Here is a 51,318-nt window from a genome sequence, read left to right on the forward strand (position 1 = left end):
ATTGAATAATACTTTCGCTTGTTATTGTACGTTAGCATGTACAGTACAGTACATTAATATGCTACTAAGTATATTAGTATGTTAACAGTAACATATAATATATTTCGCTTAAATAAGGAGGAAACTTTCCAGACACTTAACGATGGACGTGGTAAATATCAAGCTATAATAATGAGTTACATTTTCGGACCTATCGCTACTACGAAACGATTAATCTGCATTTAACAGATAAGGGGGAATGTTTTTAACAGATAACTGTTATTTGGCCATGAAAATTTAAGTCAAATCATGACAAGGCTTGATCTATTTTCTTTATCCTGTTCTAAATCTGAAGCTTTCACAAAGATAAACAATGTTTTCAAAAAGTTATCTTAACCAGATCTTCTCTTATGTAATTTTTGGCTAATAAAACTTTCAACGTCTTGTATCTAAGTACTTAAAATCTATCAAAAGTTTCTTATTTTGTTTCGAACAGACGTAAAGGAGAATTTTTCTTACATGGGCAAGGCTAAAAGTCACTCTCCGACCATTCTGTTTGCTGAATTTTACAAAAGTTGTCATTAAATACAAAAAATGCAAAGAGAAAATTGTTTATTAATAAAGGGTATCGCTGTATAGTAACGAATTGCTCGTATCAAATATCATATTTGGAACTTTTATTTAATAGTTTTACTTTTCTGGTTGTTATCTACTGGGTGATGGTAAACTTTCGACAAAAAGGAGGGTTCAAGACAACATTTGCAATGGAACCTAGGGCTTCATTCCACACGGTGCCAGAAAAGAGTAAAGTTACATATCCACTTTCATCCTTCAACACTGAAAAAGAGACTTAACCAACTTAAGAGTTTCACATTTCCATTCGCATCCGAGAAATACTCAAAGTAGCTGCTCAAAATGGTGTTCGAGAGTGTCGTTGAACAGCCTACACTCACGAATGAACACCAAGAGTGATCACACGAAAGAGTGATGACTCCTGGTGTGGTGTTGATCTTGTCCGCAGCAACAAAGATCCTCGCGACGTCTTCCAGGGAGTCCACAGGTGTCGCGTACACCAATGTTTTCTATACAGTAAACAGTTCGCCCTGACCAAAGGACTGCCACGTGGAGTTTTCCGGAATTTCCTCGCGTTTAAAACACCTAAATAGGTGCCAGATTCCCATAAAAGTCCTTTCCGAAGCACTTCCTTGGCATACTGCCCGCCCATGTGTTAACTTGCTTATCACATCAATCCGATGTAATCCCTAAAATAAAAGACGTATCACATAGTTAATGCTCGAATATCAATCTTATTTGTTGCACAAGTATTTACTTCGAAAAATTAATGGAAAATCCAGAAAAAAAATATATACAAAATAAAAACAAATTAGTTTTATATTTCTGTGAGAGTGATATAATCTTCTGCAGCGTCGATGAATTTAGCAATAACTTCAGACGTTACTTCTTCTAGCTCCTAAAAGAAAAGAATTATACAATTATTCAATTTACCGAATAAATTATAAAATATTTATCAATACAAACATTAACTCACTGTTACTCCTCTATCAAGACAAGCTTTCACCTAAAATTTTACTTAAAATGTTACTAGAGAGGTTGCGGCCGACGTTTTCAACGCGAAAACGTGAACGTCGGACATTCAGTTCCGCCTTCCTGTAATTTTAGAAGTTTGAGAATGGCGTTTAGAACGTCCAGCATGATTCTTCTGACGTTCCAAACACCATTGTCAAACTTCTAGGCTTACAGGAAGGCGGCGCTGAATGTCAGACGTTCACGTTTTCGCGCTTGAAACTTCGGCCGCAACTTCTCTACTAATGTTATCAGCAGAACTTTTATATTGTGTTAATAGAAGTGTAAGCACTGATTTATACAGTCGTATAATCGAATATGATAACTGATTAATTAGGTACATGCCTTTCTACTTGTAGGCACAGAATCATGACAGAATAAAAATAAAATGGCGTCGGCTTTCCCTTCGGTTAAAAATGTTTCGTTAACACACTCGTATATCATATCGCCAACCTAGTTGCAAATTAAAAGAGCATTTAGTTTAACTAATTAAAATTAAATGTTTTAATAGAAAATAAATAAAGTATCTTTACGTTAAGTAATTTTGAATGTCAACTCATTAAGTAAGAATTTATCAGAAAAGTCGGATGTAATTAGTAAGTTCATCACTTTTAGGAAATTGTTAATCAAATTACTTTAAGTTTATCAACGGAAATGCTGTAAACAGGAATATAAATTAAAACGTTAAAATTAATTTAAATTTTTTATTAAAGTATCTTTATATAGCTATTAATATACAGGTAACCCCCGTATAACACGGCACTTCTATAGCACGGGTTCAATCTAACACGGTTCGGGAATTGGGTAAAACCCTCATACAATATGAAATGTAATAAAGGGTGCGTTCTTTTATTTCTCCGCGTAATAGAAAAAAAATAAAACATTATGTTTAAACATAGTTTCGTGGGGGCCTCTATTTTGTGGGAGCCCTGGGCACCGGCCCCAAATGCCCTTATGTAAATCCGGCCGTGGAACTTAAACTGTCATTTACAAGAAGAAGGCCAGACGTTCGGTTTCCGATTCGAACGAAACTTGGTGAGCACCTAGCTTTAAACACAAACGTCTCCTTGTTCAAATAATAGGACCCACTTTTCGAGCGTTTCCAAAAAATGGGCTACTGAAAATTTAGTGTTTAACTTATAAGTATTTGGAAGTTGGGACGTGAAACTTCCAAAAACTTACAACGTAAACACTAAATTTTTGGAGGCCCAATTTTTGCAAACGCATGGGATCTGTCATGCCAAAATTTTTGTTTTCTGGTTTCAAATTGAGGATGTTTCCGTTGAAGATATTTAAGTTAATCGCAGATTCGGAGGAAAAGACAATAGGTTGTAACGACCGAAAGGGCCGTACGTAACTTCCATTCTCGATTAATTTTTCTTTATACGTTTGCAAAAAGAAGACAAGCGAAAACGAAAAAATACACAAACTTATTTATTTTTAATTTAATTATGCTACACGACTGCATTTCAAACTAAAAATAAATATATTATAATTATTTAGCCGATGTCTATGAATGACGGTAGTTTATCTGGCAACACTGTAAAGATGGAAGTCGGAGTAATGGCATGCTGCAAACCGAAATCGCCTGATAACGAAAAGAGTAAAAAATATGACAGGCAGCTCAGGCGAGTTATATATTATTTTCAATTGAAATAGGATTTTTAGCCACTTTATAAAACAAAGTTCAAAGTTCACGTATCGGTTATAATAACAATTGAACTGATTGCATGCTCTTAAGACAAAAGCTTTCATTCATTTGACATTGCTCCTGACATAATGTAAACATTACAAGTATTGCATCTCAATTTCCATTCGTTAGCCAGGATCTTAAAAGAATTAACAGACCAATAGAGTGGAGAATACTTATTTCAGATTTTTAAGCAAATATTCTCAGATGTTTTTGTGTTTTTGCTCTTCTTCCCTGTGCACTAAGGGCCCTAAGAGGGGTTTTTTTTTTTCAGGTGCATTATGTTCTGCCAGGATACAAATGTGGCTTCGAGTGAAGCATTGGGGCTGTTTTAGAGCTGTCAGTTGTGCCCTTGGGAGTAAAATGGTCCTTTGCGAGATGTAGCCCCCCCGAAATTGGTCTGTCTGGAATGTTGAAGAATGCAAACACGGGATAAAATTTAAACGTGAAAAATCTGAACTATGTCTCGAACCAATGGTCCTTTTTTGTTAATGGGATGCTGGTCGTGACTTTAATCAATACACAATACCGTCATCCACTAAGACTATCGTGTTTGCCTGTTTAGCCCACATGACTGTGCAAGCTTTGAGTAACCCACTTGACTGTTAGTGGGATACTTGATGTTATATAGTTTTAGGGGGGTGTGGGGCTCGCCCCCACCCAAGCACTGAAGGCATGTCTACATGCAAAGCGTGTAGAATAGGCAGTATACTGATATGTGTTAAAAACTGACCATTGGAGGCAAATATATCATAAAGGGTCAATAATTCTGGAGATGGTGTGAAATCCCTCACTCGGAGCTTGAATCTTACCTTTTCCGTACGTGCGGCTGGTGTTTCAGAAAGTACCAAATTTTCCAGTTTATTGTAAATGGCCAGAAGTTCATAAAATAGAACACACACTGTCGCACTCATTACCTCTGGGTTGCAATCAGAGTCATACTTGGCATTAAGTTTATTAGATGTCTAACATGGATAAAATTTGAGGGGCTCTATCTTGCAAAGAGTCATGTGTAGACCGTTGGTTCCTTTTGACTTTTTACAACTACGGACATGGCCTATGGCTTGGATAAAGTACTGTTTACCTTGTTTGAAGCTTCATTTTTATCTTGATAAGGGCAGCCGGATGATGAAGGACTGGACTCGACAAATGCGGTACCCATCTTCAAAACTTTCTGAATAGATTTGCTCTCCTGAATTTGATCCCGGGTCCCCAGAAGGTAGAAGTTACTTTTTGGTACTTTGTGTACGTATACTTAAATAACTAAATGATCTAAAGGTAACGTCTACTCCCAAGAGTGGTACACTGATGCCTTAATTGCCTTGTCCCTCTGGCTGGTTGTTCTGACACGATACTTTCTTCCTAAACAGCATTCATAAAGTTAGTTGCTATGTTTTAGTTAATAGATACAGTCCAATTTAGGTGGTGTAAAATGATAAATGAAGTGTAACATAAGACACTAAGTTGTATAGGTCTGCTTGGGGTTTTAACACTTTTGATATTCTGCCAGATCAAAATTTATAAAAGTAAAAGATATAAACCATTCAACATCTGTAAATTACTAAATATACAGTTTTTCAAATGACAAGTTATTGTAAATGACATTGTTCTTACCATGTCATATGATTTTCAAACTCTAGAATTCAAAGATAATGAAAAGTTCTCTAACATTTAAAGAAAACATTCATTCATATGTATTCATTGACTCTATAAGGTTCGTTCTATTTAGGACAGAGCTGTATTGAGGTTTAACTTTACAATGAAAATATGAATTACATGCTTATTAACATGCAAGATCTATTCATAATATTGGAAAGATTACATGTATGTGCCTCTTAATGAAAGGGATATAGGATATGTTCTGAGAAATATATCATTAAGTAAACGTCATATGCTGTACTTAGACAAACCTATATTGTATAATATACTACTATTATAGGCTACATGCTATGCAACTGTAACACAATGATAAGTATTTATGTATCTAAACATAGTAAGCAGAGTTATACTGACAATAAACATGGGGTTTCTTACGCAACCCACAAAGCATGCCTCTTGTCAACATACAAAAGTTGCATTTACCTTTTTCTGTGTTTTTATCAACTATATCCATCATTTCATTATTGATGAGCATGCATTTGTTAACTGCTTAATGTGAGAACATATACAATGCATTTTCATGTCATCACGAAGAACAATGTGTACAGAATGTGCTTTTTATGAAAATTAAATTACAGGAATTAATTCATATATTCTATCACATTTTCTAAAAATAAATATTTTTCTATTTTTCTTGCTATAATTACGTTTAAAAAGTAATGTATGCATTTGTTTTTGTTTGTAGGTTGTGGGGCGATCACGGCCAGACGGCACTGGAAGGAGCTCACATCTGTTTAGTTAACGCCACAGCAACAGGAACAGAAACATTAAAAAATATTATATTACCAGGTATAATTAAAAATATAAACATTTTAACTACTCGATACATTGCAATGACACACCACGTTAGGCGCCGTCTCTTATCTCGTATATGAGATGGTGCCTAAGGCCTCCCTCTAGGGTCAAATTCATTAGTAATTTATAATTATTATTACCAAATTATAGCCCATTGTTATACAGCAATTGGAGGTGTGTCATTTTGAAATTAAAGTATGAATTAGAAGTATTAGAAATATTTCTAATACTAAATAATAATAAAAAATTAGTAATTTTTCATTAAATTTAAATATTACGGAATTAAAGAAAATGAACTTTTGTGTTTTATCTTTTAATTATAGGTATAGGAGCTTTTACAATAGTTGACGGTAACAAGATTACTGGAGAAGATGTTGGTAATAAGTAAGTAATTTCTCTTCCTATAAGAATTATCAACTGATCTATTTATATTCCTCTTTTTAATTTAGAGAAAGTAATAAAACTCGAAATTATTAATTACATAAAAAAACAAAAGTTAAAAAAGCACAATGTTATCTAAATAAATGAAACAAGTACGCCGATAATTACTAGGACAAGTACGCATATATTGGATAGTGATCTAAAAATAACCATCATATAACTGGGACTTTAATAAAATAGAAACCTAGATATTTGATAGTTTTAAATGCCTCAGAAGCAAGGAAACATTTAGATTTTATCTACAAAGATCATATTAACAAATTTCTTTTTTCTGAAATATTTTTTCATAGTTACGTTTAATACGTGAAGTTAAATCCTTGCTTGCAGCAAAAATAAATTTTAAAAAATTACGGTAAGAGTTAAATAAGTTAAATACATTAATAAAAGCAAGTTTAATGGGCCAAACATATCAAATGGATGGCCGAGGAGGTTAAGGCATTAGCCCTGTAGGACATACATTTGATATATTTGATGGAATCGGGGAGACCAGGGATTGAATCCAAGCAAGCAGACCTGATGAAATGCTCCGTTAGCACCCACAGAGTAGCAAATATATATATAATATATTTAATTAGTAAATTAAATTAGAATTACTGATTATAATGTAAAGAAATATTAATTTTATTGTGTGTATGTATGTACGGTACATTTATATTTATTTATTTTGAAAACTTTTTTATAGCTTTTTCCTTGATAAAGAAAGTATCGGAAAAGTACGTATTCTTAGATCAATTTTTTAAAATTTTATACTATGAAGCTTTGTTTTTTTTTTATCAATTTATTTTTTTGATTTAGTCCAGAGCACAAGTGGCTACTCAGTATCTTCTAGAGTTGAATTCAGATGTACGAGGAGACTGTTTTGAAGAGGTAAATAAACAAATCTAAGTATCTGTTCTTTGTATCTAATTGTTTGTTTAAATAATTAATGAAATTATTTTAAATTATTTATTCAAATGCATGACTTACTCTATGCGGAACCATCTCTACTTGAAATATGTACATAGAGACAATAATAATATGTATGGAAAGAACTAAAGAGATATCTCTGATATGTTTTTAGTTCTTTCCACACATATTATTATGTTATAACTAAAAATTATTTTGGACTTTAAAACGTATGCATTAATATTTATGTACAGGTATATCTCTCTTTAAGGTACTTTGTTTTAGCCTGCCTTTGTTAATACATGCATCATTTTTTAGGTTTAGTGCTATTGCATGCATAAGAAATGGTAGCGTAAATATGTTTTTAGGCTTTTATGAACGCTTTCAAGTGATAAGAGGCTGTGATTTGCTTTCTGGTAGTAGTCTGGAATGTAATATGGTATACTTCAAGATATACTTCACTAATATGGAGATAACCTTCATATTAGTGAAGTATATCTGTGTATTTATGATATTGATATTCCATATTTGATGTATCAATGTTGATATTTGATATTTCAGTATTTCGTGTTCAATATTTTGGTATTCAGCATTGATATGTTGATTGAATCTCAGTATCAAGCCTTGTATCAATATAAAAATGTTAGTTGAGCACAGTCCTGGTAGCAACATGCACCACCACACCTCCCATTCAAACCTTAATTTTCACTTAGGATCTTTAGTGCGTTATAAGTTTGCACAAATTCAGATTCGTGGAATACTAGAATGCCAGATTATTGGATAATCTTGGATTACTGTTACTTTTCCGAGGTTGTTTAATTAACAAATTCCTACTATATTTAAAACTATTATATTTTCTTAATGAAAAACACTAATTGGTGGAGTCATACAAATGATTCTCTATTTTATTTTTAAATATATCATCCTATAACATATAGAATTAAAATCATCAATGTGCGACACAAGTAATTTGCAGGAACCAAAGAATTGTGGCAGCCGTGGGAGGAGTGATGACAGGATATGATGTAACGAGCTTAGGAAGAGTTCAAGTGTTGTGGTTTGATGTGTGCCATGTGACACAAGGCACACATTGAGAAATTGTAATGGGCAAACATGAAAAGCTTGGACCAGTTTTCTCAGATAATAATTAACATAATTACGATAACTTAAATTGGTAAGGGAAACCTTGTCCCGTATTACAGAAATGCATAGCAGAATCGATCTTCTTTATTAGTCTGTTCCTTGCTTTAATATACAGAAGATTTTATAAAATCAACCTGACAACAATGTAGGTTAAAGCATGATTTATACAGACATGTGAAAGCTTCGGAAATTTTTTAATATGTATATTAACAGAATTTTTATGCAACTGTTTTCATTTTTAGACACCCGAAGAGTTATTAGAAGCAAATTCGACATTTTTTAATAATTTTTCTGTCGTCATTGGGACATCTCTAACAGAAAAGTAAGAAAAATTTAATATATTGAATCTAACAGTTAATTTGATTGCAAATAATTTATTCAAATACATTTTCAGAACATTGTTAACTCTGTCTGAGAAACTATGGGAAGCCAACGTTCCTTTTTTAGTATGCAGATCTTACGGTATGGTTGGTTATATGAGACTCCAAGTCACAGAACATACTGGTTTGTAGTTTTAAATTACTTATATTTTATATGTTAGGAATGATAATGAAAGCTGTTTTGGTTTTTCAGTTATAGAATCTCATCCGGACGATACGTTATACGATTTGCGATTAGATAATCCTTTTCCTAGTCTGCAAGAACACGTCGAATCTTATGATTTTGAAAATATGAATAAAAAGGTGAGAATTTCTGATTGTTTATTTTAAAGTTTTGAAAGTTTATTTATCAAAATCAAATATAAAGAACTGTTAACAATGTAAAAAAAGAACTCCTGGTGATATTGATTGAAAGTTTTAAATGCAGGATGACCCGAAATCACTTAACAGTTGTACATTTTGGGAACATTTGTGAAAATGAATCGTAATATTTATTAATGAATGTATATTTATTAATTCACAGGCTTCCTCTTAAGTATTAATTAGAGAATTATCAAAATTCTCTAATTAATATTTAAGAGGAAGCTCCATTTATGAGTATTCATTGGCATTCCGAGGGTGGCTCTACACAGAAGGGCACTATATCAAGGTTTAAACTGTATATAGAATTACAGAACGTCATTGTTACGGAATTTTTAGTTGCCATAAAATAATTGTTTTAATTAATTAAAGTAATATTAATATATATAAGTTTAGTCAACACCTAAAATTAAGTTTTATTTGTTTGATGCAGGATTATAGCCATATCCCATACATCGTTGTTATTCTTAAGTATTTAGAAGTATGGAAAAAGGAGTAAATTTATTTATTATAATTCAATTATTATGCCTTTGTGTCCTTTATGATAGCTTAAATTTATCTATGTATACTAGTACATTATCAATTAACAGGACTTATTATACTGGAAACTATGGATGCAGATATTTAGTCATACTGATCAGAAATAATATTTTTTATTTAGTTCACCTGTACGCATACACTTTAAGCTTGTGTTTAGGACTTGTTCATCCCTCCTCAGCAGACATTCAAATAGCACTTTATTTTCTGTATTTCCGGACTTCTTTAAAAATTCGAATATACTTATAATCCATATTAACCGAACAATTCCAAACGTATACCTATTTTTTATATACATGAAATTTTTAATTACGGTTAATTACAATTTAATAACTTCTATATTGTCTACTTGCATTCTGTGTTATTCGTTTCTACTTAAACTATGATTCCACTATGAACTACAATCATAGTTTAAGTAGAAACGAATAACACAGAATGCAAGTAGACAATATAGAAGTTATTAAATTGTAATTAACCGTAATTAAAAATTTCATGTATATAAAAAATAGGTATACGTTTGGAATTGTTCGGTTAATATGGATTATAAGTATATTCGAATTTTTAAAGAAGTCCGGAAATACAGAAAATAAAGTGCTATTTGAATGCCTGCTGAGGAGGGACGAACAAGTCCTAAACACAAGCTTAAAGTGTATGCGTACAGGTGAACTAAATAAAAAATATTATTTCTGATCAGTATGACTAAATATCTGCATCCATAGTTTCCAGTATAATAAGTCCTGTTAATTCATAAATTTATCTATGTATACTAGTACATTAAGTCATTTATTATAAAATTAAACTTGAAAATATATAGATATATTTTTTTTTATATTAATAAATTTACATTATAGCATAATGGACAAATTCCAAATGGATATAGGGAAAAAGATCTTTTCAGGGAAACTATCAGGAAAGGTTAGTCATAAATAATAATTTCACTTTAAAATTTCAATTAAAATATTACTGAAAATTCATCTTTTGTACGTAATAAAATTAATTTTTCCAAACAATTTGATATTTTATTTACATATTATTAAGTTTATTTGTTTGAGTAATAAGGGTTAAAACCGTGTTATAGAGTAAAATAGCTAGTACATAAATATTATTAGTTATAGAATGCATTACAGTGATATAAAACAACCAATATGATTAAATCTGCTGTATACTTTAAGCTCCTTTCACATGATGTGGTTTGAAACCACGGCCGTGAAGCCACAGTTGCATAAATTGCCATTGGCTGACGATTTCTGCGGAACCTTTTGCTCGATACAGTTGTGGCAAAATGCCGTACGTGGCTAGTTTTGTATTGCTAGAGCCCTGCACGGTTTTTTGCCATGGAATGGTCGAGATTATTATGTATTTTTATGCACTCGTATGAACCACTGTTCCAAATAAATATGAAAACAAACTAATAATGCCACAGTTTCAAACCAGATCATGTGAAAGGGGTTTAAACATGTTTCTGTTCTTTAGTAACATACGTTAAAAAAATAATTTAAACAATTCATTTGAAATCTGGTGAAGATGTTCAAGTTTGAGTGAAAGTCTTTGTATAATATGTTTTATTTAAATATTAGAGTTGAGTAGATTGATTTTCATTGTATGGTTTTGACACTTTAATAAATTTACATGATAGCATAATGGAATTATCATATCTTTTACATGTAACAGCAACAACAGTTTTACTTTTAAGGAAGCAAAACACTTTTTATTCATTAAATTCAAAAACGTTTATCAAAACAGAAGGATTTTCTCTCTTACAGTTAGCTGATTGTTCTTATTACACAAAGAATAAAAGATGAATTTATATATTCTGTTATTAGAAGCCAAAGGTTAGCCTTTGAAGTAGAAAATGAAAGCCCGGCAAGACATGTATTAATGTAGACTTTCTAGCGTTATAGTTAAAAATGCTTTAAAGATATCGGGGCGAGGTTGGTCTTGCCACATTATCGAAGAATTTGCATATGCTAAGTGATGTGTGACTGAGTAAACAAGACCAAAGTTGTTTGTACAAAAAAACGGAGAAAATTATGTTGAATTTACATATTTGACATGATAATTAGATTATTATGATTGTGATTGAGACAATAGTTGTAATTGGAGAGACAGATGAAGGGAACAGGTATGAGGGTGACCTTCTTAAAAACCATTTGTAACAGACAAAAATCCAATTGAAGATGAGTTGGATGGTCTACCAAAAGAGATTTTTCAGAAGGTCCTTGGGAAAAAGCTGGCAGGAAAAAATTTTGGATGGAAAGGTTTGGACAATGCTACAAACTGTACATGTTGTGTGTGCGTTGTTGTTATTGTTTCATCACGACTTTGACCTCTTGTTTTTTTTTTCATTGCTGGTCTCTTCTCATCCATTCTATTAGTCCAAACTGCCTACAATCTGATAACCTAGGTATTTATTAGCAAATTTGCCTTCTAGGATATTCTGTCAAGAAGTGCATGACCACTGCATTTAGGTGTATCTTCTTGTGTTGTATAAGAGTTCTCCATGTAAGTAAAATTATGTTTTCAGAAGAGAAATTCAAAGGCTAGTCTTTTGTCTTACTTTTATCTAGAATTCTTACTCTTATCCACGAAAAAAAGGTCAAAACCTTCCACATACTTGATCCAAGTCATCATATCTCTTAAAAAACTGACTGTTACCAGCCACCCTGCTGGATACCAAAAATATACCTTGATATAAAGAAAATTCATTGAATTAATAATTTATTAAACTGGAATATAATCTTCGTTACTTTAATTTAAAAAAAAAATGCAATTTATAAACCAATTAATATTAAATTTTAGTGATATTTACAAATAGGTATGCAGAAATTTGAGGATTTAGAATCATTAGATAACTTCGAAGAAGCAATTAAAGCTTGTGTAAGAGACGTTAAAGTAGCAGAGGTAATAATAATTTATATGTTTGTTTATTATAATTAAACATATCTATCCATAATAAAAGTGCATATATATTTTTAGATACCGAAAAATATAAAAAATTTATTAGAAGACGAAGCATGTATTAATTTAACGTCGGAGGTAGGTTGTACTATATTTAAATTTTTTCTTCTTTTTAAAAATTTCATCATTTTGACGTGTTTCGTTTAATTTTATATCTACAAATTAATGGAAAATGATAATTAGAATAGAATATTTATTATGCAATCTTACAAGTTATATATTTTTTCCCATAAGACTGTCTTTTTTCCATACCCATCATGCCCACCGGGCCTCATAATCAGGCGTTTAAGGACTGGGCCCAACATTACTCATATAAAAGCCATTGTGTATGTGAGTTCTTTATAACTCCTGCAATTTTTGTCCAGTCCAGATGAAATTTTGGTTATATTCGTTTTATGTTCTGACAGAAAGTATAGGCTACTTATTTCGTGGAAATATTAGCTACTGAATAAACATTTCGTTGATTTTGGATCGGTGATTGCACTTACGTTGCAGTGACCATGTGACGTTCTGTTATCTGATCATAAGTTACGATCTAAAGATCCCATTATTTACAAAATGTTAACGCTCATCTAACTAACGTATGTACAATTCATCTTTGTTTTATCATCGTGGAATTACAAAGACTTGCTGTTTTGTCAAATAAATAAATAAATGCCTAGGGGCAAGTGTAAGAGTAAAATTGGTCAGGTAAATTCTAGAGGTTGTAAAGTTTTACTTGAGCAACATGGAATAAGAATGGCTTTGTCAAGGGCTGCAGAAACAGCCTCACAATGTCAAGCTCTACTTGAAGCTCTTCTCAATTCTTCAGTCTCTACTTTCCCATAAAATATATTCCATCATGCTCAATGGGGAAATTCCTAGTATCTATATATTTACTTTTTTTGATTTTTCACCTTAATCAATCCCTGCTGAATACCAGATTCGGCAAGGATCGATTTTAAGTGGCCTTTTCTTTTCTGCATACATCAAAAGTTGTTTATTAATTTAAATTCTTCCATTAACGCCTATGCAGACGATATAAAGTTGTTGAATCACGATCCCACTGCTCTCCAATTCGATCTTCACCACTTATCCTCTGTCTTTAGTAAAGTTAACCTTAGAATTAACGTACAAAAATCTGTAATAATGTGTTTTTCTTTACTCGGGAATATACCCCTACTACTACTCTTTATTAATATAAACATTCATGCTTTGCAATATATCAACACATACAATGATCTCAGAATTACTTTTGACACTAAATTAACTTTTAAAATTCATATAGACAAGATGGTAAAATCGTCGGCCATCTTTCGCGGGATATTACGGCATTTTCGTAAAACCATATCCTCTAAATCTATTCTACAATCCGTACTTTTTGTCAGTTTTCAATCCCTCGTGGATTATTGCATTCTCGTTTGGTCCACGTTTGGTAAACTTTACCTACTTTTAAATAAGTTAAGTAACCTTCCGCAAACCAATAACCCAAATGTCCTTAGAGTAAGACTAGGACTTCTGGATATATTTGAGAGAAATAAATATTTTGATCAAATTCTCTTTTTAAAATGTTTTTTAACGGTCTAATTCCACAACTTTGACTAAATCTTTGGAAGAAACACCCATATATATCCCTCATTTTTGTTTGTTATTGTCACATAGATCTTATTTTTATCAAATAGCTGATAACATGGGCCCTGTGGAATGTCTACTCCATGAAAAATTTGCTCATTATAAGCAGACATGTCGACATTTCTTATATAATGGATATATGTTATCTGTATGTTTTTTTTATATTTAGATTTCTCTGCTATATATATTTTTTACGCATTGTGTTATTGCTTCGTATGTGTTTTTTGTTGTCTTGTATTTTTTAAACTTCTTTTGGGCTTGTTATGTATGCGTGGTTCCAGCCCACTTCTGGAGCCTGGGGCTCCAGAATGTGGGCTGGAACCACACATGTACTGGGGAAATCAACTGTCCGATGACATTTCCGAAATTCAATGTAAAATAAATAAATAAATATCTAGGACAAACAACTCACGAAAAATTTCCATGGTCACCTGGATTTAATCTCTGTTATCCAGAGCAGTAGGGAAAAGCCTTAACTGCCTTGGCCATCCGGCATTGGTTACACATTAGTTTAAACTGTATACCATTTTCAGTTAGTTGAATGGCATTTATAAAATATAAGGCAAAAATTATCCTGAAGAAATTATTACAAGACTTGCACTTGCAAAACATTAAAATTATAAACTATTAACAATTGAAATGTTTAAAACCGTACACTTAGCCGTGACGGCTTTACAAATGTTCTTGATGCCATATTATGCAACATGGTGGGATATCTAAAAGAGGTGTAGTTTCAGAGATATTGCTGTCAAAGAACATTATGGCTATTAATCTCATACTTCATTGAGCCCCACTACCTCTTCCGAACTATCAAATAAAGACTCAATACTGTATGTTGATCTGTTAATTATCATATATTTTAATCTAAATTTAATTAAATCCTCAACTAATCTTATAAAATCCTCGGTTACCTTTCTTTCCCCATTTGGAGTGGTGTATTGAAACTTTAATACTTGCATGAATGTTGATAATACACTCTGGTATCATCAGTTTAGTTTAACCCTGTGCCAGTCTATAAAGTTACATGAGATTCAATAATTTTAAAGCATTAATTGGCTTAAAAATTTCAAGGCATCTTATACAAGAAGTTAATTATAATCTACCTTTAATTTTTGTATCCAATTGATTATTACCATGTCAAATTCACTTGTACGTTAACCTGATGAACTGCTCTGACGCTTTTGGTGGTTGGTCATAACCAACCAACCAAAAGCTTCAGCTTGAGCTACTAGGCTATGCAGCCTTTAAGTGTATTTTATTATTATTATTTTTATAGTGTTTTTATTAATTTCATAATCATATTTACAGCAGTGTTGATCGACTGTTGAAAAATCACTATTACTGTATATCTTTAATGTGTTCTTGTATACGGGTTTTTAATTGTGTAAGGTTTCCCAATGTAAATACTCGAATTTGTACAATTACAACCAAATTTATACACCGCACTACTCTGAAAAACTACCTTTGGTTCTCAATGTCACTTTTTGTTAATTTCAGAGTAAACCATTTTGGATTATGGTTCGAGCTATTAAAGAATTTGTTGAGAAAGAAGGGAAAGGTAAGAGATTTGATAAAAATAATTATAACAATATTTAATCTTTGAAATTAAAATAATTAATTAATTTATTATTCAGGTTTGCTACCCCTCCAAGGAACGATTCCCGATATGACGGCCGATTCTAAGCGTTACATTGAGTTGCAAAATGTGTAAGACGAAGTACAAATTTATAAATACGAGTGTTTTTATTCCTGTTTTACTTATCTTTATGACATTTATTTGTCGTTAGTTATAAAAGCCAAGCTAATTGCGATGTAAAGTGTGTAGCGGAGAAAGTACAAGAACTGTTGAATTCGTTCGGAAAGGTAAAAATAAAAACGTATATAATTTATAAGTAATTATGTTATTAAATTGTTTCAAATATTTTTCTTATAGCCTCAAGATCTAATTTCTGAATCAGATATACGATTGTTGTGTAAGTATAGTTTTGTATACCTATGGGGTCTTCCAAAACGAATGCTACCATTTTAAATTATCATAATTATGTTAATTATTATCTGAAGTATGCAACACACCCCAATTGATAGAGTAATTGTCTGAGTTTTGTCTCTCATCTGCATTCAAATGTTTTGTCGTCTGAATTACTCATTTCCGTGCAACACAAGTAACCTGGAAGAACTGTAGAATTGTGGTTGAATGGGAGAAGTGCCGACAGACTAGAAAGAACTTCAGTGCCGTGTGGCACGAGATGCACACATTTGGAAGTTATAATGGGCAAATATGAAACTATGACGGTTTTCCAATGTTTTGACGAACGTTACGACAGTCTCGGATAATAATTAATGTAATTACAATAATTTAAAATGGTAGCATTGTTTTCGGAAGACCTCGTATATATTTATTTAAAGTATATATTATTTTATTAACTGTTTATTATTCATTTTAAGGTAAAAACTGTACATATTTGAGAGTAGTTCGTGGACATCCTTTAACTGAAGAATATATTGCGAAAACAGCTAAAGTTCACGAAATCAGTAAGGAAATTTTTCTTCAAGATAATTATTTTAAAGAAAACAGAATTTGAAATTGCCAAATTATTCAAAAAATTCTTTTAAAATTGCAGCGCAACATTTAGATAATCCAGACAGTGAAATGGTATTTTATGTCTTACTTAGAGCAGTTGATAGATTCTATGGTGAATACAATCGTTATCCTGGTTACTTCACAGATCAAGTAGAACCTGATATTGTAAAATTAAAAGTAAGATTTATTAATTAATATATATACAATGTACAGACACTCTCAAAAAGCTGATACCTCTACTTAACAGACATTTTTACAATCCCCAGATACTTGAAATAGGACATCTATTTTATTTACCTCTAAATAGCGGACAGACTTCTTGGTGTCGACAATATCTGCCGTTCGGAGGTTATACTGTATATTTATGTACACACAAATACATACATTAAAATTAGTACATGTAAGTGCAGGTATGTACTACTCAACAATGGGGATACATTCTTAGAAACTTGTCATAGAGTGCACGTAGATAAACCTTGTATGTACTATCTACTACTCATACAGGCTATACATGACACAATTGTATCACAATGATAAGTATTTATGAATCTAAAAGTATAAAAGATACAGTAAATATAGTATTTCATGCTTCAATGTTTAAAACTGTTCTAATTTATTGTAAAATTATATTTGTAGTGCATATACAATGACACTATAAATTATAGTAATTGTTGTTGAATTTTCTAGACACACTTTACATACTTTTACATGACTAGTTACACTGTAGGTTTGTTCATACATTAATACATTACTCAACGCTACTGCCGTCATGCATCATTATGGCAGCTACAAACTTTTTGGCGCCATTGTAATCTTACAGAACCTCTATTGCTAAGCAGCCCATACTTGTATATATAAAACTAATTTTAATTCTCTTTGCTAACTTTCAAACTAATGCCAGTTTATGAGATATTCTATATTAAATGATGGGCATTTATTGTTGTTACTAAATTTCTGAACTTGTACTTTTAGGGATGTCTGAATCGTCTCTTACAAGAATGGAATCACGGACCTCTTGGAAAGGATGATTATATTCACGAAATGTAAGTCTTGTCGTTACATTTAATCATTTCTGTTTGATTTACGTCCTGTCAATTTATTGTAACTTACATTTACGTTTTCTCATTGCTGTAGGGAACCACCAAACCAAAGTTTATTTCTACTCGTGTTAATTATTTAGCTTTTAAATTGCATAATTAAAAATAAATTTTAATGGCTTCTGGAATAGTGATTTAGAGCTCAAGTTCTGTAGCCTTCATGCTCACTTGATAAAGACACGAGAACGAGTCAAAACAAATTGAGACCGATTTGTTTTTTCCTGTTAAAGTACAGATGTAGGAAAATCTAGTTCTCTGTCGCCATAAGGCATAAGGCATTCATTGCCTTATGCCTTATGAATATTCAATGCCTTATGACAAATTGCACAAAATATAATACTCCATTTGACTGATAGAGTATGCTGAGCAAATGTCTGCTGTCTGCTTATGACAAAATGATAATACACACTCAAATGCTGCTAACCTGGTAACTGTGTTTCTGGCCAAGTATATTTTCCATACAGTTCAGATTTGGCATCCTGCAGTTTCTTCCTGTTCACGAAGGCTGTCATCAAAGCATTGAAGATAATTCTGAAAAACACCTCAAAGATTTAATTACTTCATCTCTTCATTACTGGCAGAATTGAATTCCATGGAGAATACTTTGAGAAAGATTACCACATTAGAAGAAATCTGTCCCGATTTATTTTTGGCTCGCTCTCGTACTAATAAGTGATACTTAATATTATTCTCTTACAGCATTCATAATAATAATTATTATTTAACAAGCTGTATAATAACAAAATCTAGAATGGCAATCTAGTTATAAAAATAGACATAATTTCAAGACAGAGAAAATAATTTCGAGTGTTCTTAGTACATCCTTATATAACAAAGGAATATAAGCAGAGTTAACCTTTCTCTATGAAGCTCTTTCTCACTTAAAAATATCTAAAAATCCTTTTGAAAAATCTGACATTACAGAAATTTGCATTGCTTTTCTGTTAAACGTGAGATGACGGAATTTCCCAGATCATCCTACATAAATTTAGACGCGTTTATTCAAGAGAATACTTCATCGTCGAGCAAATTACAGTAATAGTTACATCGAGTGAAGCCTATAAAAATTGGTTATCTATTATGAAGTATAATTAAGATAAACACTCAGCTAGATACATAAAAATTTATGAAATTTATAAGCAAAGATGGCAATTATATTATAATATATAAAGAGGTGTGAATACTTTGCTTAATGCTTATTGTATAAATGATAGTTTCCCTAATATGTTTGAGATTCTTTAATGCCTTTATATTAAAATTTAGTACCATATCTTACTTGTGAAAATGTTATTTGTGTATATTTTACTATTACTGTTTGATTTATTTAAATTTTGTAAATTTGCGCATACACTTTGCACATGGAGCATTGCTTTGCATCGTTTCAATTGTTACAAATTACTTACACCGAAAGCCGAGGCAGTTACGGCATCGGCCTGTCGCTCTGTGGAACCCGGAGTCAAGTCCAGGAATTTTTCATGGGTGATCTATCCCCAATATGTCAAGCCCTGACTTACACTGCTTGGTTGTAGCCATTACACGCATAGCCAAACCCATGATGGGTATGAAAAATTACATCTTCTTATTAGAAATTTCAGAATAAAATTCTTATCTGCCATTCTGGGATCATTTGGTCTATCTTTATAAGTGACACACAGGACATTCTTGATTTAGTAACCACTTGATCTAATGGACGATTAACTATATTACTATAATTTTACATTATTGATATTGAATTTAATAAATGTATTTTTAGGTGTCGTTACGGAGCGTGCGAACTTCATTCCGTGGCATCCTTTATCGGAGGTTGTGCAGCCCAAGAAGTAATTAAATTAGTCACGGGACAGTATGTACCTTTCAATAATACATATATTTACAATGCAATGACTGCAACTTCTTCTGTTTTCCAACTGTGATATGATGTAGAAGCGGTCGTTCGCGGAGCATTTTATTTTCAATTCTGAAGTTTATATTGATGTAATTTATTGAATAATAATGCAATCGTAATAAAATTATTTCGTACCAGTCAGTTCTCCCAATTTAAACACGAGTCTTTTGTACTTTTGACTGTTTCGCTCTTGTACTTAATCTAATTTTTCTCTCAATTTCTTTATAAAAAGTAGCGGCTGTTAACTCGGAGTGCATTAACTACTGGTTAAGAAGCAACCTCGGTATAGATTGATGGTTTTAACCAGGGGTAAGAACAGTTGATCTACATGTGTGAGGCTAAGACCGACTGTTTTCAGATTAATTTTATCATCTTCAACGAGGTAAGACTATTATTAGTTTGTGGTAAGAGGTAAGACTATTATTATTAATGGTTTGTGTAACATACAAGTGAGGCATTTCTGTTCTTATATACACTGAACCTCTTGCATAATGCAACATTTTTATGATTCCTCCACAAGAAAATATCGGTTCCCATAATATGATGCCTCATGCATGTATGTGACCCACAAAGTGCAAGTGCACAAGCCAGACTCAAACCTGCTGATCAAGGGTTCAGTCGAATCTTATAAAAAAAACTTGGAATTCTCTTTCCGTGGACACCAGGACTAAACCATTGCTGGAGAAATTCCTGTGGGCAATAATGGTGTAAAAGACCCCATTATTGCCCACAGGAATTTCTCCAGCAATGGTTTAGCAATAATTTTTTTTTTTTTTTTTTTGCAATTCTTGTTGGATTTGTAGAGTAGGAATTCACTCTTGCTTTTAAATTTACTAATATTTAATAGAGAAAGGTCTCATGTAGCTTAGACCTGTAACAATTTAACTCCGGTTCCAATAATTATACCAGTCCACAATTATCGAAAACATCGTTACTTGCAATGCGGCATCTGTGAACCCAAAATTGTGATTTTGCTCTAAAAAAATTTGTCATTTTAATCAAATTTTTCAAAAATATGGTATCAGGATACAGAAATACGGACTCAAACTGTATTTTTTTTAAAAAGGAAATTCATAATTTTAAAATTGAATGAATTTCAAGTCCTGTAACAGACAAGAAATCCAAGTGAGTAACCAAACAAGTTACATTTTCAATATAAATTTAAATTTATTATAAAATAGAAAAATAAATTTATTTTTATTCCAGAAGGCAACATTTTAACCCTTTCGGGCATACGGCACGGGTCAAAACGAAGTGACATCTCTCCAAATCATCAAAGCACTCACCGCCGTGAGTCGCACAGTCGGTAACGTCGGTGGGAACTGTAAGATAGCACAAAAATGTCGAGTTAAACCTATTTTCCGCCAGGTAAATTTACTGTATAATTATAAAAACAGAGATTAACGAAATATTCACTTTGGGCGCAACAGACTCCTCCGACTTTCTCGTGTTTGGGGCACAAATTCTTCCCATTTTCTTCTGCCACTTCGGGGCACGAATCCCGAGTGGCACAGATACCTCCATATCTGTTGCAGTTTTCATCCGGTTCCAAAATTCCTCCTGAAGTAAAAATGATAATAAAATTACGAGCAGGAAATACAGTTGCTCTGTCAACTGATTTTGGCTTCCTTTTATTGCTAATTTAATTAAATTCTTCTTGATAACTTAAGAGATCATTAGAATTGACATTTCCTAACAAAACAGTGTGTCTTGATGCTGAATTTTCCTTACTCTTCCATGTCAGGATCCTTTATCCTGAACATAACCAAGAAGACATCTCTAAGGGCTCTAAAGCTAATTAGAGCCTAAGTTGATGAGATGAGAAAGGTTAAAATCAGCAGCTTCAACACCCCTTCTTCAAGACTCTAAGGGAATATTCCCTAATTTAGAAACACGAGGTACCTAAATTACCTCACCTGGAGGCCCAAGCTGTAGGTTATTTAATTTACCAGTAAATCAGACCTAGTCTGTCTTACACTTACAAGTTAATAGAGAACCTACCTTACACTACTTTAGAGAAATCGATCGCGATCTACCGATTGGGATTAAAGCCGTAAAATAAACACGAGTAAAGAATTCAAAAGAGAAACTCACCTGTAGCTATGGCCAGGAGGAGTGAAAGCAAAGCAAAACAAGTGAAAGTCGTCATCTCTGTGGGATAAATGCGACGGTCACGACGTTCTTTTAAACTATATCTTCCAGGAAACGGCTGGCCACGTGACAATTGCACGTTGTCGACCCTCGTGAGTATCTGGAACACGATATTTGCTTCAGAAATTGAGAAATATCCCGAAGTATACTTTAAATTTCGTTCCAAAATACAAATTAGGAAGGAAGAAGGAAACGGGAAGTGATCTGGGGAAATGTGATTTAATTAGGAAATTAAGTCGGACCTCCCAACAGCGAAACTTTTAACAAATTAACCTCCGAACAGCGGCCAGTTTTTACCTTCTCGTCGGTGTCCCTGGTTGGGAGTTTTGGCTGTATTTTACAATACAATACTGACTTAAAACAATACTTGTGCTGTCAAATGCCGCCATTAATATGCAATTTTTTTAATTATTTGTTTATTTCGAGAGGCAGATAAACAAGGAAATTCTAGTAAATACGAATTGTTTTTCGTAGGATAATGAGAGGAAAATTTATCGTATAAATTAAGATGTCAGTTCGAACAATAGTAGATAAATGATTAATAAATTGTTTTGTGTTTGTTAAAATTATTCAGATAGTTTATTTCGTAGGTAATAAATTCTATAATTTTCTTCGTTGATAGTATTGCTATTGTAGCAAATCTCTTCTTCATCATCATCCATTATGTACCTTGTCCTCTCTTCCTCATCTTTCGTTTTATCTCTTCCTCTTCTCTCCTTTCCATTTCTTCTTCTCCTCCTCTCCTTCCCTTTCTTCCTTTTTTCTTTCCCTTCGCCTCCCATCTCCTCCTCTTCATTTTCTCTTCCCCTCTTCCTCTTTTTCTCTTCATTTTCTCTTCTTCCTTCTCCTCTCTTCCTCTTAATTTCCTTTTTTTTTCCTCCTCTCATTTTTTTCTTCTTTCCCCTCTTCTTATTCTTCTTTTGTTCTCCATTTTCTCTTATTCCACTCCTCCTTCACCTTCTCCTCATCATTTCTCCTTATCGTAATCATCATCACCATCACCTATCATCTATCAGATCCATACCTTACCACTGCTAGCTTTGTAAACCCGTTTTTTATGACTGATAAACATTTCGTAATAAATTTAATAAATGAGGGTCTACTCCACACCCAAATTTCAATATATATTTATATTTACGTTTTTATCACGTATAACACATATATTATATTATAATTTATAATGTACGAGTAAAAATATCTAAATAAAACCACGAGTACGCGTAATTTGATATTACCTTGACATATCAATTACCTACTCAAATGCCCTCGAGCCATTATTCTAAGAATTCCGAGAACGATTCTACGGACATTATAAGGTCCTTAAAATCCCTATCGACATCCTTAGGGAAGAAAAAAAAGGATCTAATTAAAGAAACTTAAGATTTCTACACAAGGAAGATGCTTTTTTTTGTGAATTTTGAGGTTTAATAAATGTAAAAATGAAACTTTACAAAGAATTTTCCTGGTAAATTACTAGTAAACACTTCTCGGAAAAGTGTGCTTCGTGCAAAACCTCGATATAGTGTCGTATTGTACGATAATCACGTATTGTTAATCTTAAATGACGAATAGGGTTGGTGCAATGAAGGCAACGAGACAGTATAGAGATGTGCTAAGGAGGGGAATGCCCAGTGGCCCCTTATCCTACGGGCCCCAAACCAATCTTTTATTTAAAAAAAAAAAAACGCTTCCCCGAAGAAAAATGCCCGAACGTGGGGCCCCCTAATTCAAATTTTCCCGGTCCACGAAGCTATTATCTACCCGGGAGGACTTTCAAAATGGAGGTCTGGCCCCTATTTAGGTGTTGGCACATGAAGAAAACCCGGAAAACTCCACGTAACCATCTCGTTGGTCGGGCGCGAACCCACGACCAGTGTTAAGTGGTTTTTATCGGCTCGGAAATTGACGAGTAAATGAGGAAAGACGAACGTAACATTAATGTTGTATAAGTGTCGTTTAAGTGTAAGTACTCACCGGAATTTAGAAATTAGAATCTGGCTGTTCCACTTTTTTATGTTCGAACGTATTTTAACAGAATTCTTAGTGCGCTCTTACACTTTCCTCGTACTGAACACCTGACAGATAAAAGTTGTATTTTCCTCGTAACAGTTGGCTTAACACTTACTTTAACAATAAAAGTGTTTCAGTTCACTTGATAGCCTATTTACAATTTTAAATATGTAAATGGGACAAACCACACACACACACACTACGTGTGCAGCGTGTTAACGAGTGGGGTGTTAGCACTTATTATCGAGGATTTTTTTTTTATTAAGAAAAGTGAAATTAAAAATAAATTTGAAAGCCGGTGCGGGTTATACGCGATAAATTGTGCAAATTACGAATAATTTGCGTAAATTTTAATGCAAATTGACCAGGTTTCGATTTTTACAGAACAAACCCTGCATTTTCCGCCAAGAAATATAATTTTTTTTGCCTTATTTTCCTTAAGATTCTTGGATTGGTAGGGTCGTATCGACGTAATAAGGCAAGGCAACACGCGGGGAGAAGTTTTTGTAGGAAACTCTTTCCTATTTAGGTGTTGGCACGAGAAGAAAACCCCGAAAAAGTCCATGCGACCAGCACGTTGATCAGGCACGAACCCACGACCTGTTTTGGGTGGTTTATTTCCACCTGGATACTTCGATTCCATTACTTTAAATGTTTAAACTAACGGGTATTGAGTAAAATCATTAAAACTTCGTTAAATTATTGGAATGTTGAATGGTTCTGTTAACAAACCGGGTTATTTTGACACTACAGATGTGGTAACAACAGATGTTGTTCTAGTTTCGAGTCTACTTTGTTCTTCTTTGTGAGAAACCGAAATCATCATAAATTGCAGCAACACACGATATTTCGTCAAGTGTTTTAATTATTTCGCTTTCATTTTGTTTGAATTTATTTGCATAGGACAACGCGAATTGGGGATGCCTCCCGCGAGATCTTTCTATGGTTAAGTGTGAAGACACCTGGCTTACCCCCGGACATTTTTCGAGGATGAAACTATAGAACTCTGGTGGTTAATCGCGGGTACGCACCTGACTAACAGGCTGGTTACGTGTTTATTTATTAGTACACGGCAACGCTTTTTGCCGAAATAATTTCTGATAGTATCCAGCCAATAAAAGGAGTCGTTATAATTAATGCTAGATCTAACACTTAGCTAAGAATTTTTATGAATTTGAAAAAAAAAATAAATTAAATTTCGGCATGGCCATGGCGCCGCATCTCACCGCTTTAGAGACCTCGTGTCATTTTCTCGCTACTATTATTATTATTATTTATCTGTATTTATGTAATGTCTGTAAAGAAATTAGACCGGAGACTTCAAAAATGCTTAAAATGTCTCCGGGACGCTATATAATCCAAAAATTCCCATGTTTTTCGACCCATCCGGATTCGAACCCGGGTACCCCGGGTAAGCTGCCACCGTAACGGTTCGGCCATCCGGTCTTTCCGTTACTCATCAAATATTAAACGGATTAGATTTTATTCGTCCATTTAAAATTTTACTACTTTACTAAATAGAATTATTCTATCGATAAATTACGATAAAATTTAATATTAAAATGGCGAAAATTTTTCTCCGTAATATCTGACAAATTGTAAAATTTTCTACTGGCAACACTGACCACGATAAATTTTACTGCCGCTAGGCGTCGCAAGTCAAGAAGCAGGTGAGATTCAAAATAGTGTAATGTAATTTTGTTTATAGGCACGATTTTAGTGTTGTCTGAGGGGGAGGGAACCCCCAAATTGTAGACCCCTTGTGCGATCTTATAATGTTTAATGAACCATATCCGGGCGGCACCGCTTTGGGCTTGCATCTAGCAGGTGATTTGAACTTACGCTTTCCTTGTGTCCGGAGGACAGAAGGGTTAGACCAGTGTTTCCCAACAAAATGGGTCGAAGAGTATTTGAAGTTATGTTTGCATGGCAAATCATAAAATATGAGATTATTCAATGTAATAAAAGACCCATTTTTATAATCGAAGCCATACGCGTGGTGTTGTTATCCTGTCGAAAAGTCCAATTGTTCCCCCATGTTGTAATCTATCAACAGATGATTGCAGATTAGCTTGCAGTATATTTGTACTGTACATTGTATTTAATCAATATTACCTCTAATGAAAACCTAATATACTATCTGCTATCAACTCCCAAACCATTATATGATTTCCTCCATGCTTTATTATAGGTACAAAAATTCCTTTTCCCCTCCTTCAAATTGCATATTGCAATAAGATTTTAAAACAGGTGCATGTTGAACTTAATAATTGTAAATGTAAGCATTAAGTGTACACGATTTGCATAAACAGTCATTCAATTTTATAATGTATGCATATTTCTTGAAATTTAATAATAATAATGAAATAACAATTATATTATGTACTTATTTAGAATATTCGTATTTATGCAAATCAACAAGGTGCCTAGTCTCGAGTCGTCTGTAGCAACACAAACGTGTCGGGAGTGTCGGGTGGTATCAACCCATTCGCGTAAGGAGTTGGTACTGTACCGCTCGACATTCCGCTTGACAATCAAGTTGTGAGTAACAACACGTTTGTGTTGTTACTCACAACTTGAGACTAAGCACTCGGGTGTATTTAGACCTTTCTGACTGACAGTAGAAGTTACTTTTAGGACACTTATTTATATACATATACATGAGCTAAGTAACTTCTACTCCTTTCATTATCCACACGATCAATTTCATTATAGAACCTTACTTATTTGCAATATGATTAGTACATATACAAACCACTTCCTTCACGGTGCACATTTGACAAAAAGCATATGAATAATATAGAGGTTTTCTTATAGTTTTTTGATTTTAAAGGGCGCCTAAGCTCGGTTTACGTTGTCGCACGAACCACTACAAATGAACGAGACAAACCAAAACAAAATATTGTTGGCATTGTACTATGTGACGCAAGCTAAGATAGATCGCAATTGATTAAACGGCTTTTGAACATTAGTTGTGAGAAGTTAACCGGTCCGACGAACCAAAGTTTGGCAAAAGTAGAGATGTTCTCGACTCCCAACAGATGTCGAACTCTTGCCAAAAGGGGACGAACCGGCAGTTTGTATCCACTTTGTAGTGGTTCTTATGCAAACATGAGCCTAGCTCTATAGATCTCGATAGTTTGAGGAGCTATGCCCTAGAATATCAGACACGAGTATATGGTCATCAATAACCATTTTTGATTCGGTACTAACTAGACCTTACACGATATTAAGTGTCACGTGACATGGATGTTGAATTTCATAAATTTTATATAAAACAGTCCAAGTCCTTAACACACAAAGCTACTGAAATAAAAAGAAATCGTGTAAATATTCACTCGGTCCTCTCCGTTTTCCACATAAGCTGTCTTTGGGATTCCTTTCGTGTCTTCCTCCCAAAAGTATTTTGAGATGTCATAATTATGTGCGCGATGTCTATTGCTAGCAGTCTGTTGTTTTCTATAAGCGTTCTCAATTAGTTTAGTGTCAAAATAATTTAATTGTAATTAAAATGATGCCAATGATTTATTTACTCAAAAATTATTTTATAATGGATTATTAATATGATTAAGAATTACTCAAAAATCTTTGGGTATTTTTTTTATACTTAAAATAACACATTTCCTCGATTCTACGAGGCGTCCCAAATTTGGAATTGAATTTTAGACCTTTCGTCTGGTACTTTTGATCAGACAAATCTGTATTGTTTGTGTGTTTTACCTTAATCACTTATATTTGTTTTTTATTTAAATTTTTGTCGGTTTTCCAGAACATTAGGTATTGTCATTAATGGTTGAATAACATGATTTTAGACCCTGTCAAATACAGGATCTTATTTAAAAATACATTTCCGAAAAGTATGGAAAGGTATCTTATATAACATTGCGTGTGTTCCTAATGTATAGATTTAAAATTACCTTTTTTTCAGGTTATTGTAAATATGGAAGAATGTTTCATCAATCATCACCAGTTCTCGGACGTAATTGCAAGAGTTCCCGTATTTTTTCAAGTTATCAGTATGAAAGACAGTTTCTACTTATGGATTGGAGACGACGGACATTTTAAAAATTTGGTGGTGGCCGTGAAATCGAAGTTTGAGAAATTTCCGCTTTCGACGTTAATTATGGGTAATCAGGCAGATTACGTATCCACGAGTTGGGCGAGCAAACTCTCTCAAAAGACTGGAAAACAAGTGTTTGTCAGTCACAATCTTTCCGTTTGCGATAATAATTTTATGAATGATTTATATTCGAGATTATGCGAAGAAATGAAAATTAATCCCGATAAATTTTAGTTTAATCAAATAAAGCAATTTATAAAAATGTTTATTAAATCCTTCGTTGAAAAACTATTACTATTGCATATTAATCATGTCATAAATAGTTTACTTAGGGCCCAACATATCTTCTGGTCTGACCCATTTGTCAAACTGTTCGGCAGTTAAACCTGACGACAGTGCAGATTCCTTCAGAGTTGTTCCTTCTCTATGAGCCTTTTTGGCAATCTGAGCGGCTTTGTCGTATCCTATGTGAGGATTGAGCGCGGTTACCAACATCAGAGATTCATTCAATGACTTTTCAATATTTTCTCTGAAAATGAATTTTATTACATTAATGTTTACTAAAGACTATAACAAAAAAAGAAATGATTGCAGACGTACCGGTTTGGTTGAATTCCTTTCACGCAGTTAACTGTAAAAGAAATCGAACTATCTGCAATTAGACGTATGGATCGCAAGACGTTTGCGACCATCATCGGCTTGAAAACGTTTAACTCGAAATGGCCATTACTTCCGCCGACACTCAGCGCCACGTGATTTCCAATAACTTGCGCAGCCACCATTGTAATTGCTTCACACTGTGTAGGATTTACTTTACCTGTAATTATCCAACTTTAGTTCCTCGTACGACATTAAAATTTCATCTTAATTTTTTAAATACCTGGCATTATGCTGCTACCCGGTTCGTTTTCTGGCAAGGACAATTCCCCTAGCCCACAGCGTGGACCGGATGCCAAGAAACGGATGTCGTTTGCTATCTTCATTAAACTACACGCTATCACATTTAATGCTCCCGAAAGCTCTACCATTGCATCGTGTGCAGCTAGTGCTTCAAATTTGTTAGGTGCCGTCACAAATGGTAATCCTGAAACCATTTAAAGTATGAATCATTTTGATAATTGCATTAAACATTTGTCAAATGTAAATATTATACTGTATAACAAATCTTGCTGCGTTCAGAAAAATAACACTGCATATAAATAAATGGATTACCCGTGATTTCTGACACTTTGGCAGCTACTTTCTCTGCAAAACCAATACGTGTATTGAGACCGGTTCCCACCGCCGTGCCTCCTGAAAAGTTTAACACGTTTACTATTTAGAAGTCCATTTAATAAATTAATTTTTGCAAAAATATACCTGCTGCTAGAAAATAAACTCGGGGCATGCATGCTTTGACCCTTTCGATTCCAAACTCAATCTGAGTAGCATAAGCACTAAATTCTTGACCTAATGTTAATGGTACAGCATCCTGCAAAGAAATATATCGTGAAAATAATTCATTTAAAAGGAAAGGTGCAGTCTGGTCCACGAAGAATGTAACAACATTTACGATAGTAATGCTTAAAATGTAAACACTTATTTAAAATAGTCGAGTATTGGGCAAATATGTCACGTCATTTAATATTAAAAACTAAATTGCTTCTGTTAGTAGTAATAATAAGTACAGTAAAGCGTCAAAAATTTGATTGGGCCATTGAAAAACAGATATTAATCCTTTCAACAGTAACTTTGTTGTCGTCGTCCTTTCATCTTTGCATTGTTGATGTTCTAACATTCATTCTGAAATTATATTTTGAATCTTTAAGTATTTTTACATTTCTTGTGAATTACTAACCTGAACTTAAAACACAACTTCAAATTCAAGTTATACTTAGAATGCTAATTAACACACACATTTGAAAATCCAGATGGAGTCTGATCTCAGTTAGTCCAGATTTTTGATGCTTCGCTGCATTGCAAGCAATACTAGACGAATTATTACTGTATATCTCGGCGGATAAGACGATAGTTGAATCATAAAAAATGGTCTCCAAAATCCGGGTTCGTCTTATACGACAGATACAAAAAAAAATTAGATTGAAATTTATATAAATTAAAACCATTATAAAAAGACAGACAAACCATAATTATTTACCAGAAGAGAGTAGAGTATGTGCCCAAAATAGAATAGCCCATAGAATGTTTTTGTGAATAGTCAGTCATTACCCGAATGCCCGAATCAGTGCGAATGTTTGCAACAATCGCAAGGCAGTGCTGCCAGGTGCAAGAAAATAAAATTTGTTTATTCAAAAGATTACAAACAGGACATAATTCCATATACACTATACAGTGTTGTTATCCAGATGATGATCGCTGATCTAAACTAAATTCATAGGCCGTTGATAGTTTGTGGGTCATCTTATGGGACAGATATATGCTAAAACCATAAAACTTTGACGAAAATTTATACCTCGTCTTATCTGAAGGTCGTCTTATCCGCCGAGATATACGGTAATTAACTTGAAGATTTATTAAATAGTTTTAACTCGTTCTTTTAATTCTAGTCTATAATAGGAAAACTTCCTGTAATTTGTCTTAATTGCACTGCTTAATGTTGTTGGGCAGTTATTGTTACCAGTTTAGGCAAGTCCCAAAGCAATTACAAGTAGAACCTATTGCATATAATATGTAAGATCATTAGAAACCAAAAATTAATTGAAAAATTAATGTCAAAAGAAGAAAAACTAATAGATTTGTCTTTTACAAAAATATTAATATAAAATTTATAACAAAAAAAATTTTATATTAATAAAAAGTTTCTATAATGTTAATAAATTTAAAGAACAGTTACCTGAGTGTGTGTTCTTCCTATTTTAATGATGTCATTAAATTCATTGGATTTACTTTTTAATGCATCTAAAAGCTGTTTTAATGCCGGAATGAGAGACAATTCCACCTCCATCGCTGCTGCGATATGCATTGCCGTAGGAAAAGTGTCATTGGAACTCTAAAAAAAGTTTTACAGTGAATAAAAATACTTTAATAATTACGACATCGAGATTATGAAGCTACCAGTAACTTATAACAGTTTATTGATAATGTCGCTTTTCTTCTGCTAGAAATAACCAACATTAAATTATAAAGATTTTCTCATCAATAAACAAAAAAAAATGACATTGCATATTACAAAAAATGCTTGCTTCTATTTGCCTTTATTAAGCAATATAAATACTAATTTCAAAATAAGTAAGAAGTCCATCTAATTAATCTGTTGAAAGCATCATTTTGCATAAACTGGAAGATGACGATATAGTAAAACAGAAGCCACTGCAATTCTTGAAAGAACTGTTTCTGGAGAGATCTTAGAAGATACTAGCGAGGTTGAGGCTGAAGTTTTAAACGCGAAAATGTGTACGTCAGACATTCGGCGCCACTTTCCTGTAAGCCTAGAAGTTTGGAATGTCGAGCATGATTCCACTGACTTTCCAAATGCCATTGTCAAACTTCTAGGCTTACGGGAAAGCGGTGCCGAACGTCCGACGTACACGTTTTTGGATTTTAAACTTTGGCCTCAACCTCGCTACTCTCTTTCCATACATATAAATATTGCAGTAGTTTGAAAAATTTATTTTCATAGAGATAATACCTACACAAAAATTTCGTAAGAAAAACTAATTACAATTAACAAAATACAAAATTTCATATAAAAAATTAGTAAGTTAGATCAAAAACATGACGAAGAATGACAAATCTGTCATAAATATTGTAAAAAATAACAATCTTGAAGTTTAGACTATTCACAAAAAATAATAAAATATTTTTGAGTCTATCATTAATCCTTTAATCCGACCACCGAAGTAACAGCAAGAATGGTTAGAAGAATAAACTTCTTTAACAACAAGTAAAACGTACGTAGAAAATTCACAAAGTTAAAACCGATCTAGTGTCAGCCTTTTATTTGAGGATCTGACACTTTTCTATTAAAACTACAAAAAATTCTTCTCATACATACTGTCCTAATCCCATTTATACTGCTTCTAGCCCTCTGGTGATTAGGACAGTATGTATGAGAAGAATTTTTGTAGTTTTAATAGAAAAGTGTCAGATCCTCAAATAAAAGGCTGACACTAGATCGGTTTTAACTTTGTGAATTTTCTACGTACGTTTTACTTGTTGTTAAAGTTTATTCTTCTAACCATTATTGCTGTTACTTCGGTGGTCGGATTAAAGGATTAATGATAGACTCAAAAATATTTTATTATTTTTTGTGAATAGTCTAAACTTCAAGATTGAGTAGACATGAAAATTGTAAAAAATAACTTTTCTTTTGCTATAAGACTGTTTTCACACTGCGAACAACAATGACAGAAACCAATATTCTTATCACTCATCTTCGTAAAACGTTCACAGTGGTCATAACACTAAATAACCTTTACTTCTGGTGACAAAACTTTAATAAATCATCAAACGAACGCTTTTGACCTTACCCAAGGTCGGCTTCAGGTTAATATATTTTTTCGTACATAATCAGTTATCAGAACAACCCCAGTCCCCAATTGATTCAGATAAACGACACTCTACTGTAATTTGATTCAAAATTATAAAAGTATAATTGAAAATATGAGATGTAGTGTTTCAGTTTTAAAAAAAATGGAAAAACTGCTTGATTTTAACTCAAGCATGCCAATAAAAGAATGATAAAGCAATGACCATCCAAAAGTTCAAAATTGTTTTGTCTGAATGTTAAATAGTTTTTATGGCTCTATATTTTCAATATTCACGCCGTACGAGTACAACAGTTCTGAATTTATCTCACTACAATCAATCATCATGATTTTAACTTAAGGAGCAGTTAGAAACTTTAATGCTCCAACATTAGCAAGGTTGAGGCCAAAGTTTCCAATGCAAAAACGTGTACGTCGGACGTTCAGCGCCGCCTTCCTGTAATCCTAGAAGTTTGACAATGGCATTTGGAATGTCGAGCATGATTCCACTGACTTTCCAAACACCATTGTCAAACTTCTAGGCCTACAGGAAAGCGGCGCTGAATGTCCGACGTACACGTTTTCACGTTGAAAACTTCGGCCTCAACCTCGCTATTGTATATTTGATTATAAAAGTACAGAAAATACTTACCTGACTTTTATTTACATGATCATTAGGATGGACAGGTGTTTTGCTTCCAAGTTTACCACCTAATATCTCAATTGCCTTATTTGAAATCACTTCGTTAACATTCATATTAGTCTGAGTGCCAGAACCCGTCTGCCATATGACCAAAGGAAAGTTGTCCTGTAGTTTACCTGCTATTACCTGTAATTGACAAGAGGTTTATTCTTGTTAAAAATGCCTTAAAAATTTTTATAATACATTTTAATAATACAAAATTAAATATTAACTTCATCAGCAGCTTGTGATATAGCATTTGCAACTTTGGGATCTAATCCGAATTCTTTATTAACTTCTGCTGCAGCCTTTTTCAATATTCCAAATGCTTTAATAATTGGATCCTATGAAATATATTAAAAATTATTTTGTAAAATAAAACAATAACATCGACTTGTAATTAAATAACCAATAAAATCTATAGAAATCATTATTTTGTACGTACAGGCATTCTTTCCGAAGGTCCACCTATATTAAAGTTCATCATAGACCTCATAGTTTGAGCTCCGTAATATTTACTAGCTGGAACTTTCAATTCTCCAAAAGTATCGGACTCTGTCCTGAATTCTTCCTAAACAAACAAGAGCAAATACAATACATACATTAGTGAGAACTTTTGTTATTAATTAGATTAATTAATTAAATTCTAGAATTTGGCCTAATAATAATTGGTGGCTATCAATACATGACAAAGCAGATAAAGCATCAGCCACTTTGGGGAGCATGGAATTAAATCTGTGGTTGGAAAAACCCCAGGAAATTTTGGGGTGATCTGTCGTGGGTATGTTGGGCCTTATCCTTTACCACTCAACCCTCTCGGGCCGGCTGAACTACCAATGGGCACGATTGTTTCTGCCTTGTGGGCCCTCTTGGTGCCCATAGGACAGAGTTAGAAATGGAAGCTGCTCCTTACTGATTAAGAGTAAGCTTAAACACACGTGAATATATATAATCAGTTCTAACATAAACAACTTTAATTATATCATAAAATGTATCATTAAACTTTTTTAAATAATACATTTTTTGCCCTAGTATTTTTATCTATCTTGGATTTAGTCGGAACCTATGAGACAGCCGAGTGCCAAGAGACAGAACCAATATAAGTAGGACAATTTCTGACAAATGATAACCAGGTAAATGAAAAGGGCAAAAAAAGTGATGCATAGGGGCTCACTTAATGATTGTTTTCAAGGTCAAAATTGATCAAGAACTGCCTCCAATGTGTCAAAAGAAACTTTCTGCACTTTTGATCTTGTCTGTTGAAAGAGAGATTGTTGCAGAACTGAAATTTTCCTCAGTAGTTGATAATTCAGCATTTCTAAAAGCAGGAAAGCAGCTTTTCCAATTCGTTAAAAAACCACTGTACACATTTTTATTCCTTTATCAACATTTTACAGTCTACTTTTACATTAAAAATGTTCATATTATTGTAGGCTTAAATAAATCTATTGTTCTTTTAATAGGGATCAAAAATAAATTCTAATTTTGCCTAGGACCACCACTGTTTCCGCATATCCAATCTAGACTTCAGTTTGGTCTCTCGCAATAATAGCACATACCTTAACTGCTTAAGTCATCCAATAATCTAAATTATTAGGGATATTCTAATATATATGAGACAATGGGAGATACTGGACAGATCCAACGATTTCTTTTAATATTTTAGTAGTACAGTAGGACTCCAATTATCAGAACCACCACTTGCCCTCCTTTCTCTCATTGACATCACAATGCAATTCTCTTAAGTTGTGTGACTGCATGATCAGTTTTCTATAAAATTTCACTATCCAGGGTTATGAAAAAAAGAGATTTTATTTTAAAAAATAAATGTAACTAGCCAATAATAAATCTTAGTTTCTCTTTCAATATAAGAGAATTAGAAGCATGAAGCATGTTTTATTATTATAGCTAGTGTTGGGTGTAATCAATTGTAAACAAGCAAGTGGTCAGCTGTTTTTCTTAGAATCTAAAGCTCTAAATTTATACAAGCAAACAATCTGCCATTTTGAATGTCAACCGTTTCCATTGGAGTATTCTAAATCAAAGTCCAACCTCTTCAACAGAGTGGATTGATATAAACCAGTGATTCTCAAACTTTTTTGATCCACGGCCCCCTTTGTTCGTAAAGTTATACCTAACGCCCCCTAACTCATTTTCTCTTGTGTGAGAAAGGATTGAAAATATTCTTAGGAAAACTTTTCTATGAACCTCACACTTTGTGCCCTTACCGTACATTGTTCTCAACATCTGGAAACCATTAAATGCAATGTTTCCTCTTATCCGTTTAACAGAGGAAAGGGAACGGCTGTCAGTGACCCCAACTTTTGCCTTTGGTCACCGTTCAGTACCTTGCCTCCAGCGCCCCCCTAGATTTACTCATCGCCCACAAGGGGCGTTATCGCCCACTTTGAGAAACGCTGATATAAACAATATAACACACAATTAGAAAAACCTTAAATTACCAGTAAAGGACTTTAATATATTTAATTTCCAGACAAATATTTTCGTCTTATACTAGGCAAACATTGAGTCTCTTCAACGTTCCAAAACTGGATTGCATTAAAGAGCAATGACTTCCTGTTAAAAATGAAGTCATGCCGGTTCCTATAATCTAACTTTGTTCGAGAGAAAATTTTTAAATTGAAATAATGCAACTTTCTTTTTAAACTGGAAGTTCACATATAGTTAATCGGGGCTTCCCGTCCATAAGCTCTCCTTAGTGTTGAAAACACAGCTATAGTATTTAGTGCACTCGTCAGTGATATACCTGCAACTTTGGTGATCCAGTGAAGATACCTTTACACGGATCCATTGATCAGCAAACATAAGACATGACATATTCTACTATTCATTGGCAACGAACTGTACACAAATACCATATACTGAAGTTTCATACATACATTTTCATTACCAATCCTTATATCTAAAAATGCCTCTTTTGCCTTTCTTTTCAATGGAGATGTTCTCTCTCTGTGCAACTTTTCGATAGATACACAGGCATACCAGGAAAAGTGGTAGGAATTGCATCCTGTCTTAGCATTGGTTGTAAACGCTTCTCCATATGTTTTTCTCCCTTAATAATCACATCGTACGTCCTTATAATGTAATTACTAGTGAGGTTGTGGCTGAAGTTTTCGTTTCTAAAACGTGAACATCGAGCGGCGCTATCTTGTAAGCAGTGCTCAACGTTCACGTTTTAGAGATGAAAACTTCGGCCGCAACCTCGCTACTATCAAAATGCAACTCACAAACAAATGAGTTCTTGGTGATTTCGAAGTGTCTTGGCATTTTGTTTTTCCAGATCTCTCAGAAACGAAAACATGGCACATCTTTTACAAGAGGCGTAGCCATTTTTACACCCCAGAACATAGTACTCAGCAGGCATTATTACGTCAAAACCGATTTCTATTGTAAACAATCCAGCTACGGCGAGCCTGACTTGCAGGTAGTGCCGCCCTGGTGGGAAATTTGTCTTTAGATGCCTTTTCGACTCTTCAACCTTTGGCATACTTCTACACATAAATAGGAAAATCTGAGATGTCACGGAATAAAAATGTTTTCAAAAAAAAAAAAATATTCAAAAAATGAATTTAAATAATATTTTTAATATTTAAATATTAAAAAAAAAACTAATATGGCTGTTGCACGACTTTCCCGGCACTCATTTTACATAGTTATATGTGGCGCCATCTGTTAATATAAAAATTAATTTTAAATAAAATCTCTTATTAATTATTATAAAATTAAAAAAAAACATATTTTGGTGGGTAGGGGCGCGTTTTTAAACACTTGTAAATGCCAATAACGAGTAAAATTTTTATTAACTCTGACTCCACTCGAGATACGACACGTGACCTCCTCTATTTCCCCAACCCCTTGACCTTTACCACCAAAATAGCATCGACGACTCCCCATATACAGAAATAGTAGTGTCTTGCCCCTGTACATCATACTTTTCTAATAGCAATGGAGTCGTGCCAGTCATTAACTCCTTTCGGGGGAGGATAATTTTTGAATTCAAATGACGTGTCGTATATAGTTAATCGGGGGCCTTCTGCCCCCAAGCTTACTTTCTATATCTGGTATCATCTAACTCCGTTCTCGAGATTAAGAAAGGCCAGACAACAGTGGGAATTTATACAAATCTACAAATTGAGGCCCAAAAATTCGATTGCAATGCAAAGTCATTATAAATCGAATGTGTCGCGCATCGATGCGATTTGCGAATTTCGTCATCATTTTACATTATACGAGGCAAGATATAGAAAATTAATATATAAAATATTCAAAAATCAGAAGAGGCGTATTGATTTCGAGAGGAAATCGAACCCATGACTTTTGTAAACTTCTAAAAATACTTTAACACGTTTTCATTAACACTCAGTTTATGCGTCATCTACTAGCTTCTAGAGATGACACAAGATACAGAGGTGGAAGGGCCTCTAAGCTGTAACAGATAACAGGCCCTTCCCCTCCACCAAAATAACGATACATACAATGTTAGGTCTTAAGTTGCAGCTTGTTTAGTTACGTGCAAATCCATCCTTGCAGATGACTGTGTTACGATGCTGGCCTCAAAAAAAATCGCGTAACGGCTACATTTTTTTATTGTATACAGAAAGAAACGGATACTTAACACGTAACCGTTCAGCAATTTCATCAATACAGAGCAGGGAACTGGTTTTTTAACCAGTTCAAAGAGACATTACTTATATTTCTACAACGAAATCCTAAAAAAAAATAAAATAATTGTTACTTTACCGATTCCATTTTGGGGGAGGAATTATTAAAGACGAACTTCTGTAACCTCTTCCCGAAACGCGACTGATCCTTCTTCATGTTACGCTTACGGAAGCAATCCAGGTTTACAGAATTAAGGAGCGAAATTATATAAGAATGAGAAGGTTAATTTGGACCGAACCAGGAGTCGACTTGCACTGACTTCCACTTCTAAAGACTGTTATTTAGAACGTAACTCGTGTAAAATTTACGCGCCGTTACCTCGAGTTTTATACTAATGTAAATGTTTCTTCCCATATCTTTCGCTATATTGACGATTGATAAGTTGACTCATCGAATTCTGGCTTGAATTTTCACCTTGTCATACTTAATGGAAATACTCCAAAGTTTTGCGTTTTATCCTTGTTAAAAATAAATAAACGACATATAAATAATATTAAATAGTTTTATGTATTTTTACACATCATAATCTTAGTTAAAAGTCAATACACGAATTGTAATAGAAAAAAAATAACATTTATGATAATAAAAAGTTAAAAAATCCAGCAAGGAGTTGCATAACTTTCCTGGCATAAAAAATTTAAAATTGTGCGTGGCGCCATCTGTTATGCTATTTATTAAAAAATCTTTTTATATTATTAATTATTATAAAATGGCTAAAGGCTTCATTTTGAGAGTAGAGACGAGTTATATAAAAAATTTTAAATGCTAATAACGAGCAAAAACTACTCTACTGGTGATACGACCGACATACAACCCTATCTATCTCCCCACCCCATCGACCTTTAACCACCAAAATTTAAAAGCGTCAATCCCACTAATACACGAACCTCCATGCAAAATTTCAGAAATTTTCGACAAAGGCACAGAAATTATTAAGCTTCAAAGGGTGAATTGTGGCTGCTGTGGGAGGATTGAAGATAGATATGCCATAGTGAGCCTAGGAAAAATATGACTATTAGTAGGATATATATTGTGACATGAGCTACACACATTGAGAAATTGTAATGGGCAAATGAACAGTTTTCCAATGTTTCAGTGTACATTACAATGTTCTCAGATAATAATTAACGTAATTATAATAATTTAAAGTGATAGCATTCTTTTTGAAAGACACTGCATATTGGGGTTGCACCAATGACGAATAAGAAAAATTTCGCATTGACTGGTTTCGAATGGATACAAAAAAATAAGGTGTAGAATTGTGTAAAGTATTCATTTCTAATCCTAGTTTTTGTAGAATGGTATAAAAAATATATTGGGAGTGGGAACTAATTTACCAGTTCAAAAACATTGGGATGATGAGTCCTCTCTATCCCTTATGGATCAATGCCCATAATAAAAAAGTAGAGGTGCAACAATAAAAAATTACCACGTTAGGATGCCGCTATTAGAAAAAGGTTGAAAAACACTGGTATAAGTATAAGGAATTAATAACTTGACACTATTCAGAAAAAGGCATACAATAATACTTGTATCTGAAGAGATAAAAATGATCCATAGGAATTTCAGCAATATTTGGTTACTTGACATAATTAATTCATTTATAAAAAATTTCTAATTTAAATAATAATAATAATAATTCAAATGGGGGTAACATTTTATCCCACAATGCACTATGAACATTGGTAAAGGATTGTATTTATTGAATTTATAATTTTACTCATTAAAATCTATATTCCATCTTCAATAGCATTTATTTTACATTAAAAAAATTTTAATTTAGAATAATAAATTATTTATATCTGTAAGTTGAGTTTACTTAGAAACTCTTAAGAAGTTAAAAGCTAAGTTCTTCATTAATTTTTTATTGATAAAATTAACAAAAGATCAGCCATTGCATAGAATGAACACAGAAGTCCTGTTCATGAGATTGTATCCTGAATTGATTACTTGTTTTACTTATTTCTTTTTATTCTTCCAGCTCTAATATATATAACAGAGGGAAAGTATGGCAATTGGTCAAATACCCCCCAAGATTTTTACATTTTTTGGACTCAGAACCTTGAAACATTGAGAAATGCAAAAAAGTTTGGGTGGGTTTTTTCTATATATATATATGGATGTGTGTGTGTGTGTAATGATAATTAAAACAAATATAAAAGCTTTTTAATAAAATTTTGTAACAGATGGCAGCACCGAGCATGCAGTTTTAAATGTTGCCAGGAAAGTTAAGCAACTTGTTACTGGATTTCTTACATAATGTGCAAAATTTCAGGTGTTTCTTTGTAATGGTTCAAGTATGACATATTCCTGTAAGCACAATAAAAAAAAGGTTAGTTATTTGTAATAAATAACCAATTTCTTCTTTATCTTGTGCTCACCATACTTGAATAAAACTTAAAAATCTGCTTTACTGAAGCAATAAAATAAATTTTTAGCTTCACTGATTATTTTTGTGTTTGAATTTCTGACTTAATATATGATAACTGACCAGATACACTGTGAAAAAAAATTTTTTAAACTCTATCTTACAACAATAGCAGCTCTTGGAGAATTAATAACTTCTAATAACCAACCTGAAAGATGCTCAGAACTTAAACTGACAAATGTTTTCAGCCTAATTTGTAGTTCAATTACAGATCCAAATAATTGTTTTTCAGTTCATTAAAATGTATGTCGAATTACAGAAAATTATGGTTGTCTTTATGAATGACTTTACAAACAGTTATTGGACTGCAATTTGAAAAAATTGTAAACTTGTAAATTCCCACTGTTGTCCATCTGTCTATCTGTCTTTCCTTATCTCAAGAACAGAGTTAGACAGATGAAAAATGAGACCAGATATGGTAACCTTACAGGCAAGAGACCCTGATTAACTATATACAAACTTCCAATGCAAACTGGAAGTCATGTTATTTTAATTCAAAAATTTCCTCCGAAAGGTGTTAGATAGATGATACTTTTCATTTAACAATAGATGACTCTATTGTTAAAGGAAAAGTATAATGCAAAGGGGCAAGCCACTACTAATCTGAGGTGGAGAACAAATATTTTAAATTGAATGAATTAAAAATACAATTAAAATATGCAGCCCGGCATTGTGACGACGTCACAATAAATAATTGCTTGTGTTGCTTTTAACTTATTATTATTAAACATTTTAAGTTGTATATATCTTAAACACATTTTCTATAATATAAAAATTGTAAAATCTTCTGGAATGTTCTTTTTCATTTAAAGTTGATACAAAATCCAAAATATTTTGATGAAGTAAACTAGTTTTTAAAGTATTTCTTTAACGTTAAATGTATGAAAACATATATGAGATGTATTCATCTTTATATTTATTATTTCATCATTAATAGAATTTCAAGAACATATTCTGAAAAACAATAAGGACTTTCTGTATTATATTTTATTAACCAATTTACATAGAAATTATATCTTAATCTTCAGAAATATGTAGAGAGTATAAATATCTGAAAATGGAAATAAAATGCACTTCAATAATGTTTAAAATACGTAAACACACATTTAGTAGCCTATATGTCAATGTCAATGTATGGTAAATTTTTATTCTAAGAATATTTTAATTATCATTCTTTCTAAGAAATTGTCCTTCTTTTTTCAATTAGGAGAAGACTTGAAATTTTATAATTATTTATAATCATGCAAACTTAAATGCTTTCAATGTAATAATTTCTCAATATTTTGAAATATGATGATTATGAATTAAACCTTTGTCATGAAAATTTCCTAATCATACAATTTAATTAGAATACATAAAGGATTTTATAAATTTAAATCACAGATAAATACTTTAACACAGTTTAATAAAATAAAAAAAAGTATATAACGTTCTAGTGCTTTTGTACTTGATTCATCGTCAAATACTAAGAATATCAAACATTATTTTGTGTTATATAAACCTATATAGGTTTATATAACACAAAATATAGGCAAATCTCTATGTTTTGAGACTCCTGAACATAAAAAAGTAAAAATAAAAAACAACAAAAAAATTCTGTGTGTGTTGGCATCTATTTTGCTTAATATCTCAGGATGAAGTAAAGACAAAGAAACAAAATTTTGCATGTTGCTTGTATATGAGGGATGTTGATGTTATTACATTTTAGTGCTTAAATGACCTTTAACCTTCAGAGGGTGAGGAGATAAATGAGTGTCGTGTGTCATATCTTGAGAGGGGTATGACTTAATAAAGACTTTATTCATTATTAACATTTACACTTTTTAATGAAACTCATCTCTACCCTCAAGATTAAGCTTTTTGCCATTTTATAATAATTAAAAAATTAAGAAGAGTTTTATAAAATCTGATATCAGATGGCACCACATACATCTTATTTATTATAATTAAATAAGATATATTATTACAATAAATTCTATAAAAGTTATTTTTTAACATCCAGAAAAGTCACACAACTTGCTGGAATTTTTAAACACAGAATCACGTCTTGTAGGGCAGTAAGATTAATACCTCAACAGTCTGGGTGATTATGTATAAAATAAAATGTGTACTCATTATATTTTATTTTCAATGGCTGGCTATTTATTGATCATCCCTTATAATATCCACAAAGTCCCTATGTATGTTAGACATAATCTGTACATTTCCCTCCATTTTTTGCACAAATTTCAATTTTTTTCTTGTGTTCTTTCTAGGTATCTTCCTGTTGATGACTGGGAGAAACTAAACCAACCTCAATAGTTAAATCTTTGATTGGTAAAAAGTAGAGTTGAAAAATTATTTCTTTTGTAATGCCCTAAAATGAATTATCATCCAAGTCAGGATTTTCAAATCACATCATATTTGATTTACATCCACTCCATCATCATATTAAATTCGTCAACATATATTCTAACAGGAAGACCAAGGAGATTCAGCCTCCCTGTTAAAGCCATTGCCTAGTAAAGTGGCTTTAATACAGATGGATAAGTGAAACAGTGACATAGTCTGTAGCGAGGTTGAAGCCAAAGTTTCAACATGAAAACGTGTATGTCGGATGTTCAGTGCTGCTTTCCTGTAAGCCTAGAAGTTTGACAATGGCGTTTGGAATGTCGAGCATGATTCACTGACTTTCCAAACACCATTGTCAAACTTCTAGGCTTACGGGAAAGTGGCACTGAATGTCTGATGTACACGTTTTCACGTTGAAAACTTCGGCCTCAACCTCACTTGTTTCAAATAAAAAAGGCTACATTATTGGTTTGCTCATTCAGCTGTATTAAAGCTTCTTTACCAGACAATGTATCCATTGTTAAGCAAAGGAAATTTCTGACTATTCTATTTACATGTAAATGTATAAATATTGTGTATAATATACTTTGTATCAGAATTCTATGCACAGTAAACTAGAACTTTTCTATAAGTTTCAAACACCTTTCACTCTTTTCTAGCAATTTCTTTAATTAAATCAAAGAAACTAATGTCTTTGGCTATTTTAAATGGCCTTTTTCAGGTTAAACAAGAATGGAACATCAGTTAAAATATAAATCAGAATCTTGATGTTTTATGTTTATGTTCTGATGTTTTAAATTTATGTTCTGACTTATATTCTAAACTGATGTTCCATTTTTGTTTAACCTGAAGAAGGCCATTAAAAATAGCCAAAGACATTAGTTTCTTTGATTTAATTAAAGAAATTGCTAGAAAAGAGTGAAAGGTGTTTGAAATTTTGTATCAGAATATATAATGTATGCTGTATAAGCATTTACGTAATGAATGTAAATGATTTAACAGCGTATACAGAACCAAATTTACATTTACTTCAAAATAAATGTAAATTTGGTCCCGTATACCTGTCTTATGCTGTAACATACTCTTACTCTCAAATAATGAACAATTTAATGGCACCAATTTAAAAATTAAAGCCCACAGCCATAGCCTGAGCAGAAGCTATAACTTGTTGGTTAATGTTACCTTGTAACATTAACCAACTTGTTAACCCTTGTAACATTAACCAACTTGTTAACCCTTGTAACATTAACCAACTTGTTTAGCTTATGTGTAAATCAACGGGTGCAACTATACAGATGCAAATTTAGTAGTGAGCGATATAGTTCTCGCAAAGTAAAACCATGCACATATCTAACACAGTTTGATATTTATCGCATCTCACCTCTTCTTGCCACATATTATCACTTGCTCGTGTCTACATAGTTGCACCCTAAGGCACAGTCTGACCAACACAGGAAGACACTCCCCTTAGACAATGGACTAGTTTATTGACAATTGGCAGGGTATAAAGATGCATCACGTGACTGGTCAGCATAGCTTAACCCCTCTACCCCTAAGGTATATCAGCTGAATCATGCAATACCTCACCCCTGCAACTGATTAGTATTGTTTGTATCCACGTGTAAGAAAAACAAATTTCTGTATACTCTGCTTCAAAACAATGTTATTTTTAATTTATTAAGTAGAAATATTATATATGGACTTACAGATTTGCCCATTATCGAAGCAGTTGCATGCAATTTCCTTTCGATATGCCTACTTTTGGCTAAACTGTTTGCACAATTGAGGACTATTGGCCTCAAGTGTTGCCTCACAACAGATATCGACTGCATCTCGTGTAAACTTTGATTCTCTTTTTTAACTGATAATAATTAAATTATTTATTAATCTTATCTTTATGATCGAATTTTTGCCGCTATCTCTCGAACATAAACATTATCCGAAAAAAGCAGCCGATATCTAAATTTGTAACGTAGTTTACCTTAGCGTCGACAGAGGGCATTTTTCTTCTTTTCGGATTCGGGGATAAGTAGCCCTGTTCCATAGATTAAGCGATATTAAAATATTAAAAAAAAAAAAACTATTTAGATGTTTGTTTACGATGAAATCGATGTCTTCGATACTGGAGTTTATAATTATTGATTTTTCTAATTTGGGCGATTTTTCTGGATGATCTGCCAGGTGGCGTCTTTACGGGAAGGATGAGTCCGAGTTCGAATTCGACTTGAAGTGTTGGAGGGGATCAATATGGCGTACAGGTTTTGGCGCGACTTTCGAATTGTCAGAAGATTCGAGTGCTAGACTTGTGCTTTTTGGTTTCTCTCATATTTTGGTTTTTGGGAGTGTAAAGTTTTTTGGTGGCTTTTCGACTGTTCGGTTTTTGCTCATTCCCAGGCAGAGATTACTTCCTGGTGGCTGGTGCCCCGAGTGGCTACTTCAGCATCGAAAAAGGATTTCCGGAATTAAAGTATTTCCCAGCTTTCTCCCAGGTAGGAGCGCGATTCACGGGCCTATCCGGTGTGGACTGCTCCATGGCTTCGGAGGCGTCCTCGCCCCCGCGCATTCGCCCCCGGTCCCCGGAGTCGGGCCCGGGGGGCCCCGATCCCTCGGGACTGCGGTATTTGGCTCCTTTCGCGGAGGCGGATAAACTCCGCTCTATTCGGCCGTCCCTCCCATCGGACTTCTTGTTCACGATCTTCCTGGAGGGCCAGGGCCCCCTTCGTCGTTTACGTCCGGCCGAGCTACACGCCGCACTCCGGACGCGATTCCCACGCCCGGAGCTCATCGAGGACGTTCGTTATTCCAGAAGTGGGCTTCTTCTGTTGAAAACAAGGGACTTCTCCACCGCCCAAACGGCTCTCGCCCTGACGTCTCTTGGGGATTTGTCGGTGTGGGGCAGGTTGGCCCCGGAATGCTCCCAAACGGCGTATCTCTTGAGAGGAGTGGATGTCTCGCTAACCGCGTCCGAGATTTACGAAATGCTCACGGAGGCCATGTTGCCTGTTGTCGAGGTGCGCCGCTTCACGCGGAAACTCAACGACCGGGCAGAGGTGACCCCTAGTACGACGGTTTACTTCTCCATTGCCAGTGCGGACCCGATCGAGTCGGTGAAACTGTACTATCAACGGTTTCGCTGCGAGCGCTTCTATCCTAAGCCCAGATTCTGTGGGCGCTGCCTTACTTTCGGCCACGCTCCGGCTTCTTGCCGTGGGCGCCGTCGTTGCCTAAACTGCGGGGAGGACCACGACTCCACGGGGTGCTCGCGCCCGGCGGAGAAGTGCGTTCGCTGCAGGGGCCCTCACCGAGCGGACTCGCCCAACTGCCCGGCATACCTCTCGGAAGCGCGGCTACTCAAATTGAGTGTTATCCACCGCTGTTCGCATGCGGAGGCTAAGCGTCTCCGGCCGTCGGAGCAATCATCCTATGCCCAGGTGGCGGCAAAGCCTAAACCTCTCCAGGTTCCGGAGGCCAAGAGTGGTCCCAGCGGTAGGGTAGAGTCTACCCATCAGGCCGACTCAGCACGGGGCCCGGACCACCAATCCTTGACCCGGCGAATCGCCCGGCTGGAAGCGGCTATTGACTCGCTACGGGCAGAACTCCGACAAATTAGATCTGAATTTCGGTCTACCCCTCCCACCAGGGAATCGGAACTCCTTCTCCCCGAAAACATCTCGTCGCAACCCCAACAATTACCTACCTCCCAGGCTCAAAAACGTCCGCCGCAGCGGGAGGAACGCCCTACGCTCTCTGGCCCGCCTAGAAAGAAAAAAGGAAATAAACAGAGGAAGGCGGCCCCAAAGGCTACTTCCGACTCAGACGGTCCAGCATCGGACATGGACCTTTCCTTCCCGCCTGGCCCAACCCGGACAGTATCGTTGGAAGACTTTGGCTCTGCCAACCCGGCGGAAAAGGTAAAACTTCGTCACCGTCAGTCAGCGCAATCGGCACATAATGCCTAGTCCGGCCCAATTCAACTCGGCCCTTCGCATCGTTCACTGGAACGCCCAAGGCTTACGCGCTAAAAAGGACCTTCTTTTGGCGGAACCATGGCTCCGCGGGGTAGACGTCCTTTTAATCCAGGAGACTTGGCTTGTCCCGTCAGCCTCCTTCTCCCTCCCTGGGTTCACCATTTTCCGGTGTGACCGTCCCAATTCCCGCGGCGGCGGTCTTTTAGCGGCGGTGGCTACGGCCATTCCCGCGCGCCTCCTTCCGGCCGCCCCAGGAATCGCGGGCCTGGAGACCCAGGAGCTCAGGATCTTTCTCCCGGGGGGCCCTTTTTCCCTCGTGAACGTCTACGCCCCTCAAGGTGTTCAGCCGGATATGGATCTTGACGCTTTGCTTCGGGACGGTTTTCGCCCTCGGATCATCTGCGGCGATTGGAACGCGCATCATCCTTACTGGGATGATGGCTGCACCCACCCCGACACGGCGGGACGCGCACTCTTCGATTGGTTTTCCACAGCAGACCTTTGTTGCCTGAACTCGGGGGTTCCTACCCGGTTCAGTGCCTCTAGCGCTTCAGCCCTCGACTTATCATTTTGCTCTCCGGACTTGCTCGGCTCGACTACTTGGAACGTCCTCTCAGACACTCTATCAAGCGATCATGCCCCAGTCTCCCTTTCCATTACTGCTCTAGCACCCCGGCAGGGGCCTCGGGTACGCTTTCGCTGTAGTACTGACTGGTCCGACTTCCCCACCCGGTTCGAGAACTCCATCTCTTCACTGGCCCACCGCCCCCCTTCGTACTCCCAGTTCGCCGGCCTGCTTCGGCAGGCGGTAGAGGACTGTTCGGTGTGGCGCGCCCCTCCTCCCCCTGGGTCCCCACCTTGGTGGACTCCGGCTTGTAGCCTCCTTCGGGCTAAGAAACGAAGGGCCTTTCGTAAAGCCCGCCAATCTGCCTCCTTGGCTCTTTGGACTCGCTACAAACGACTCAGCGCCCTTCTCCGCCGGCAATCCCGACAAGCGCGTCGGGAGTGGTGGGGCCGTCTCTGCTCCTCCCCTCCTTCTCCGTCCACGATCTATAGGATTTTTCGCCGCCTCCGCACGCCCGCGGACGCGCCAACGTCTCACCTCATTCTGCGTACGACGGAAGATATCACTTCGCCAGCCCAGCAAGCCGAGGCGCTGGCCGCCTATTTTGGTCGGAACCGCCCTTCGGGCGCTTTCGCCCCAATCACAGCGAACCACAACGATCAGCTAACCCTAGAGGACGGCCCGTTCCGTCCAGCGGAGTTGCTTCGGGCCCTTCGGGGCCTTCGCCCAACCACTCCGGGCCCGGACCGCATCCAGGCCCAGGCCATTCGTGCACTCCCTCCGTCGGGCCTTGCAGCCCTCCTGGCCGCCTTGAACAGAGCATGGTTGGCGGGGACATGCCCCCAGGAGTGGAAGTTAGCCCATATTATTCCTATTCGTAAACCGGGTCGCCCGGCGACTAATTGCGCCTCCTACCGGCCAATTTCTCTCACTTCCCACATGGCCAAACTATTCGAACGAATGGTTCTGCACCGTTTCCATATTTCTGCGGCTAATTCCACCTTCTTCCACCCACACCACTTTGGGTTCCTGCCCTATCGGGGCGCCGAGGAAGCTTTGCTCCTCCTTCACCATCAGGTCGCAGTGGCTCGGGCCCAACGGAAGTGGGTCTTTTTGTTGGCTCTCGACTTGGAGGGGGCCTACGACTCGGTCAACCAGCAGGGCCTCCTGGCCAAGATCCGGACTTATGGCATTGGGGGCAGGTTTCTTTCTTGGCTTAGATCGTTTCTGCTAGACCGCCAATTCCAGGTTCGCTGGCGTGGAATCCTCTCCCATCCCCACCCGTTCCGGCAAGGCATCCCTCAGGGGAGTGTACTGGCCCCCCTCCTGTTTACCTTATATATGGCCGATCTCTGGAGGGCTATTCCACCGGATGTTTCGGTGATAGTATATGCCGATGACATCTTTCTTCTCTCAGCTAGCTCGAGCCCTACCAAGGCCCACGCCCGCGCCCAACAAGCTCTAGACCACTTGGAACATTGGGCGTCGGGGTGGAGCATGTCCTTTTCTGCAACCAAGAGCGCATCCATCGATTTTTCGGCCAAAACCAATCGCTCACCTTTATCTTTCACCCTCAGTTCGGGGACCATCCCCCAGCAAAGGGTAGTCCGAGTTTTGGGCCTCCAACTCTCACATACTTTCACTTGGGACAACCATGCCCAATTTCTCCGGACCAAACTAACGCGGTCCTGCTCCTACTTAAAATACTTTGCCTCCCGCCGAAATGGGGCTCGGACCGCCGACCTCTTGCACCTTGTCTACTCGGTGCTTCGCCCAATGGCGGAATTTGGCGCCCCGCTCCTGGAGGGGGCTCCGCCCTCCAGCATTAGCCGTATGGAGCGCCCTTTACACGAGGCCCTTCGTACCGCGCTGGGGGTCCCCAAATCGACTCCCCTGATCTCTCTCTATACGGAATCCGGGTATATCCCGCTTCAGCTTCGTCTTCGCCACAGAGCGATAATGCATGCGGTAACACACTTATCTCGGGGTCCATCAAGCCCTCTGTTCCACCTTTTCCAGGCGGCTCCCAGTCTGGCCTCTCACCATTGGCGCCGCTTTCAGTCTCCTTACGTCGCCCGGGTCTTTACCCATTTCGCTAAGGAGAGTCTCCCGGTCGCCAGCCTTTACCGCCAGAATTTCCTCCCTCCGTGTGCAGATCAGATCCGGCCCAAGGTCCACCTCAATGAGTGGTCCGTAGCGGGTGCGGATCACGCCGAGGGCTTGAAAAGCCTTTACTCTGAGCTCCACGCTAAACTTTGGTACGACAGGTTCTGCATCGGTACTGATGCATCGAAAACTACTCTCAGGACGCAGATCGGCATCGTCATTCCTAGCGAGGGTATCCGGGAGACTTGGCGTCTCCACGACGCCTGCAGCGTTTTCACGGCAGAGGCTATCGGGATTCAGCGAGCGCTGATGATCGCCTCTCAATATAATCGTCCGACCGTAATTTTTTCAGACAGCCGCTCTGTCCTGCAGGCAATCACGAACGTCTCTTTCTCATCGACGGCCATTATCTCAGACATTGCATCTATTGTCAGCAGGTTCCCCGCCCCCCTGGACCTCGTTTGGATCCCAGGACATTCGGGCATTCAGATTAACGAAGCGGCCGATAGGGCAGCCAGTCACACCGATCTTACTGGTTCCTGGCGCCATTCCCTTACCCCGAGAGACCTACGTCGGTTCAACAGGGACAAGATCGTGCTCGCCCTCACCGACAATTGGTCGGCTGCTCTCCGGCACAAGGGGAGGGAGCACCTCCGGCCGTTCTCTCCTTGGCCTTACCATCTGGCCTCCTCGCGCCGTGCGGAATCGCTTTTGGCGAGGTTACGTACTAATACGGCGCCTCTTCAATCTTTCCTTTTTTCTCGTCACCTTAGCCGCTCACCGGACTGCCAGCACTGCGGGCAGGAGGAATCCCCCGATCATTTTTGGCTGGTGTGTCCGGCGTACAACGAGGCCCGTCGGGAGTTGGGCCAAGCCCTTTCTTTGGACCTGAACCAGACTCGCCACCTCAGCCAACTTTACTGGCCACACGCGGGTTTAGACCCGAGCCACCACATCTCAGCCCTTGAGCGGTACATATATAAGACCGGCCGCTTCGCCTAACCACCAGGCGGCGCATCGGAAGAAAAGCCGACAACGGCCATACCTTCCAACATAAACCCACGAACAAGAACAAGAACAAGAACAAGAGTTCGAATTCGATTCGGATTGTCACTGTTTTTTATGGTGTTTCGAGTTAAAACTTTTTTTACTACGTTTTAATCATACTGATGGCTATTGAGGATAGAGTCATTCATAATGAGTGGAATTTAAGCTTATTATTAGCTAATACGGCGTAAAAATTTAGATCTAATCTATAATTTGAAAATAAAATATTAAAATAACTCTCCGGCTGACATTTAATTTGATACAAACTGTTAAAAATACAAAATAATAATAATTGTGTTTTAATTTCGCACTGAACTTTCAATTTAATATTTACAATTATTATTTATTTAGTCTTTGCACTGTCAGTTTAATATTTACAATTATTACTTATTTAGTCTCTCGCACTGAACTTTCAATTTAATATTTACAATTATTATTGATTTAGTCTTCGCACTGAACTTTCAATTTAATATTTACAATTATTATTGATTTAGTCTTTGCACTGAACTTTCAATTTAATATTTACTTTATATTTACTTTATATTTAATATTTATCTGATAACACTGTACTAAGTAGCGCCTAGCAGTGGCGTAGCGTCGGTGTCAGCCACCCGGGGCGGAGAAAAATTCGCCGCCCCTTTATTTAGGTATCTCAATTTAAAAAACTAAAATATACAGTAATTCTAAAGAACTTTTCGGCAAGAACAATTATCGTTATTGTGTATTGTACAGGTGTATTGTATTATTATTATTTATTGTGAAATTTTGCCGCCCCTAAAAGTGCCGCCCGGAGCGGGCCGCCCCTGCCACCCCCACTACGTTACGCCAGTGGCGCCGAGACTAAAAATAATGTTATACACCTATACATCTTTCAGCGGTATCCTAATCTATAAAGATTAGATTGTTGCCATTATCTTTTTATATTAAAAGTTCCACTAGAGCGCTTCCAACACAGCATGTTTAGTACAGAACTTCTACTAAGTAGCAATCATTGCGCTTTGATCAAAATACTTCTGCCTAATGATTTTGGTTAAAATTATTTCAAATAGGAAATTTTTTGAGATTCTTCGGGACATCATTATTCTACTAACAATTTCCATCCCCAGTTACAATCTATCACAAAATTTTCACATATCCCCAGTTCTCACGTCATATTTTAATGACTCATAGGAGGATATCGGCACATAATTTCTTATTTTTTGTATCATGTTTCATGTTGCGCGGTGGTCCTACATA

At 35.6% G+C, this 51,318-nt stretch overlaps 3 protein-coding genes and 1 long non-coding RNA gene across 7 annotated transcripts; 1 reads left to right on the forward strand and 3 right to left on the reverse strand.

Moving 5' to 3' along the window:
• Window positions 1-3,059: 3,059 nt before the first annotated feature.
• Window positions 3,060-19,742, forward strand: APP-BP1 (Nedd8-activating enzyme E1 regulatory subunit APP-BP1). Its single transcript, XM_067283552.1, has 20 exons — window positions 3,060-3,191; window positions 5,598-5,701; window positions 6,031-6,091; window positions 6,831-6,861; window positions 6,944-7,015; window positions 8,419-8,498; window positions 8,571-8,680; window positions 8,750-8,859; window positions 9,350-9,410; window positions 10,303-10,368; window positions 12,269-12,354; window positions 12,430-12,489; window positions 15,520-15,580; window positions 15,657-15,729; window positions 15,810-15,885; window positions 15,956-15,995; window positions 16,468-16,554; window positions 16,644-16,780; window positions 17,576-17,646; window positions 19,454-19,742. The coding sequence occupies exons 1-20, from the start codon at window positions 3,070-3,072 to the stop codon at window positions 19,611-19,613; spliced, it is 1,668 nt and encodes a 555-aa protein (XP_067139653.1). The 5' UTR covers window positions 3,060-3,069; the 3' UTR covers window positions 19,614-19,742.
• On the reverse strand, window positions 19,626-20,063 carry LOC136986385 (uncharacterized). The gene is made up of 2 exons (XR_010882471.1): window positions 20,029-20,063; window positions 19,626-19,764 (listed from the first exon to the last, which is right to left on the reverse strand). It is a non-coding gene; the product is annotated as an uncharacterized lncRNA (long non-coding RNA).
• A 669-nt stretch (window positions 20,064-20,732) lies between these two features.
• LOC136986349 (U-scoloptoxin(19)-Tl1a-like) lies at window positions 20,733-21,933 on the reverse strand. The gene is made up of 3 exons (XM_067283863.1): window positions 21,680-21,933; window positions 21,002-21,145; window positions 20,733-20,907 (listed from the first exon to the last, which is right to left on the reverse strand). Exons 1-3 carry the CDS (start codon window positions 21,732-21,734, stop codon window positions 20,783-20,785), a joined length of 324 nt encoding a protein of 107 aa, XP_067139964.1. The 5' UTR covers window positions 21,735-21,933; the 3' UTR covers window positions 20,733-20,782.
• A 6,122-nt stretch (window positions 21,934-28,055) lies between these two features.
• On the reverse strand, window positions 28,056-44,455 carry LOC136986095 (fumarate hydratase, mitochondrial-like). 4 transcript variants are annotated; one of them, XM_067283577.1, is made up of 10 exons: window positions 44,378-44,455; window positions 33,400-33,525; window positions 33,188-33,298; window positions 32,925-33,101; window positions 30,640-30,795; window positions 29,166-29,277; window positions 29,019-29,099; window positions 28,687-28,890; window positions 28,407-28,623; window positions 28,056-28,335 (listed from the first exon to the last, which is right to left on the reverse strand). In XM_067283577.1, exons 1-10 carry the CDS (start codon window positions 44,438-44,440, stop codon window positions 28,131-28,133), a joined length of 1,452 nt encoding a protein of 483 aa, XP_067139678.1. In that variant the 5' UTR covers window positions 44,441-44,455; the 3' UTR covers window positions 28,056-28,130. The 4 variants fall into 4 exon arrangements, with proteins under 4 accessions (XP_067139678.1, XP_067139664.1, XP_067139672.1 ...); XM_067283563.1 differs by lacking the exon at window positions 44,378-44,455 and adding an exon at window positions 44,103-44,371; XM_067283571.1 differs by lacking the exon at window positions 44,378-44,455 and adding an exon at window positions 37,716-37,829.
• Window positions 44,456-51,318: the final 6,863 nt, after the last annotated feature.

The sequence above is a fragment of the Centruroides vittatus genome, unplaced genomic scaffold (assembly GCF_030686945.1).
Source record: "Centruroides vittatus isolate TY-2023 unplaced genomic scaffold, ASM3068694v2 contig_1213, whole genome shotgun sequence".
NCBI lineage: Eukaryota > Metazoa > Arthropoda > Arachnida > Scorpiones > Buthidae > Centruroides > Centruroides vittatus.

Coding starts and splice junctions, on each gene's coding strand:
- APP-BP1 (XM_067283552.1), top strand. CDS start 3,070: ATGTCTATGAATGACGGTAGTTTATCTGGCAACACTGTAAAGATGGAA. Junction 6,092..6,830: donor GGAGAAGATGTTGGTAATAA/GTAAGTAATTTC, acceptor ACTTTTTTATAG/CTTTTTCCTTGATAAAGAAA. Junction 6,862..6,943: donor ATAAAGAAAGTATCGGAAAA/GTACGTATTCTT, acceptor TTTTTGATTTAG/TCCAGAGCACAAGTGGCTAC.
- LOC136986349 (XM_067283863.1), bottom strand. CDS start 21,734: ATGACGACTTTCACTTGTTTTGCTTTGCTTTCACTCCTCCTGGCCATA. Junction 21,146..21,679: donor CCTCCTGGCCATAGCTACAG/GTGAGTTTCTCT, acceptor TTTTTACTTCAG/GAGGAATTTTGGAACCGGAT. Junction 20,908..21,001: donor AGGAGTCTGTTGCGCCCAAA/GTGAATATTTCG, acceptor GCTATCTTACAG/TTCCCACCGACGTTACCGAC.
- LOC136986095 (XM_067283563.1), bottom strand. CDS start 44,228: ATGCAGTCGATATCTGTTGTGAGGCAACACTTGAGGCCAATAGTCCTC. Junction 33,299..33,399: donor GACCTTCGGAAAGAATGCCT/GTACGTACAAAA, acceptor TATATTTCATAG/GATCCAATTATTAAAGCATT. Junction 33,102..33,187: donor TATCACAAGCTGCTGATGAA/GTTAATATTTAA, acceptor TGTCAATTACAG/GTAATAGCAGGTAAACTACA.